The sequence below is a fragment of the Ovis canadensis genome, chromosome 1, assembly GCF_042477335.2.
Source record: "Ovis canadensis isolate MfBH-ARS-UI-01 breed Bighorn chromosome 1, ARS-UI_OviCan_v2, whole genome shotgun sequence".
NCBI lineage: Eukaryota > Metazoa > Chordata > Mammalia > Artiodactyla > Bovidae > Ovis > Ovis canadensis.
The window spans coordinates 265,831,382-265,902,484 of record NC_091245.1 but is presented as its reverse complement, the minus strand read 5'-3'; the positions used below and the strand labels follow the sequence as shown (position 1 = coordinate 265,902,484).

General features: G+C 47.6%; 2 protein-coding genes across 3 annotated transcripts in view; one reads left to right on the top strand and one right to left on the bottom strand.

The window, feature by feature from the left end:
• Positions 1 to 5,129, top strand: part of RSPH1 (radial spoke head component 1) — a 15,441-nt gene extending 10,312 nt beyond the window's left edge. Inside the window, exons 6-9 of the mRNA XM_069581638.1 lie at positions 353 to 424; positions 2,875 to 3,034; positions 3,998 to 4,138; positions 4,925 to 5,129. Of these exons, the coding sequence (XP_069437739.1) occupies positions 353 to 424; positions 2,875 to 3,034; positions 3,998 to 4,138; positions 4,925 to 4,977 (426 nt within the window). The 3' untranslated portion in view covers positions 4,978 to 5,129. The remainder of the gene's footprint in view (positions 1 to 352; positions 425 to 2,874; positions 3,035 to 3,997; positions 4,139 to 4,924) is intronic.
• Positions 5,130 to 25,454: 20,325 nt separating this feature from the next.
• UBASH3A (ubiquitin associated and SH3 domain containing A) lies at positions 25,455 to 66,011 on the bottom strand. 2 transcript variants are annotated; one of them, XM_069581620.1, is made up of 14 exons: positions 65,721 to 66,011; positions 63,495 to 63,548; positions 58,939 to 59,125; positions 56,277 to 56,475; positions 51,666 to 51,835; positions 49,989 to 50,197; positions 40,381 to 40,507; positions 37,077 to 37,176; positions 35,409 to 35,531; positions 34,334 to 34,426; positions 31,935 to 32,079; positions 31,215 to 31,321; positions 28,667 to 28,776; positions 25,455 to 27,216 (listed from the first exon to the last, which is right to left on the bottom strand). In XM_069581620.1, the coding sequence occupies exons 1-14, from the start codon at positions 65,831 to 65,833 to the stop codon at positions 27,079 to 27,081; spliced, it is 1,875 nt and encodes a 624-aa protein (XP_069437721.1). In that variant the 5' UTR covers positions 65,834 to 66,011; the 3' UTR covers positions 25,455 to 27,078. The 2 variants fall into 2 exon arrangements, with proteins under 2 accessions (XP_069437721.1, XP_069437729.1); XM_069581628.1 differs by lacking the exon at positions 63,495 to 63,548 and having other exon boundaries at positions 65,721 to 65,850.
• Between the last annotated feature and the right edge of the window lie 5,092 nt (positions 66,012 to 71,103).

Below are 71,103 nucleotides of genomic sequence, written 5' to 3'. Positions count from 1 at the left end.
TATATTTCCATAAATATTTAAAAATTATTTATTAGTAGTCCTTTTCTAGCTAGTTTGACTGTGGGTGTTGACTAAGTAAAATTTCTGTTATAAATACTTTTGTCAAGAAATAAAATGTAGTTTTGTTTTTTTTTAAACAAGTGTAGGAGGACCTACACTTTGCATTCCATTAGCTGTTCATTTACAAAGCCATCTTTAATTTGTATTGGATTTCCCCCGGTTCCATGATATTGGGTAGAGTTTATGAAGGTCACATTTATACTTTATGTGCTTTGTGTGCACATTTACACACTTTGTACTTTCCGCCGGGTGTTGACACTCGAGAATGAAGTTGGTTTCTCTTTGCTCATAGCCTGTTGGCCCTGGAAAGTACGTGTTTGATATTGGATGTGAACAGCACGGGGAGTATCGCTTGACTGACGTGGTAAGTTGCAGAGTCTGTGTCTTTTTCTACATTCACAGGCAAATAAACTGTTCGATGAGGCTGACCCTGTAGATCTGTGTTGGGATCAATTGCCCTGAGGCAGTATAGGAAACGGAGTTGGGCAGAAGGGAAAGTTGGGTTGTGATGGGACCCTGTGGGAGCTCTGAAGTGGGATAACCCTTCAAAATGTCCTGAACAGGGCTTCCCTGGTGGCCCAGTGGTAAAGAATCTGCCTGCCAGTATGGGAGACAAGGGTTCCATCCCTGATATGGGAAGATTCCACAAGCCCCAGAGCAACTAAGCCCATGCACCCCAACTATTGAGCCTTTGCTCCCAAATGCGGGAGCCACAACTCGGGCCACCTGCATGCCCTAGAGCTGGTGCTCTGCAACAAGAGAAGTGTCCACGGGGAGAAGCCTGTGCACCCCAAGGAAGAGTAGCCCCCACTCACCGCAACTAGAGAAAGAGCAGCAACGAGGACCCAGCACAGCCAAAAATAAATAAAATAATTTCTAAAAATGTTCTGAAGAGAGGCCAGGTACCTTAGACTCCCATGTAGGCCAGTCAATGGCTGTGGGCTGCCCATGAACGGGGTGGGCATAAAACCTGGGCTGTGCGGCTTCCTTTGGCCAAGGGCAGTTCGTGGGAGGACTTTGCTATGAGTGACTGGCCACCCACCCTCCAGCAGCTGGAAGAAGGAGGGCCTGAATCATGAGGGGAGTGCACGTGAGCACCTACAAGTGATGAGACAGCAGACATCCCCTAGACGGTAGTTCTGCAATGCAGTCCCTGGGCCTGCAGCTTTGGCAACACCTGGCAGTCTGTTCCATGTTCAGGTTACTGGATCTCACCCCAGACCTCCTGAATCAGAAACCCTGGGGCTGGCCAGCGATCTGTACATTAACAGCCTCTCAGGGGATTGTGGTACAACTGAAGTCTGAGCGCCACTGTCCTAGAGTCCTGGTGTCACCCTTCCTGGGGGACAAATCTCAGAAATTTTTAAACCAAGGAGTGCAGTTAATTTCTGAGTGACTCAGTGGAAGTATTAGGCAGGGATCTGTCACTCTGTGTGTTAGATATTATCATGTTTGTGACAGTGAAGTTTTCCATATTTATAGGACTGATGTTCAAACCTTTGGAATTTTGTGATGGGTACAAATCTGAGAAGTAGACCAATATGCTTGGCAACACTGACATATGTGGCTGTTAACCACTGTTGGAATTATACATTATGATGGTGAGGGACAGGGAGGCCTGGCGTGGTACGGTCCATAGGGTTGCGAAGAGTTGGACATGATTTGGCAACTGAACTACAACCTATAAACTATTCCACATTTAGAACTCATGGACTTTGTTTACTTTGACTGTGTTTTGTTTTTTCTCGCCATAATCCTTGAGACTAGAACTTAAGAGTCCATGCCCTCGCATATCCTTATGTGGATGTCTTTGGGTGTTTTTAGGTTTTTGCTTACAGTGATGCTGATGCTGAATTTTGACCTCTGTCCACTCATGCAGAATTGAATCTCAGAGACAGGGTTTTGGTGAAGAGACTAGCTTTACTGGTTTGCCAGGCAAAGGAAGATATAGCGAGCTAAGGCCTTCCATAGCGTGTCCCAAGGCCGGGGTGGGGGGGCGGGGGGGGTGGATTTGGTGAGTTTTATAGCAGTGGTTCAAGGGCAGGGTTTTGACAAGGATGGGGTGTGTGCAGGGCCTGCAGTCCTTTAACCTGGCCTCAGGTGTTCTCCTGATGAGTTCTGTGGTTCTCCAGGTTATCCAACTGTGACCTTCTCTCTAGAATGAAGAATGTTTCATCAGGTAGTTGACATCTTCCACTTGTTAGGGTTTCAATTCTGCAGAAGAGCTCAAAGATACAGTTCCGTGTGTCTCTTGAAGCAGAATCGGGACCCTGCCCCACGGCTGCTCTGTTGTTTCTTGGCTGCTCCTCCCTCGTCTCTGCATCCCGTCGCTTCCCTGGTTAGCAAGTGCCTGAACCTGCCCTTGGGAACTCAGGGAAAGTCATAAAGGCTGGAGTCTGTTTCCTACAAACAAGAAATGGGGGACACAGAAAGATTTCCATGCCCAGGAGCCCCATGGGGTCCTACTTGCTTTCAGTGTTTGCTTTGTTATGTTTGAAGAATCTTAGAGCTGAAATGTAGCTGAATGGTTGCAAAGAGTCATTAGTTCTGGCCATTTAACTGGAAACCTTAGTCTGAAAACCTCTTCCACTGTCACCGAGATGAGTGCAGGAGCTGTATTGATCCCACTTTGATGTCTCATCCCTGTTGTTTTAAGCTCCATTTTCAGCTCTCGAATTATACCATTGACACTGGCAATTACTCTGATCACTGAATCCTGTTATAGAAATGTTAAAGCACCTTTCAAAACCTGTCCCATCTACCTGCACTGTAAACATCCCACGCATGTTGGTAAATTTACATTTTTTAACTTAGGAAAGAGGAGAAGAGGAGGAGGAGGAGGAGACACTGATAACTGTCATTCCAAAATGGAAAGCCACCAAAATCACAGAGCTGGCCTTGTGGACCCCAACCCTTCCCCAGGAGCAGCCCGCTGCAGACGGACCAGGCCAGGAGGAGGCCCCAGGAGCTGAGGGTATGGAGGTCTAGGGGGGTGAGTGGAATGGGGCTCTCCGGGGAGCAGGATCTGAGTGCTTATCCTTGGCTTGTGACTGGCTGTGGGCATGACCTAGGCAAGGCTCTGACTGCAACTGGAGTGGCAGGTCCTTCCTGAAGGACAGTACTTCCCTGTGACCATCACAGGGGACTTCCTGGCAAGTCCTCAGGGGGCTGTGGAGGATCAAAGGTTACACTGGGCAGGAGTCCTTCTGTTGCAAGTGATTGAAAGTGTTAGTCGCTCAGTCGTGTCCAACTCTTTGTGACCCCCATGAACTGTAGCCCACCAGGCTCCTCTGTCCATGGGATTCTGCAGGCAAGAACACTGAAGTGAATTGCCAGGCCCTTCTCCAGGAGATCTTCCTGATCCAGGGTCTCCTGCATTGCTGGCAGATTCTTTACCATCTGAGTCACCAAAGAAACCCTAAGGGCTTGAAATCAACTCCAACTGGCCTAAGTGGAATAATACTGCTACTGGTTCATTGGTTCATCCCACTGGAGCAGTCGGGTAGTACGACCTCAGGTCTGGCTGGATCAGGCGTCTTCTCCCTGGTCTCCACTTTCTCATGTACTGGCTCTACTTGGTGGTACCCACTTTCCTTTGGAGACCAAAGCTCAGTGACTTTATCATATCGTCACCCAATCTGCTCAAGAACCCTGGAAAACAGAGAGCTTCTTTCTCCATATGCTCATCAAAACCCCTGGGATATATACTGTACACTTAAAACAAAAAACTCTTGGGAATCAGATTATCAGACAAAGGACGCCCATCCTTAAACCCGTCACTGTGATGGGAACGGGGACCTGGTGTCAGGCCTGGGTGGAGCTGAGACTCTGAGTTGGGGGTGGTCCCCTGATGGAGAGGTAGGCGCTGCTGTCAGCAGGAGGCAGCAGTGGGTGCTGAAAGGCGCCTGCTGATACCGTTTCCTTTTGTCCATCTCAGGTGGGGGCGAGATGGCGGAGGAGGTCCAGCCTCTGACCGATGTGTCAGAGGGGGAGTTAGAGTCGACGCGGCCTGGAGAGGAGGAGGGAGATGCCAGTAGAGAGGACCGAGAGGAATTCCAATATGACAGCTTAGACCAGGGTGAGCCTGTACTTCGGTGACCGAGGAGGGCAGGAGGGGACGAGGCACTAGCACCCTGGAGTAGACACAGCGCTTTCTCTGCCTTTGCTGGAGGCCATCCTTGGGTCAGGCCTGGGGATGGGATGTCTTGGGGGATCCACTCTGGGAATGTCACTCCTTCTTAGCTGTCCTGCACAAGGACAGCTCTGTGACACGTGTTTTCTCTGACTCTGTCCTTGCTAGTCTCCATTTCACCAAACACCGCATGACTTGGGTTTCCCTGTAGATAATGATGTGGCTTCGTTTTATGACATGGTTTTCACCTTTATCACACTTTGTAATAATGCTCTGTGTAGAAATATATAGCATACACCTTCAAAATATAAACCCTTTCAACATTTAATTTTTCATCATTAATTCACATAAACACTATTATGGGGGTGGGGAAGGAGGGTGGGAAGTGTGGATTACAGCCTCTATAGAGATCAGAGTTTCAACAGTGTTGTTTATAAATTATAGTCCATCAATTTCATTACTGATCAGTACACATAGGCAAAAGATAACAATGAACCTTACTCTCACTGACATGCATATTCTTGTCTTAGCATTTACTCTGAAAATATTTTTTGTCTACTTTATTACTGGTACCAAAGCAAAAACTATATAAGTCTGTCTAAGATAAAAGTTAACATTCCATGACTTTGCCTGATAATGTGTTTAATATTTATTACAAAAGATCTGCAAGCAAATCAACAGTTTTTAAATAGAAATAAGGTTAATACACTCACATGTCCTTTTTCTTCTCAGGAAACGTTAGTTTTGAAGAAGAGGAAGGCAGACAGTCAGAACTGCTAGAATAAGATGAAGCAAAGCCAGGATGGTAGGAGATGGATCAGAAAGATGCTCTGACACCAGGGTAGTAATTACTGATGTATCACTAATCTTTCTTACTCAGGTGTTTGTTAAAATGTTTTATGATTGCAAATAAATTTATTTTCCTTTGTTTATGAAATAGCCTCTGCTTCAAATTCTCAAGTTCTTTAAAAGTTACCAAGTTATTTTGCCATGATTTTTTAAGAGATTATTTTCTTTTAATGTGGACCATTTTTTAAAGTTTTGATTGAATTTGTTACCGTATTATTTCTCTTTTATGTTTTTGGTGTTTTGACTGTGAGGCATGTGATAGCTCTCTGACCAGGGATCAAGCCCACACCTCCTGCACTGGAAGGTGGTCTTCACCAATGAACCGACAGGGAAGTCCTGCCATGATTTTATTTTTAGTGCTGATTTTTCCTAGGATAAAGAAAAATATCCTACCACTGTGTCTGCGGTGAAGATGGCTAATGGAAATGGATTTTGGCTGAGTTGGTAGAGTGACTATATATGGAGATTTCTCTCTCAAATTTCCCTCAAGCCAGCCAGGAAAACACCTAGAAAATAAAGAATTCTTGTGTGCAGTGCTCATAAAACACAATGTAATAAATACGTCAGGCTCAGGTCAGAAAGAAACCATCAGCTCCCATCTGTTCTGTACATCCGTTCAGCATCTCAGTGTGGGCTTTGGGGTTCCTGACCGGCAGTCCCCACAGAAGGCTGAAGGGCAGGGGTGCCCACAGGTGCGGCTTTGCTTGTGTGTACACTCTTCTGGGCTCCTGGTGGGCAGGGGCTGACACTTAGGTCACATTCGAATTCCTTGAGTAACAGGCACACTTTGTTTTATTGTGTTTTGCTTTATTGCATTTTGCAGGCATTGTATTATTATTCAGTTCAGTTGCTCAGTCATGTCCGACTCTTTGTGACCACATGGACTGCAGCATGTCAGGCTTCCCTGTCCATCACCAACTCCTGGAGCTTGCTCAAACTCATGTCCATTGGGTCGATGATGCCATCCAACCATCTCATCCTCTGTCATCCCCTTCTCCTGCCTTCAATCTTTCCCAGCATCAGGGTCTTTTCTAATGAGTTGGTTCTTCACATCAAATGGCCAAAGTACTGGAGCTTCAGCTTCAGCATCAGTCCTTCTAGTGAATATTCAGGACCACTAGAACTGTCTCCATGTCAGCAATAAGCCAAAGCCTACTCTAGAGCCAGGCCCTAACTCTCTCCAACTCTGTGAAGGCCAAAGGACATAGGAAACTGCAGAACAGTGTGAAGCTAGAAGAGGTTGGTTCATGAGGTTTAAGGAAGATGCCACCTCCATAACATAAAAATACAAGGTGAAGCAGTAAGTGCTGATGTGGAAACTGAAGCAACTTATTCAGAAGGTCTAGCTAAGCAGTTAACAAAGGTGGCTTCCGTTGTTTAGTGTAGACAGCACAGCCTACATGGGAAGAAGATGCCTTCTAGGACTTTCATACTAGAGAGAAGTCAATGCCTGACTGCAAATCTGCAGAGGACAGGCTGCTTCTCTCATTAGAGGCTAATGCAGCTGGTAACTTGAAGTCGAAGCCCTTGCTCATTTATCATTCTGAAAATCCTAGGACCCTTAAGAATTATGCTATACAAATTACACAAACTAGGTGGCTTTAAACAACTAAAAGGGCCTCCTGGGTGGCGCAGTGGTAAAGAATCCACCTGCCAATGCAGGAAATGCAAGAGACTTGGGTTCGATCCCTGGGTCAGGAAGATCCATCCCCTGGAGGAGGAAATGGCAACCCACTCCAGTATTCTTGCCTGGAGAATCCCAGAGACAGAGGCACCTGGAAGGTTATGAGAGAGCTAATTCTCAGGTAGGTTGAGAAGGAGTCTGGGGCCCTCAAGGAGGAAGAGGTCCAGGGCCCTTGAGAGGAGAAAAGGGGTCTGGGGCTCTTGAGGAGGAGATAGGGGTCTGGAGTTCTCAAGGAGGAGAAAAGGACAAAGGTCTTTTTCTTTATTGCTTTGTTTTAGTCAGTATAGCATCTTGCTTGAGGACATGTTTTTCCTTCTTAAGACCCTTCTGAATAATCCTGTCATCTTATAATGTATATTATGGGAGCGGGTCTGGTAAGATCTTTCTATCATTAGTTCTTATTCCGTTATCTTAAAATGTAAGTTGTGGAAGTAGGTCTGGTAAGATCTTTACACTCTTGAGACATTCTTTTGACTCACTGTTAATAAGCAATTGAAATGTATATAGCTCCCTTGCTAAGACTAGCAGCAAGGGGGGCACTCTCCATCCCCCTTCTGGTGTCTACGTCAGAAGCTTTCTCACTTTAATAAAACTCTGCTCCCATCTGAGACACTGAGCATCATTCATGGGTTTATTGGATATTTACATATCGCTCTTTGTTAAATGTTTGTTCAATATTTTCCCAGTTTTTTAAATTGGCTTGTCTCACTTTTTTTGATTTTTAAAAGTTCTTATCTCTTTGGATTTAACCCTCCATCAGACATGTTTTCATTCAGTCTGTGGCTTGCTTCTTTGTTTTCCTGACCATCCTTGATGAGAAGAAGTTCGAAATTCTGATGGATCTAATCTGGGCAGACGTATCCACAGAATTTGCGGCTCCTCCTTTCTGGCTTTTTCTGCTCCTGGAGTCTCTGCTCACCTTCCAGTAGTTGTGGTAGCCCTGAACTTGGTCCCCTGGCTCTTCAGATCAGAGGAGTGCTGTTTGGCATCCAGCCACTCTGCGTGGCCACCACTGCCCTGGGCCAAAGTCATTATCTCCCACCAGAGACAGCATCTGATCCCACAGGGGAAGGACTCAGTCCCATGAGACTGCCTGGCCCTCCAGCAGATGCTGAAGGCCAGGAGTGGGTCCCCAGCTGACCCACAACTTCTGTCTGACATTGCTACAAATCAGAGGTATCCATGACCCACCTCCCTTCTGGATGCAATAACTTTCAAGAACCGCTCACAGGACTCAGGGAAGCACATTTACCAGTTTATTAAAGGACGAGATAAGAGAAGCAGATTAACGCCCAGAGGAACAGGTACAAGGCTCTTGAGCACAGGAGTTTCTGAACCCATGGAATTGGGGTGCATCACGCTCCAGAAGAGCCAACTGGAAGAGCCTCAAACCTCATCCTGTTGGAATGTTATGGAGGCTTCCTCACATACGCACCATCAATCATTAACTCCATTTCCAGCCCCCATCCCATCTCTGGAGAACTGCGGGGAGCAGGGGCTGAAAACTCCAAGCTTCTCATCCTGGCTGGTCTTTCTGGTAAGATCAGCTCCCATTCAGGAGCCACCCAGAGTCATCTCATTGGAAGAAAAGACCCTCCCATCACCCAGGAAATTTCAAGGGATTTAGGAGCTCTGTGTCAAGAACTGGGGTCAAAGACCAAACATTAGAACAATGATGCTCCTAGTTATTTTATCACCAAGAAAATGACTAGGGTTTCAGTAACCCTGTGCCTGGAACAGAGACCAATTTATAGATTTTCTACTATTTCATCTTTACCTTCCACCTCTTCACAAAGGCCTCCTTTGACCTGCTTTCTTCTAGACCCCTCCTTGATGTCCTGTCTCCTAGCCCTCTTTCGTTTTTCTTTATGCCTTTCCCATAATTTTCAATTCATTCATCCAGCAAGTATTTCCTGAAAGCCAGCTGCCTGCCAGGCAGTGTGCTGGAGGTGGGGCTTGGAGTGGGCCGCTTGTTGCTAGGATCCCCTTTACACAGTGAAGCAAGAGCAGTCTGGCTTCTTTGACCGTGTTAGCCAGTGCACTGGCCACCGAAAGAAGGCTTCCTCACTCAACACCGAGCCCTGGGCAGTGCTGGCACCTTTCCGTCTTTGACCATCATGCCCGCACTTCTGGCAGTCAGTTTTTCTGACTGTCAAATTTTCTGCAATACAATACAAGCCTGCTGCCAACAGATGCCGAAGTGAAAATTCCAGTCTTGCAAAAGACATAAGATTTCATGGAATCGATTAAGGTTGGAGGACTGCTCAAATCACAAACAAAACTACTGGGAGAGGTGCTGGCAAAGTTAGACTGAATTACAATCGGGTATAAGACCGCCTGGAAGAGGGCATGGCAACCCACTCCAGTATTCTTGCCTGGAGAAGTCCACAGACAGAGGAGCCTGGCAGACTACAGTCCATGGGGTTGCAAGGAGTCAGACATGACTGAAGCGACTTGGCATGCACGGGAGACCACCGACAAAGGAGACATAATAAGGCCTTCAAAACACAGCAGCTTTAATTCAAAGGAGAATGAAGAGCTCTTGGGAAAAAACACAGGCCAAACATTTCTGCGAAAAGGATCACCCTGGTGCACGTACTCTGTTGGTCAGTCACAGGATCTACAATGATGTGATGCTCTCAAAAACTTTGCCAGAACCATTATGAGAGCCCCACTGCCATCGCTCACTTTGGCTTATTCCTTATTCCAAGAATTTGAGCAGAAATGCAGTTTTGCCTAATTTACCTTTGGGTAAAAACCAGATAAGACTAACCCATGTTCATAATTTTTAGTTTATCAAGCCAGAGTCTAAATCAAAACCCATTTTTTTCACTCGTTACTTGAATTTTGGTTTCCGTTTCAGTTGGACTGTCTTTGTGGTCAGGAGAACTTCCTGATGAATTTTTAAATAATTGCTTTTGGAATGACCATCAGCCCCACTGAGATGAAAGGCCATGAGTGCACAGCCCTCTGAGATCAGGATCCCAGAAAGAAACAGATGGCTCTTTCAAAACAGGATCATTGGAGGGCACACCTAACAAAGGACCATCCTGAGGGGTGCAGGGAACTGACTGAGGGCCAGGAACTGGGCTGCAGTCCTGGGATTTCCAAGCCTTCATCTGCTGAGCAGGACTTAGCAGGCAGGCATCTCTTTTCTGCAGGTCTAGGGACCCTGTGAGCAAGGAGCCAGCAACATGGTTGCCCTGCTGTCCCTGGGCCTCCTCCCTGGTGGTTGGGCACTGCTCTCTTCATGGGGGCCCCATTATTCCCACCAAGATGGGGAATTCAGCCCCAACTTCACTTCCAGCTTGGAGAGGACAGACTCCCGCAGCTCCTTAAGGATGCTTTTTTTTTTTTTTTTTTGCCATCTGGCCTCTAGGGAGAGGGCTGCAATTAGGGGCTGGCTGAGTCAGCTTCGAACAGCAGACCCATTTCCACAGTTCTATTTCCCTGAGCCTTTGGCCTCTGTTCTGCACAGCAGGCCAGGGATTTCAAGCAGTTTTACCTCATTAATTCTAAACCACCCATGTTCAGGCTTCAGTGAGTCAACCTGGTAGATTATTAAACACCCTCTCAGGGCTTGAGCCAAATGCAAACCCCAGATGAGAGAACCTGTAAACATTCCAGCCAAATATAGGTGTTTTTCCATCCACTTGGTCCAGTAGTCTGACTCCACGTCCACGTGGCCCCCCAGGCTCTGCTGGTGGCACCAGGTGGACCTGTGATCCTCTCCCTGGGGGTGCCATCTCCCGCCCCCGCTCCAGTGTGTATGCGGGGGTGTCCTGTGCTTCATTCCCTGGGCTCTGCTGGCCTCAGCTCTCTTCTAGGTCTTGGGGCGTGAGAGGCGGTGGGTGGGTCCTGGGCAGAACAGCCATCAGATTGCAAAGCCACCTGCCCCCAGCAAGTGCTGAAAGGCTTTAAGAACAGAGGTTGGCTTCCCTAAGGGAGGGACACACAGGAGTGAAGGAGCGAGGCTTGGGGGGAGGAGAAGGCGAGTGGAGCTTCCAGCGGGGTCCACGCAGGTCAGAGACATCCAGCTCTGCACCTGCGAACCCAGCCCTCACCACAGACTCTGGCACCACGTGCACACGCAACAGTCAACCTTGCAGGTTTGGGCAAGAGTTGTTTTAGGAGCCCCACAGCGCAGGCGCCGTCCCACCTACCCAGGCAGGCCCGAAGCAGCATTGCGCATGCGTGCTTCAGGCTCCTTGCTGCCGGTTGCGTTCCACTTGGTCGTCTGTCTTTCTGTCTTCTTCCTCAGACATCTGGAGGAAGATAAGAAAATGACCATTAGTTGAAATGCGGTCTATGTCTCTGAAAGAAAGTGAAACTGAAGTCACTCAGTCGTGTCCGACTCTTTGTGACCTCGTGAACTGTAGCCTACCAAGCTCCTCTGTCCATGGGATTCTCCAGGCAAGAATACTGGAGTGGGTTGCCATTTCCTTCTCCAGGGGATCTTCCCGACCCAGGAATCGAACCCGGGTTTCCTGGGTTTCCCGCATTGGAGACCGACGCTTTAACCTCTGAGCCACCAGGGAAGCTATCTTCCCTAAATTCAGGGTCTTCTTTTGCTGAGACTTAAAGAAAAAAAGGAATAAGTGGTTTGCTTAAGGCTCCACCCAAGCAGCCCCACTTTCCGTTGGGTCCCTGGGAGTCCCATCCGGGAGCAAAAATCTTTGCACCCTTCCCCCCGGCCTGGGGGCAGTCCCCAGGGGGCCTCTCGCCAAGACCACGTGTTGATGCTGGTCCTGTGAAAACAAAGCTGGCCTCCTGCAGGCTCATCAAACACGGCTTTAACAATTGCAATATTGTAATTGTAACTACCCGGATTACAATTATTGTAATCCGGGTAAGTATGCAGTAATTTATTTTCCCATAACTGAATTTTGGCAGGAACAACTTACTGGTTAGTCTTTACTGAGCTCTTGGGAGTATCCTCAAACTCCCAGGAACCCCCATGAAGGGTGGATGGGGTCCCAGGAGCTTCTCTGGGGAGAGGGGTCATTGCAGTGCAGAGCCTCAGACTGCAAGGTGGTGTGTGCATTTTTGAATTTCCGTGTAGTGAAGACCTTGTTATTTCTTCATCAAAATTGTAAGAAGGAACAAATATGCACATATGTAAATACATGATGTACACGATAAGTACATATGTATATGTATGCATATATATGTCACGTCATGAGACCATTTTCTTGTCATATAGTGTCTTGCCTTTGAGCAAATCTGACCTGCTGGCCTCAGTTCTCTTCTAGGGCTGGGGTTGTGAGAGGTGGTGGGTGGGTCCTGGGCAGAATGGGACATGGACACCTGATCACCAACCTCAAAGGGCCAGCCTTCCTAATGGAGTTGCAATGGGATTCTTTTACAAAGCTAAGTTCCCTCACTGCAGTGGTTCTCAAACTTCAGTGTGTACTGGAATCTCCTGGAGGGTTGTGAAAACAGATTACCCTTCTCCACCCGAGTTTCTGATTCACTGAGTCTGCGGTGGGTCCCAGTGTGTTTGTTTGTCACAAGTTCTCAGGGGATGCAGGTGCTGTTGGTCCAGGTGTTGCAGGAAGGGGGACGCCTGCCAGGGCCCGAAAGGGGGCTCTTGTCTAACCTTCAGAAATGAATTGTCTGAAGAGACACACATGCTGATGAAGCCAGAGACTTTACTGGGAAGGGGCACCCAGGTGGAGAGCAGTAGGGTAAGGGAACCCAGGACTGCTCTGCCACGTGGCTCACAGTCTCGGTGTATTGCTAATCCTGTTCACAGTGCCGACCGTCTTGGGGTTCACACTGTTTGCTGAACCCAGGGTAGGCAAGGTGTGAGCTAAGAGGCTGGAAGGAGACTCGAGGAGCCATAGGAACTGCAGACACATTTACTCTCTCCTGACTGACGCAGCAGTCATCGCAGTAGACATGCTATCTTCTCTCCTCCCGTGGCTGACCCAACAGACACAGCTGTGATGCAGCAGCAATCGCCCCTGCTTTCTAGGTAGAGCTCACACAGGCACACAGCCCAAGGCAGCTTGGACCAAGCGGGTACCTTGTGACACGCATTCCCAGGGCTATAAGGGATCTCTGCTGTTACATAATCATTATTTACAAAACGGGGGCAAGAGCGAGAGGCCACGGGACGAGAGAGCCTGACCATGCCATCTTGGCTAATTTGCTCTTTCCCTACGCTCGGGTTTTATGGTGATGGCATTAGTTTCCGGTTGTCTCTGGCCAATCATTCTGACCCAGGGTGCTTCCTGGTGGTGCCTGCATTGCTCAGCCAAGACAGATGCCAGCAAGGAGGATTCTGGGAGGTGGTGGGACATGAGGTGTCTCCTTTTGACCTTTCCCCAGTTCTTCCGGTTGGTGGTGGCTTATTAATTCCACGTTCCTTACCAGTACTGCCTGTCATAAAATGACTCACGCAAATGGTTACTGTGGTGCCTGGGCAGGGTGAGCAGTTTCAGTCAATGTGCTTCTCCTAACGCAGGGACCACACTTTGAGAACCACTGTTTTAGGGCACTTGTAACACGGCTCAGAGTCATGGTGGTCAGGACGAAGGCAGATGCGTCCCAAGCATCAGAATTCAGACACCAGCCTTGCAGCCAGCTGGCATCATGATCGCTGCATGTTACTTTTTTTTTTTTTTCACTGTATATCTCAAAGAGTTGCCTTGAGGATTGAATGAGAAAATGTAGGTAATATGGTTATGTACCATGATGAACAGTCATTACTGTAGCTGTGTGATTAAGTCCACTCACATTCCTTTTATACACCAGTGATCCAGAATATATCTGCTGAATAAAATAAATTTATTTGAAAACAATATTCTAGAATTTAGATGAAAGTATGTGAAACAACTTACACTAAATTACTGGATTGTATTGCCTTTTGCAAGTTTAATATAAAAATATTTTTCATAAGTGTCACAAAATTATGAAGTCATAAGCTATATAAAGTCATAAAATGTATTGTAAGTGGGCTATTTTAGGTTTATCACCACAATAAAACCAACTACTGAAATAAAATTATAAGCCACTCTACTCAAGGGATTCTTTTATTTGCTTTTTCCATGACCACAATTTGCAGAATGGACTGTGATCAAAATATTGCTTGCAGTACGCACAGGATGGGTAGCTCATGTCCCATCCATATCCCATCACAGTGAGGAGTACACATGTCTGAATAACCCTAAAGTGCACACTGCAGGGAGGTGTGTGCAAGTGGGGCTGGGGAGTAAGGGGTGGGTGGTGGCCAAGGGGTTGTTGCTCTTGTTATTTAGTCACTAAGTTATATCCGACTCTTTGTGACCCCAGGGACTGTAGCCCGCCAGGCTCCTGTGTCCATGGGATTTCCCACCCAAGAATACAGGAGTGGGTTGCCATTTCCTTCTCCAGGGGATCTTCCTAATCCAGGGATTGAACCCTAGGGTTCTGTTAATAACTCTACTGTTCTGAAATGTTTAATATTAAAATAGCCATTCCAGCTTTATTCTGAATGGAGCAAGCATGGTATTTCTTTCTCTATTCTTCTATTTAGAATAAGTTAAAAAATACATACAAAAGATATTTCATGTATGTAGCATATAGTTAGGTCTTAATTATATATCTTATTTGTTTATCTATGCTTTTTAATTGGTGTGTGCAAGCATGCTAAGTCATTTCACTCGTGTCCAACTCATTGCGATCTCATGGACAGTAGCCCTTGAGGCTCCTCTCTTCATGGAATTCTCCAGGCAAGAATACTGGAGAGGGTTGCCATGCCCTCCTCCAGGGAATCTTCCTGGATCCCAGGAGATTGAACTTGGCTCTCCTGCATTGCAGTGAGATTCTTTACCATCTGAGCCACCAGAGAAGCCCCTTTAATTGATATGTCTTTTTAAAAAATAATTTTATTTATTTATGACTGTTCTGGTCTTCATTGCTTGTGGGCCTTCTCTAGTTGCAGAGAGTGGGGCCTACTCTTTAGTTGCAACTCAAGGGCTTCTCACTGTGGTAGCTTCTCTTGTTGCAGAAATGGGCTCTTGGGCATGAGGGTTTCAACAGTTGTAGTTCCCAAGCTCTAGAGCACCGAGTTGTGGTGAAAGGACTTAGTTGCTCTGCAGCATGGGATCTTCCCAGACCAGGGATTGAACCTGTGTCTCCTGTATTGTCAGGCAGATTATTTACCATTGAGTCACCAAGGAAGCGCTGGTATGTTTATTTTTTATTTTATTTATTTCTTTTGACCATGCCTTGTGGCTCAGGGGAATCCTAGTTCCCCAACTAGAGAATGAACCCAGACAACTTCAGTGAAAGTGCCCAGTCGTAACCACTGGACCACCAGGGAACTACATTAATTGGTATGTTTAGACTATTGATATTTATTGGTATTATTTATTGATATTATTGATATGGTTAGGTTTAAAGCCAACTGTTATTGCCTTTTCCCTTCTTTTTTGTCTTCTTTTGGATTACTTTTATGGTTCCTTTATCTCTTAGATTATTAGATATGATTTTTTCTCTTGTTTTTTAGCAATTGTTTTAGGATCTATAGTACACATATTTAAATACTCACAGTCTGCCTTCAAGTGATAGGATACTAGTTCCTATGTTGTATAGAATCCTACAATATAATCCTTCCATTCGTTTCCAGTCTATTGTTGCCCTGTATTTTAATTCATCAGGTATTACAAACCCTATCCTACATTGTTATTATTTTTGTCTCTCTAGCCCATGGTCTCAAAAATAACAATAAGAATAAATATTATGTACTTATCCATCCAATTACCACGGTAGATATTCTTTATTTTTTGGGTATACATTCAGATTTCCATCTGGCATCATTTCCTTCTGATAAAGAATTTTCTTTATATTTTTTATTATGTGGCTTTGCTGGTGATAAACTTCTTTAGCTTTTTATATTTGAAAAAGTTTTTATTTCACTTTTTTTTTGATGCATGTTTTCACTTGGTATAGAACCTTATGTTGACAGGTTTTCCTTCAATACTTATAGATCCTTGTCCACATTCCTCTTACTTGTATTATTTCAGACACAAAGTCTGCAGTCATTCTTAAATTTGTGCCTCTGTATGTTTTGTATAATTTTACTCTTTTTACTTTTAGGATTTCTATTTATTCCTGGTTCTGAACAATTTGATTATATTTTTTCTCATGTAATTTTCATTATATTTCTTGTGCTTGGAGTTTGTTGAAATTCTTGGCTGTGGGTTTGTACTTTTCATCAGACTTAGAAACATTTCAGCCATTGCTTTTCAAAAATATTTTTTCCCCTTTCCCTTTCAAGAACTCCAATTCTTCAGGCACTAGCCCACTCAAGATTTTCTTACAATTTACTAGTGTTCTATTTTGTTGTCAGTCATTTTTCTCTGTTTTTATTTGGTTGGTTTTTATTGTTATGTGGTCATATTTACCAGTCTTTTCTTCTGCAATGTCTAATTGACCATAAATTCGATCCAGTGTGTTTTTAAGCCTCAGTTTTAAAACTGTAGTTTTCATCTCAAGATACTTGATTTAAGTAAGTGTGTTGGGGACTTCCCTGGTAGTCCAGTGGTTAAGAATCCACCTTCTAGTGCAGTGGACATGGATTCTATCCTTGGTCAGAGTACTGGGATCCCACATGCTGCCGAGGAACTAAGCCTGTGAGCCACAACTCCTGAGATTGTGTGCCACGATGAAGTTTGGTATACTGATGCAATAATGAGCCCATGTGCCGCACCTAAGACTTGAAACAGCCAAAGAAGTGAATAAGTGCACCGCTGAATAATTGAAGTTTACCATCCACACGTCCCTGCAGTTCTCTCTGTGCAACTTTCTTGTCTGGTACTGGTGAATTCCTGCTGTTTGTCACTACAACCTCTCACCCCATCTCATCTACTCAGGCAGCCTGCTGGGCTTGCCTAGGCTCACCCTCTCTGTACTATTATCTGACCCTCTGTCCCCAGGCAGTAAGACAGGCAATTGTTTGGCCTACCTTGTTTGTTCCTCTCTCCCAGAGTTCATTGTCCTCTGTTGCCTGGTGTAAAAGAGCTCAATAACCATTACGTTATGTATATATTTCCATTTCTAGCAAGAAGGAAAGCCAATCCCTCTAATTCCATCTTGACCAAAGGCTGAATTCCTGTCTAGTAATTTTTGATTACATGTCTGACATTGTCAGTTTGATACTGAGCTCTGGGTTTTATTGTACTTCATTGAAGACTGTTGGAGTTTCTTTCTGTCTCACAGTTAAGATATTTGAAGACTGGCTTGATGTTTTTGTTTTATATTTGTTTGGAGCAGGTCTAAAGTGTCCTTTTACTCTGTATTTGTCCCACTGCTAAGATGTGACTCATGTCATTTATCAGTAGTTTGCCTCTCAGCTTCTACTCCACCAGTGATTCTCCTGTGCTGCAGTAATGAGGCTTTAAGCCTGTCTCGTCTTCAGTGGGACTTCCCAGGTGACTCAGATGGTAAAGAATCCACCTGCAATGCCAGAGACCTGAGTTTGACCCCAGGGTTGGGAAGATCCCCTGGAGAAGGGATTGGCTACCTACCCCAGTAGTCTTGCCTGGAAAACTACATGGACAGAGGAGCCTGGCAGCCTTCAGTTCATGGGATTGGAAAGAGTAGGACATGACTCTTCTTCCTCTTCAAAAAGCACAATATTAAGTTTTGTCAGCAGAGGGTGCTGGAGGGAAATTTCAGGAGGAAAGAGCTTCTATTTCTGATTCTGGTATGTTGTCTTTTTTTTTTTTTTTAAATGCTGAACACAGTCTGATCACCACCTGGATATGGCCCTTCAGACATGGACACCAGGCTTCATGCCACTCTGTTGGGAAGTGGACTTCCAATGTCCCATTCCTCTCCACACAGTGGCTCACCAGCTTTGGTCAATCTGTACCTGCAGGGTGTTTCCTGTTTCCATGGTTGCTGTGAAACAACTCTGGATTGCACAGTCTAGCAAAGTTCTTTGCACCCAGTGACTTGCAAATACTGTCTCCAATGAGGTCTGAACCCCAGCCACTGGGAGGAAGCCCTCCTCCCACAGTTGTCCATTCTTGGATATTGTCCCTCAGCTTTAAGTTGTTTTTTAGTATTCTCTTTCAATTTTTATACTTACTCCCCTGTTATAGTTCACAATTTTTTATGTTAAATGTTCCTGTTCAAATTATTGGGTGGTATCCTGATTTATTGTTGTTGTTGTTGCTGATTTGCTAAGTTGTATCTGGCTCTGTGCAACCCCATGGACCACAGCATGCCAGGCTCCCCTGTCCTTCACTGTCTCCCAGAGTTGGCTCAAACTCATGTCCATTGAGTCAGTAATGCTATTCAACCATCTCATCCTCTGTCATCTTCTTCTTCTCCTGCCCTCAGTCTTTCCCAGCATCAGGGTCTTTTCCAATGAGTCAGCTGTTCACACCAGGTGGCCAAAGTATTGGAGCTTCAGCTTTAGCATCAGTCTTTCCGATACATATTCAGATTGATTTCCTTTAGGATTGACTGGTTTGGTTTCTCTGAAGTCCAAGGGACCCTCAAGAGTCTTCTCCAGCACCGCAATTCAAAAGCATCAATTCTTCAGCTCTCAGCCTTCTTTATGGTCCAACTCTCACATCCACATATGATAACTGGAAAAACCATAGTTTTGACTAAATGGACTTTGCTGGCAAAGTGATGTCTCTGCTTTTTAATACCCTATCTAGGTTTGTCACTAACATGTAAGTTTTTTTGGCCCCCACTGAATGCCTTACATACTCAGTGAGGACCTCTGCATGCTGACTGGTGGAACTTAAGTGTTTCATACACATGTAACCTCTGAGAAGTATTTTGCTTATGGTTCAGTGGTCATTCATTGCCCGACTTGGTGGAATTTCTCTCTACTCTTGCTTAGATGGGAATTCAGCCAGAGACTCAAGGGAACCTCCATGTAGATTCTAGACCTCTTTCTCTGTGTCTCCCTCCTTTTGTGTTCCTTGTCCTACCATTTCTATCTGATTCATCCATCACTCAACTGTGGAAGATCTCTAGATTCTGTTTGTATTTCCCTCCCTGCATTCTGGTTTAGAAATTACTTCTAGGTAGAAAGCTGCAATGATATTAGGGCTCATTTCATTTTTTGTTTGTTTGTTTGTTTTCCTTTTCAATCATCACAGTCTCATACTGCCGCTTGTCCAACATCTGAAAAAATTCTACTTCATATATTTTTGCTCATGGTGAGAAAGCAAGTCCCATAACAAGTTACCTTTAGGACTCATTCACTTTTGATGCAGACTCTGCATTTCCATCAAGCTCCCAGGTGACGTCCATCCTACCAAATTTTGAGAAGCAAGAGGTTAGATGGCTTATTCAGAGTTTCTTGCTTTCCTCAAAGGCTGGTTGTATTTCCCCAGATTATAAGCTCTGAGATCCCCGCTTTTTAATAATGATGATGCAAGCCAGGGTACAGTGTCTGCCCTTCTGTTAGCACCCAGACCAAGAAGAGCAAAATTTGTTTAAGGACCACTGAAGGTAGTAAAACATGTTTTCCAGAATCAGCTGCTAAAATAAGCTGGACTCTCTTTCCAGGAAGGGTTCTAGGGGAGAGCTTGCCTATGGCTCATTTAGAGCACCTCTCTTTGGGGATTTTTTCACTTTTGCGCTATAGTTTCTTTGGAAATTGCAGTATTTGGCCTATTGCACTAACAGATCCTCATCTTATTGTGAATGGAACAGCGTGAAAGATAATGAGTTATGAGTTGAAAGAGACATTTTTGGAGGGAGAGGGAGAAATCTGAGATTTCCAGATCATTCATTTGGGGAATGATTTTTTCCAGGACATCTTTACTTCACTGAGAAGATTTTGTGTGTGTGTGTGTGTGTGTGTGTGTGTGTGTGTGTGTTTGGTGTCTAGCATTTTGGGAGCCTGAAGTCTTAGAATAAAATGGTACCCAACAGCTGGAAATGGCATTTCCTTGGAACCAGACAGCAATGAGAAGCTAAGGATTCTGGGAATTTTCTGCAGACACTTGCAAAAACCTTTAGACACAGCTGGCTTCCTTTGTGATGGAGCAGCCTTGTAAAACCTACAAACTCTCTAAAAGTCAAGCTCAGTTGGTAGATTGACGCCTTCACCTCCCAGAGTTCACTCAGCGTGTGGAGTATTTGGCTTTGTCTTGACTCGGAGGAAGTGTGTCTGTTTCCTGTGTGGGGGAGGCAGCAGGTCGGGGTGGGGGGGGCGTGGAAGCAGGCAGCATCCAGTTGAATGGGGTGGCTGGGTACAGGCAAGGGGAGGGGCTCCTTCCAGGCAGGGTGCAGGCGCCAGAGTCGCCAACTGGACTGGGAACCCAAAAGAGAGAACCTTGGAAGCTAGCATTTCACTCTGAACCCGAGGCCCAGTTCTTCTGAGTCTATCTTCCCAGCCCAGGGCCACGGTCTCTTCTGATCTGGCCCCTTCCTCCTGCCTCTCCCCATTTTGTGAAAGAGACTGGTTTTCCTCTGCAGGAAGTGGGCACCAGCCTGATGCACTTGTGATAGTGCCCACAAGCCGGTCAAAGCCCCTCCCACTAAGCCAACGGAGCATTGGTGCGCTCAGCCAGTTCACATCGGATCAAGAGAGTGGGTTTTGAAATTCTCAGGCACTTTGTAAATCAACTGTTACAACACTGGTGGTGGCTCAGAATCAACCATGGTGAGAGGAGTATTTGCCCCACGGAAATTAACAAACATCAGTGACACTCCCGATCAGTCCCCCGCCCCGGTAAGAGAATGAGGCTTCCTCCAGAACAGTGAGGGACGTTGCTGGTGTCACAATGGTGAGCCCAGGGCACACGGAGATTGTGTCTTCAATCTCATGAGTAAAGACAGAATTGGAGCTCACACCTAGATCCCTCGAACCCCATACATTTCCTCTGCTGGAGGAAATGTTTATACACAATGCTGGAGGTGATGTTTATACACGTTGAGTAATTACCGTCGCCTTCATTATGGAACCTATTTCAAGGAATTCTGTTAATCTTTGTGCATCCACACTCTCTGCTGGCCCTTGGGACTTGGGGAGAGGGGAGTGTAGGGAGGAACTGAGGAGAAGATTACTCTGATTTAGGATCATGTGCTGGTTCCAAGGACTCTACGGCCTTTGGGTGTTCATGGCAGACTTTCATATGGTATTGCTTTTATGTGGAATCTAAAAATGCGAGCAAATGAACTTACTTACAAAACAGATACAGACTCAGGAAACAAGCTTATGTTTATTAGAGGGGTAAGATGGTGGAGAGGCATAAATCATGAGGTTGGGACTAACATATACCCACTCCAGTATCCTTGCCTGGAGAATCCCGTGGATGGAAGAGCCTGGTGGGCTACAGTCCATGGGGTCACAAAGAGTCGGACACTACTGAGTGACTTCACTTTCACTTTCACTTCACTACTATATTTAAGATAGGTAATCAACAAGGACACATTGTACAGCACAGAGAACTCAATACTCTGGTAACCCATGTGGGAAAAGAATCTGAAAAAGAATGGAGATATATTATATATATATAATTGAATCACTTTGCTATACACCTGAGACTACCACAGCATTGTAAATCAACCATACTCCAATACAAAGTTAAAAATTAACAAAGAAACAAACAAACAGACTTTAAAGATCTAGAATTTGGTTGGAAGACTCAGTCAAACACACTAAAAAACTAGAAGCAAGGCTGGGCTGTCACCAGGACTGGCCACCAGGACAGAAAGCTCTGGCCACTGGACAGAGCTTATCCATGCTGGTCTCGGGCGCCTGTCAGAGCAGCGTATCCCTGCCACTCACACATCTGTTCACAGGCACCTCTTGCGCTTCGCATCATCACAAGCTGCTCTGCTCAAGAAGGGTCCTATTCATTCTGACTTCTGTCTCCATAGTAGCATGTGTACCCAGCAGGGGTTCTGCTGGCATACCTGTGTGGGTCCTGGGGAGCCTGAGTGCCTTGATATGTCATCACCCAGGACCAGGGTATTCAGCATCTCTGCCAAAGGAATGCATCAGTGGTTCTCAACCAGGGCTGTTTTGCTCCCAGGTACGTTTGGCAATGTCCAGAGACATTTTGGGGGCTTCCCTGGTAGCTCAGATGGTAAAAAGAACCTGCTTGCAATACAGGAGGCCTGAGTTCAGTCCCTGGGTTGGGAAGGTCCCCAGGAGAAGAGAATGGGTACCCACTCCAGTATTCTTGCCTGGAGAATCCCATGGAAAGAGGAGCCTGGAAGGCTATAGTCCTTGAAGTTGCAAAAGAGTCAGACATGACTGAGCAACTAAGCACACACAGACACACATAGACACACACACACACACACACTTTTTGGTTATTGTAATAGGGAGGAGGGGTGCTTCTGGCATCTTACTGGGTCTAGACCAAGGATGCTGTTGAATGTCCCTCAATGTGCAGGGCACTTCCCCCACAGCAAACCATAGACCCTGCCCAGTATAAGTAGAGCCAAGATTGGGAAACCCTGGACCATTGGAATGGAGCAGGTTGGCAGGTGCATCACTGTCTTAGAGGTGGCTGGGTGCCACTCTGTGCCCAGGTCCTTGGCTTACAATGAACTTGGCACCCAGTCACTACTGCACCCTCTGAAACAAGTGATGTCTATGCAAACAAGTGACAGCAAACAGCAGGGCAAGGCAGAGCATGGCTCAGGGCGTGGGGGTCCCTGGGGTACAGAAGGCAGAGGCTGGGAGGGTTGGACAGCAGGAGAGCTCCAGGGAGGAGGGGGCTGCAGGTAGGGAGCAGTGGATGGCTTTTCCAGCTTGTACTTTTAAACTTTGTTGAAGGTGCCTTTTAAAGCAGATTTGAAAAATGTTTTAGTTGAATTTATCTCTTTTTCCTTTTACAGTTCCAGATTTCTGTGTCATGGTTTTACAAAGGCTTTCCTCATACTCTGAAATACTTAAAAAAAAAATTCTCACATGGTGTCTTCTAGTACTTCTACAATTTCACTTTTTACATTTAAATCTTTGATTTTTTTTTTTTTGCGATGAGTGAGGGATGACCCCACCTTTCCTTTCCCCAGATGGTGACCCCATTGTCTCAACATCACTGACTTAACCATCCAATTACCCCCAGTCGTCTCATCACCCAGTTTAACAAACATAAACCCCTGTATTCTATTTATACTTCTGCTCTCTCTGCCTGAAATCCAGCATGTCTGCCATACTGTTTTAACTACAGTAGCTCTATAGCATGTTTACTATCTCTTGGGGTTACTTCCCTTCCTCCCCCCATCACTCTCTTTGGAATTTGTTCATTGTTCCTGGGATGTTTGTTTTTCCACATGAACTTTCAGCTCCACTCATCTCCCTCAAAAGTCATTTTTACAGTTTTCATTTGGCTGTGATCCCTCTGTGGGTTCACTGAGGAGACAGCATCTTTGTGGATGCTGAGTCTTCCTTTCTGTGTGGGAGCTACCCCAGCCTCCTCTGTGTCCCTCAGGGAGAAGCTGTGTTCACCAGTCCTGTAAGTGTATTCCTAAGGCATTTACGTTGTGCTATCACGGCCATGCAAACAGGACATTGCCTGCATTGTAGCCCCTAAGGATGTGGCCATAAAGAAAAGCTATTGCCATCTGAATTCACCCTTGAACTTAGCCATGTTGCTGAATTCGCTTCTTGGGGTGTGAGGATTTCAGTCTATTTCATGGGGTTCCAGGCTTGTGGTCCAGGCATCTGCAAATACTGACAATTGGCTTTCCATGTGACAGTTGCCTAGAAGGAGCAGGGGCTCTGCACGTGCATGGGTGGGAAGGATGTTTCTGTTCCCACTTCATCTTCCACGGCTCCTTGTGCTGATATGGATGCAGTGGGAGGAGCAGTTAGAGCTGTTTGTAGACCTTTGTGAGCCCCTGAGTCCAAGCAATAAAGGGCCTGGGAGGTGAGAACCCCAACTTGTCTCTGTGCATAGAGGTTCTGGGAGCCCTGGCCGTGACGTAGGTGGGTGCCTGGCCTTCCTCTAGGTGGCAGGTTGGCAAAGACACCAGAGGCTCACGAACTTGGGGGCTGAGAAGGGCAGTGTCCCACAGACCCCTCCTCAAGCACCCGTGCTCCCTTGGGGACTCTGGGAAATACATGGGATGGGGGGAGAGGAGCTCAGGGTGTTGGCACAATGTCCCCAGACCTCGTTCTTCCCCAGGGCCAGCATGAGAGGATCTCTGTGTGGCCTGGGTTCTTGCCTTTATTCCTTGCAAGAGCTGCCCACAGGGAGTCAGATTTTTGTGTTTGCTCTTTGAAAATAGGTACAGAAAGAGTCAGAATAGGTCATGCATGAATCTGGATGCATTAAATGGGTTCGGTTGGTGTGACTTTTATTATCTTCCTTGTGCGGAGCTGCATGCCTCTGGCTGGTTCAGCCCTTCAGAAACATCTGTTTTTGGCATTTGCATCAGTGTTTTCACGCTCTGTATTAGTGTCCTGGGGCTGCCTTGAAAAAGTGCCATAGTCTGGGCAGCTCAAAAAATAGTTGCTAATTACAGTATTACACTCTGGAGGCTGGGAATCCAAGGCAGAGGTGTGGGTGGGGCTGGTTCTCCTGAGGCCTCTCTCTTGGGCATAGGGATGGCCATCTGCTCCGTGTCCTCACATGGTCATCCTGTGTGTGTCAGGGTCCTCATTTCCTCTTCTTATAAGGAAATCAGTCATCTTGGGTTAGAGCCCACCCCAATGAGTGCATTTCACTTTTATCACCTCTTTAAAGGCCCATCCAAAAAAAAAAAAAATCCTATTCTGAAGTGCTGGGGTTAGGACTTCATCTTAACGAATTTTGGGAAGGGAAGACGGGATTCAGCAACACGACTCGTAGCTGAAGCTTCTCATATTTGGCTCTAAAATAAGATTGGCTTCAGTGGAACGTGATGGGTCTTTCTTCTCAGAGAAACTTAGCATTTTAGCAGGGACTTGTGGCCCCAGAATCTGCGGCTCAGTGCTTCTCTATCACGGGTACGAGTTCAAGATCCCCGGCTCCTCGGCAACCCAGCCCTAGGCCAGCTCCTCCTCCGGTTTCAGCCTCCTCCCTTCTGAGAAAGCTCAGCTGGGAAGAATCCCAGTCATCGCGCCCCCAGTTTCATAGACAGCGTTTGCTGAGTCGGGGATGTGAGTAAACCACGCTGGAGGGTTCCTTTCCAGTTTTGTTCCTGTCTATAGGTGAGGACATCGAAGAGATGATGTGAGGGGAGGGTTGGAGGTGGGAGCTTGTGGGAACAGGATGTCTGTTTCCAGATGATATCAGCAGGGGGTCAAATGAGGCTTGTGAACCCCGAGGACCAGCAGGGCCAAAGGAAAGAAGAAAGTGCTCAGAAACTTTTTCTTTTTTTTTTTTTGGCTTATTAGTTCACAAAAAACATATGCCAAATAATGAAAAGCTTCCAAAGTCATCTCACTCCGTGCCCCTCCCCAGCATAGTTCTGTGCTCCAGCCTTCTCCCACCCACTCCTCCCACCCCCCACTTGAGGGTCATTCTAGAAGTTAAGAATGACAGAAGAGGGCTTTTCTATCTTTGTCGCAGAAGGAGGTCTTGTCAACCAGCGTTATAGGATATAAAGAGAACTGTGCTTCTTGCATACTTGACCTCAAGCTCTGAGGTTCAGACCCATCTTGCTGTCTGGTGTAGACCCCCACAGGTAGTCCAGTGAGGAGGAGGTGGTGGTCTGCCTCCTTCATCACTCAGGCCATGAGACCCAGAAGCCTCACTCTGCAGAGGGTGAACCCACATGTCTTAGGGACCACCCCAAAGAAGTGGCGACTGTGTAAATCCCATGAGCTTGACTTGTGACATTTTTATTCACCATCATGATTAGGAACGTCAGTGTGGCACTGGTGTATCCAGAAAAGAACAAAGGTGTTGGGGTCAGGCAGTGTGTCTCAGCATGACCGCACCTTCCCTCTGAGCACTCTGAGGGCTATTTCTTCTTCTTCTTGGGCAAGGATGGGGTAAGAGGACGCAGCTGAGTGCCCCCTCCATTGACTGCCTGGACCAGCTTGTTCAAAGTCAGAGCACCCGTGGATGCACCATCCCTGGAGGCTTCACTGTGCCTGGGTGGGGGTCCTCTCTGGTTTCTCTCTCCTGATAGTCGGGGCGGGGCGGGGCGGGGCGGGGCGGGGCGGGGCGGGGCGGGGCGGGGCGGGGCCCACCCCCTCCATTTTTCAAAGCTGTTCTCCCAGCTCCACTTGATCAAAATGGAGAAAAAGAGAAACTGAGTAAGCCCGGCACCAAGGGGATGTCATAACCCCTTCCACCCTGGCCTCTGTATAAATAGCCCAATGTACTTGGGAGGACTGGGGGCAATGGACTGAAAGGTGGCCCCTGAGGGACTGGGGGGTGATGGGCTGAAGGGCGGCCCCTGAGGGACTCGGGGGTGATGGGCTGAAGGGCGGCTCCTCAGGGACTGGGGGGTGATGGACTGAAAGGTGGCCCCTGAGGGACTGGGGGGTGATGGGCTGAAGGGCAGCCCCTGAGGGACTGGGGGGTGATGGGCTGAAGGGCGGCTCCTGAGAGATGCACGCCCTGGTCCCTGGTCCCGTGGCTGTGTCACATGATATGGCGAAGGGGACTTCACGGGTGGAATTAGTTAAGGGTCTTGAGATGGGGAGTTATTCCGATTGTTGGGTGGGTTCAGTATAATCTGAGGGAATTCACAAAAGGGAGATGGGAGAGTCAGCAGCAGAAGGCGACGTAACTGTGTAGGTAGAGGAGCAGGGGCGCCACCCTGCCTTTCAGGATGGAGGAAGGTGCCAGGGGCCGGAGTGTGGGCACCTCTGAAGGCCAGAGAAACAGAGAATCAGACTCTCCCTGAGGGCTGTGGAAGAAGAGTACTCCTCTGGCCCATTTCAGAACTGCTGGCCTGCTGGGCGGCAACAGAGTAAACTTGGTTCTCTAATCACCACCGTGGGCTTACTCATTGTAGCAGCAGCAGGTCACAGATGCCTGGTCTGTGGACACCAAGCTTGGTTCCTGGTTTTGATCTGGTAGGTGGTTTCCTTGCACCATTTTATTCAATATTTTACCTCCTTCAGCCTGTGTGGAAACAGCCCAAAAGTGATTGAAACAGAAAAAGGGAAAATAGCTGGGAACTTGACAAAAACATATAAAGTGGAATTTTCCCTGGGGTAGGCTTGGGGTGGGTCTTTTAATCCTGGAACCAGAGTCACAGGTCCTCATCCCTCACCAAGTGGCACGGCCGGTGCACAGGGTACAAGATGGTGTCCCCACAGCCTAGCTCGCAGGGTGGCAGTTGGCAGATGGCCAACACTCGGGTGTCTGAAAGTGCATTTTGTGCTTCTACGGATCACTTCAGGGAGACCAGCATCCCTTCTAGATAGCAGTGTCTCACGGCCTCTGCGGAGTCCCTTCTCGCCAATGTGAGTCATGTAAACACAGAGGTGCCTTCAGTTGCCCTGGATCCAGTTCCTCCAGTTAAATGCAGAGTTGGAGCCGTGAGTCAGTGTCTTCACAGGCGGGTTCACCAACTCCCATTTTCCTTCCTCTTTGTTTTCTTCACAGAAGCACATACCCAGAGATGGGATCTGGAGCAGAGTTAAATCAGTTATTAGTATTCCATACCAGGCCGATCGATTTTAGACTTGTTCTCAAGCCAACAGCCTTGAAGCCTGGCACGATACATCCATGCTAGCACTGTGACCTTGAACTTGGCACCAACATCCAACACAGCGGCCCCCAGGGGGACTCTCTGCCCCTCCCACAGCAGTGGGAAGTGTCTGCAGACCTCATTGAATGTCACAACTGGGGGTGCCATGGCATCTCAGGGTGACGGAGGACTGTATTTTTTCCTGGCAGTGCAGGGAGGGGCTCAGAGACCCAAGGGCTTTGCACAGCAAAGAAAGGTGCTGGCTGGGCCAGGCCAGGCCAGGGGTCTACTCTTCTGCAGTCCCCAGGCCACTTGGGGGCTCAGGGACACCTTGCTGCCCACACCTGCAGCAAACAAGCTGTGGCCAGCAATGGTGCTGTGACCAGCTCAGGGACCTATTGCTCATCACAGGTGTTATCTGCACTGCTGCACCCCCAGCCTCAAGGTTGTTGGTCAATCAACTGATTAACTTGATGAAAGGACAAGGGCAGAGGGCAAGTCTGTCCCTGAGTAGGGCTCTGGGGCAGGGAATGGGGAGGGCTGAGTCGTGAGTTTGCCTGCCTCCTTCATCTCGCCAATGGGAGGAAAGCCATCTCTGCTTCGCTGGGTGATGCTCCACAGGTTGGTCCACCTGTTATCCTTCTCTATACATCCATCACCCACTTGATTTTTCAGTATGTGTTGAGGGCAGGAGGAGAAGGGGATGACAGCAGATGAGATGGTTGGATGGCATCACCGATTCAATGGAAAAGAATCTGAGCAAACTCCCAGAGACAGTGAAGGGCAGGGAAGCCTGGTGTGCTGCAGTCCATGGGGTCCAGAGAGTTCATGACTGGACATCAACAGCTGACTCTGGCCCAGCACCGGGCACTCTGACGGTGGGCACTCTGACAGCTTCAACAAGCTCCTATGTTCCACGGCTTGATGACTCCAAAGGCTAGAGGGAGGGGCTACTTCCTGTCTGTCTCCAGCCTCCCCACTCACCCACCCCATCCCTGGAGCAAGCCAGCCCAGTAACTGCTCTTTCTCTTCTTTCTTAATTTGCTCAACCCCCGCACCTACCCTCGCCAAATGGATCATGTGCTCGACTACTAGAGTGGTAAGGACTTATCATATGACCTGATTATAAAAGTCCTCTGTCTTGTTGTTTATATTAACTTGGCAGCAAATGGCCAAAGCTGCTGTGATGATAAAGATGACAGACATCCTCTGACAGTCCCCTGCCTGAGGCTACTCTCTGCACAAGAGCCAGGGGACAAGGAGGGGGGTGGTTCCTGCTGCCCTGGGTTGTTCAGGACATTTGTCTCTGTTCTGAGAAGGGGGTGTGGGGACCCTCATCCTCAGGCTGCCTGCTTCCGTGGCTCCAAGAGAAAAGAGGGGGCACATACCTTTCTCACGAGCTGGGCGAAGTCTGCGCAGTCCAGGGGCGGCAGCCCGAGCAGTGGGCGAGTACAGGTGTCCAGCGCCGAGCCGTGGCCCACAACCAGGATGACGCCCACTGTGGAAGGAAAGCACCCCGAGTCAGGGCAGGCACAGAGGATGCCCCTTATCAGGGCCTTAAAGTGGTCGGGTGGAATACATTTGTGGTGCCCCGAGGCCTTGGTGACCCCGGGTGGAGGCAGGCGTGGTTGATAACAGGTTAATAACACTGGCAACTGGCCTCTGGTTTGCATGTAAGGTCTTCTGAGCCTGTCACATCCTCACACGGGGCCGGCACAGACATACCTGCCCTCGAGCTTCTGGGATGGGACAGTGCCATGCTCTGAGCTGTGTCATCCAGGCCTGTGAACTTGAGCTTGATCAGCTGGTCATCACAATGGACCACAGAGGACTCTCACTTTATGGAAGGACCTCCAGAGTCCAGGGCAACATGTATGGGCAGCCAAGGCTGGGATGGAGCCAGGCTGGGGAGTTAGACTTGCTGCCGAGTCAGGGAGACCCTGGGGCTGTACCCACTGCACCACCTGAGGAGGAAACTGGAACCCGAGCTTCCTTGGAAAGTCCTGGCCCACAGAGTGATCCATTCGGGTTGCCCTAACGTGACTGTGAGGACTTCACAGGTGGCATAGTGGTAAAGAACCACCTGCAATGCAGGACACACTAGAGACAAGGGTCCAATCCCTGGGTCGGGAAGACCCCTGGAGGAAGGCAAGGCAGCCCACTCCAGTATTCTTGCTTGGAGAATCCCATGGACAGAGAAGCCTGGCAGGCTACAGTCCAAGGGGTTGCAATGGCATCGTGACTTTGGAGGCCACCTCTTGCATCTCCTGCACTGCAGGCAGGCTCTTTACCACTGAGTCACAGGTGAAGCCCATAACATTCCCGCTATTTCAGACATATCTGCCCCTTTCCTCTAACAACATTCAAATCCCTTGAGGGTAGATTATGCGTCTTCTTCACTGAGATTTTCCCATGATGTTCTATTTGATGCCAGACACATAGCTGATGTTCACACTTGCTAACTTAAATCTTATAGGATTGGCTTTTCATGTTTCACCATGGACATTTTCATATATACCCCAAAGGCAGGTCTGATGAATCCCCGTGTCCTCATCAGGGAGCTCCAACAGTTGTTGACGTTCTGCCCATCTGGTATCATCTGTCTGTTACCTGACATCCTTCCCTGTGAGGTATTTTTATTTTTACTGAAGTATAGTTGATGTACAGTATTATATAAGGCATAAAATATAGTGATTTGCAATGTTAACAGTTATACTCCATCCATAGTTACTGTAAAATATTGGCTATTTTCCCCATATTGCACAGTAGATCCTTGCAGCTTATTTTATACCTAGTAGTTTGTATCTCCTTGGAGAAGGCAATGGCACCCCACTCCAGTACTCTTGCCTGGAAAATCCCATGGATGGAGGAGCCTGGTAGGCTGCAGTCCATGGGGTCACTAAGAGTCGAACTTGACTGAGCGACTTCACTTTCACTTTTCACTTTTCACTTTCATGCATTGGAGAAGGAAATGGCAACGCACTCCAGTGTTCTTGCCTGGAGAATCCCAGGGACGGAGGAGCCTGGTGGGCTTCCATCTATGGGGTCGCACAGAGTCGGACACGGCTGAAGTGACTTAGCAGCAGCAGCAGTCTGTATCTCCTACTGCCCTCTTCCATCTTGCCCCTCCCTACTTCCCTCTCCCCACTGGTTCATTCTCCCACCACTCATTCATTCTCTGTATCTCTGCGTCTGCTTCTTTTTGGGCTATATTCACTAGTTTGTTGAATTTTCAGATTCCACATACAAGTGCCGTGTTTGTCTTTCTCGGTCTGACTTATTTCACTTAGCAAAATGCCCTCCAAGTCCATCCATGTTGCTACAGATGTCAAAATTTCATCCTCTTTATGGCCGAGTGGTATTCCATTGTACATATGTACCTCATCTTAATTTGTTGATTGGATGATGGACACTTAATGCAGTTTTTAAAGCATAGCCCAAACATCACGCTACTTTGCAGGATGTACCATGGTTTGCATCTCCAAATGAGGACTTCTCATTTTTACACAACTGCCATACCATTACCCCACTAACAAAATTAACAGTGGTTTTTTTTTTAATATTTCCATATTCATCTTCGATATTTAAATTTCTCTAATGGTCTCAGCCATCAGCTTAAACAGATGTTTTGTTTGAATTGTCATTTAGTCATGACCCAACATTTGGTAGTTGGTTCTTAGCTTCTACTTTTGTTTCCTGGGAAGTAGGCATGGGTGGTCTGTGTTGACCCTGCTATCCTGGGTCCCATTGGTTCCAGAATTGGGGGCCCCAGGTTTGGGGGGCATGTGTCTCTACAGAGGCAGTGTCTAGCATTCTGGAGGTGGGGAAACTGGAGGGGAGGTCAGGGCATTCCTAGGTTCAAAATCAGCCATTTCCAACTAAGAGGTAGGGGACCCCGGCCCCCGCTGCTGGTACCAAGGTCGCTGGGGCACTTACCATCCTGTGGGCAGGTGCTGACGATCTGTTCCATGCTCGCTGCACACCTGTGCACGTAATCATCATAGCTCTCGGCCGGCAGGAGAGAGGCGAGGGGGAAGGCGGGCCTGGAGGAGGAGAGGGGAGCTGCCATTCTGGCCCATGTGTCACCAGAAGGAGCGAGATGGCTCTGCCTCTAGCTAGGGCTCACGGTCAGCAGTGAGCCTCCAGTTTTGTGCCCAAAACCAGCAAAGGGCTGGTGTTGGGGGCTGCAGCCTGCATTGTCACACAGGCTTGTGATGGCAGAGCCAGCTACGGGCGGTTCTCTGGCTGACAGATGCTAGCTGGGCTCCCTGACCCTCTTCTCAGTGGGCCTGACCTGTAGGCTTCACGTCCAACCTTGCGGACCGAGTTCAGTCAGAACCCCTCACCCCCTGTATCTGACCACCCTGGATACCCGAGCAAACTCGACTCCCCCTCTACCTCCAGACGTGTCTGTCCCCCACCTGTCTGCAGTAAGGATCGTTTAAGGTCTGCAAGAATCGCCCTATTCTTATATGAACTGCCTATCCCACCCCTCTCCTGGTTGAAAAATCCCCACTGGGTCTTGTATTTGGAGAGGAGTCCCATCTCTCTTCTTTTGGCACGCCCCAATGCAGTGGTTCCTCGTGAATTATACCTTCATCTTTATCTTTAACAAGAAGGAGGAAGCCTAGTTGCAGACATCATGAGGCGGCTCACCTGTAATCCAGGCTGACGTTGAAATCCGCCTCCTTCATCTCTTCCAGGGTCATGAAGGTGGGCGTGGTTTTGCCGGCCTCCCATTTGGTCCATTCAAAGATGCCGGGTTCCACTCTTATCTTAACTTTTTTCTCCAGTTTGAACTCTGAATTCAACAGAACACAAGTATTTATCATCTTCAGGGTTTATTTTGGCTTTCTGTAAATAAGTCTCTTTCTAGGTCTAAATCAACCCTTTGCGGGGGTGGGGGGGCAGAATGTGATTTTATTTCACTTGGTGAATATTGTTCTGTGATGATGCACAGTCATGCTAGTTCTCAGACAAGAGCCACTGGGCAGTTGGAGGCTAACAGGATGACCCTCTGTCCATCAGGAAGGACCAGAGTCTCCTGGGATCTGGGAGACACCAGCAGCACCCTGGTGCTCATCCTATCCTTGCATGTCCCACTGCACACGGCCCCTGGGCTCATTCTCAGGTTAAGAAGGAGCGCACCCACGAGGACTTGGCCGGTCCACTGATCCTCGGAAAAGACGAACAACCGGAGAGCCTGTTAGTCACACAGAAGCGCCATCCTGGTAAACACTTAGCCCAGACCGAGCCAAAGCAGAGGGTGGATGGGAGTCATCTTCTAGAATATTCTAACTCTCCCAACTCACCCTTCCCTACGATTTTTTTTTAATGAGACAATAAAAAAGCTCCACTTTCTATTGTAAATTAGAAAACTGGAAATGGAAGTCATGATCTGTTTTGCCAAAAATAGTACATATTTTTGCTATAGAAAAACATATTCCATAAACTGAATTTTTTTTCACACCTTTGGTAACTCCTCCTCCAATGACATCCTTTCCACCAACTCTTCTAAGCTCAGCACCAACCTCTCTCTCCTCTGTGTCCAGCCAACCCTCCTTTCTCTGCAGCTTCCTCCCTCTCGTATCTGACTCCAGCCCTCCTATTGCCTCCTGGGATTTTGGTCCATGGAGCCCACTCTTTTCTTTGAATCATTCACCTTCCCCAGCCTCTAACTCCCCTCTTAGGCAGCTTAAAATCTCAGCTCTGTCTCCTTGGCCCTCCTTTGTACACTCTTAGCATCTCTTGCCCTTCCCTGTTTTATTGTGTTCACTTCTTAGACTTGTCCGGGGTTAGCCTGGCTCCTCCCTGCCCACACCTGCCCCAGCCCAGCTGATGGGTCTTGACATCGGGCCGTACCCGTGGTCTCATGTGGTCATCCTGTACTTCCACGTTTCCGTCCCAGTCCCCTTCCTGATTGGCGTGTCCCAACTTCAGTGCCTCCTGCCTTGTGCTCACCTGGTGACCTGACTTCTGTGTCTCTGAGAACATGGCGGCAAGCCCCCTGCTCACTCCCGCCCCTGTATCCATGCACTCTGTTCTAGGTCACATCGCTGCCATGCTCCTAGGGTGACCCAGGTCTCATGCCCTCTTCCCCATTTGGGGTGGGGGTTGAACTGGGGCCTCCAGGGCAGCTGCCCCTCTGGCAGGGACTTGCTTCTTCCTGTAGGTAGACACTCATATGGAAGGGTCTGCCGCTGGCTTCCTAACATACAGCAGGCTTTGACAGCGCTGAACAGCTCCCAGGAGCCCCTCCCCTTGCTTCTGGGAGGCCTGCATTTTAGACTTTAAAAAAAAATTTATTTATTTTAATTGGAGGCTAATAACTTTACAATATTGTAGTGGTTTTTGACATTAATTGATATGAATCAGCCATGGGAGTACATGTGTTCCCCATCCTGAAACCCCCCTCCCACCTCCCTCCTCATCCCATCCCTCTGGGTCATCCCAGTGCACCAGCGCTGAGTACCCTGTCTCATGCATCGAACCTGGACCGGCGATCTGTTTTACATATGATAATACACATGTTTCAATACTTTTCTCCAGATCATCCCATCCTCGCCTTTTCCCACAGAGTCCAGAAGTCTGTTCTTTACATCTGTGTCTCTTTTGCTGTCTCGTATATAGGGTTATCGTTACCATCTTTCTAAATTCCATATATATGTGTTAATATACTGTATTGGTGTTTTTCTTTCTGGCTTACTTCACTCTGTTAATGGGCTCCAGTTTCATCCACCTCGTTAGAACTGGTTTAAATGTACTTTAGAAGGGACCAGAGCAGTTCCCAGTTCTCTGGGAAGAAACTCACCCCCAGGTTTTTAAAAAAACGCATGCATAAGTTGGTCAAAGGCAAATTAAAATTTTGACCTACCAGAAATGCTAACAGGCTCAGTGCCTCCTCACAGTTCTCAGGGTTCACAACTGTCTTGTAAATTTAGACTGTCATTCACAGCCATCCACTCTCTTTGCACCTCTGCTCACTGCCCTCTCCCCCCCAGAGAAGAACCATGAGGTCACAGCCACGTGAGAAGGTCGCTGGAATTCTCACTGACCTCCCAGTATATGTTTGGCCGTCTGCACACAACGGAGGGCGGGGGAGCTGAAGACCGAGGCGATCCTGATGCCACTGTCCAGCAGAGCTTCCCCTGGAAAACAGCAGTGGGAAATGTGCCCTCTTTATCACTGTAGCCGCCCAAGGGGGCAACTTCGGAGGGCAGCTTACTACCTGTGGCAGGAAAGCTTTTTGTAGCTCCATGATCCCACCCCCAGTGTATGCACCCCGTACAATTGTGCCTGATGAGTGGGTGGAAACTGTGATTAAGGTCAGCTAGCATGCACCCAGGGAGGAGCTGGTTTTAGTGTGTTCCTCCAGTTAACCAGTGTGTGACTTGAGGAGCCCATGAACCTTTCCGATTCTAGATTTGAGTTTCTTAATTCATAGAATGCAGACCAGATGAGCTCAATGGCCTCTTCTCTTCCACAAGGTCAATCATGTGAAACCAGAACTTCAGACAAAACAAAAGCCCAAAGGGACAGATTTTGAAATAAAATCAAAGACAGGATGTATCTTTCAATTTTTATAATAACATCCTTAGTGTACACAGTGGTCACCGATTTTTTTTTTCCTTTTCTCTCTTGTTCTTTTTGTCCCTTTCATTCCTCCTGACTTCCCCACCAATCCATTCCTGGGTCAAGTCTCTGAGCTTCCTACTTGCTGTGTGATCTTGGGTTGCTGTGTGATCTTGGGCAAGTACTTAACCTCTCTGGGCCTCAGTTTCTTCATCAGCAGAGTGAGGATAATGCTATTACTGCCCTCAAAGCACGTGGCAAGGGCTCAGTGCAAGTGACTGATAATCACTGCTAGAATCAGTTACTATTCTCTTGGTTATTGCTGTTTAATCGCTAAATTATGTCTGACTCTTGCAACCCCATGGACTGTAGCCTGCCAGGTTCCTCTGTCCATAGGATTCTCCCGGCAAGAATGCTGGAGTGGGTTGCCATTTCCTTCTCTAAGGGATCTTCCTAATCCAGGGATTGAACCCTTCATTTCCTGCCTTGGCAGGCAGATTCTTTACCACCGAGCCACCTGGGAAGCCCCATTCCTCCTAGGTTGAGCCTCTAACATACCTGCCATCCTGCACTGGAAAATTCCACAAGACGATAATGGTGGATCATTTTCAAAGTCTTTGATGCCGCGGCTCCGTTTGGGCAGGCTGCGAGGGAAGTTCAGGTCTGGCCGGTAATATCTTCCTACAGCATAAATAAGCGCCAATTGTTCAATTCCATTAAGTTAGGTCATACCTGCCCCACTAAATGCTTAAGATCAAGACCCACATTTGAAGCACAGTAATTAAACTGTTGTCAACGGTGTTTTTTCTTGAATGTACCCTGCGATGTAGATTGAATTTCAGGAGGAAATTCTACTCTACTCAGCACACATTTCCTCAAACTCAGAAAACCCGTGTTTCATCTGCAGGCACCACCAGACCTTCTTCATCCTCTCAAAACCCCTCCCAAAGATACACTCGCGCAACTGCCCTGATTAAGAATAAGCATCTCCATGACTGACTTAGCTTAACTCAATACGAATCTCAAATTGGCATTAATTAATTAGGTGCAATTCAACCCATCTCCATGGCTTTAAGGTGTCACATTGCCTGTGGGCCGGAATACAGATGGCAGGAGCGGGTCCTGCATTGTGTGTTATGAGTCAATTGCTTCAGGCTGGAGAATTCCACGGGCAGAGGAGCCTGTGGGCTACAGTCCACGGGGTTGCAAAGAGTCCGACAGGACTGAGCAACTTCATGTTCACTTTCAGTTTTCAGGGGGGAGTGGACGTCAGGGGGATTCACTGGGACTGCCCTGCCTTCACCCCAATCCATTCAGAGGCTCAGAGCACTTTGGTTCACCTTGAGTTTGACCTTGAACTCTATGCTTGGATGGTCTGGTGCACATTCTGGCACCACCAGTGACTAGTTGTGTATTAGGGGCAGCTGACTGATTCCCCTTATCTGTAAAATGTAGCTGACGATATAGTTGTTTGAATGAGTCAGTAAGAGGATGCCTGGAGCCCAGAGCCTGGCTCAGAGTAAATAGTCAGCAGGGTTAGGTCTGATCTCATCCTCAGATTATCTGTGATCCCCACAGAGGACTCCGGAACGCACCAAGCCCTCACATCTTCTCACATGTCCCCAAGACGTCCTGGCCGCAATAGATTCTAGCAGCCAAATTCCTCTCCTGAGATCTGCTCTATGTACGTCATGTGGCTGGTCAGTCACTGGTGCGTGAACACACCAGCCCAGCCTTCCAACAGTTCACCAATCAGAGAGAGGTAGCGGCTGTTTACCATGCCTTGTCTTTTTAGGTTCCATGCAAGATTTTTCTAGAAGCCACCTCCCCAGAATTTCCATTGACAGAGACTTGTTGGAACTGGAAGCCTTAAAGGCTTTTATTAAATGCCAAAGTGTTAGCTGAGTCTGCACGGAAGGTGGTAATTGTTTTCCATTCAAAGAGAAGGTCTGTCACTTTTATCATATTCTCAAGAGCATCTATGACTCCCCAGATGTGAACCTATTCTATTGAGGTCTTTTGCCCTCACTGATGCTTCATCTGTGGTCACTTTGCGAGGCAGAGGGCAGGGCTCCAAAGAAGCCGAGGATCTGGGAGGAGGTTAGGCTCTGATGGGAGTTCAGTCTGAGTAAAGAATGGTGCCCCAGGGCTCTGACTAAGAATACTGAGACGCGATCTGTGTTAGCTCTAATTCCTCTGTTTGGATCCTGCCAGGACTGTACTTACCATCAGGTGTTGTACACTGCTGCAGCCAGGACTTCCCGAAGATCTGGTCCACCCTCTCCCCATGGCGCACCACCAGGACGCTTCTCCTCACTATCGTGGCCTGGGATGGGGGGAGGAGAGGCGCCTGAGGTTTACCACTGCGTCCTGAGACTTGCCCCCGGCCCCCACTCCAAGGCATCCCTCCTGTCCTTGTTCAAAAGTTATGCTGTGCTGTACTCAGTCGCTTCAGTCGTGTCCGACTCTTTGCAACCCTGTGGACTGTAGCCTGCCAGGCTCCTCTGTCCATGGGATTCTCCAAGAATACTGGAGTTGACTGCCATGCCCTCCTCCAGGGGATCTTCCCAACCCAGGGATTGAACCCATGTCTCTTGTGTCTCCTGCATCGGCAGGCGGGTTCTTTACCACTAGTGCCACCTGGGAAGCCTGTTGGGCCTTTACAATGAGATGGGAGTAGGAATCATCTGTAATTTCTTGCAGCCTTTAATGTTCTGGGCACTAGAGTGCACACAGGAAATGGAAAGTGGAATGAATGGTCCACCCCTCAGCACATTGGTTTTCCACCTTCCCTCTTCTTCCAAGTACCTACCCTGGTCTTGTCCCTTCAGGCTGCTGGAATGAAACACTTTCTGACCCAGGGATTGAACTTGGTTCTCCCTCATTGCAGGGAGATTCTTTACCTTCTGAGCCCCCAGGGAAATCCATAATCTATAGTATTAACATAATAGTATAAAATATATATTACATGATATAATAGATGTATATATATGATATGTAGATAAGTACAGATCTTTTTGCAACCTGTGATGGGTTACATTCCAATAAAACCGTCATAAGTGGAAAATGTCTTAAGTCAGAAATGCATTTAATGTATCGAAACTATTGAACATCTAGCTCAGCCCAGTCTACCTTAACCGTGCTCAAACACCTACATTAGGTGACAGCTGGGCAAACTCATCTATCACAAAGCGTATTTTATAATTGTGAACATCTGTGACTTGCTAGATATGGTACTGAAAGTGAAAAATGGAACGGCTGTCTAGGTACAGCACGGTTATCAGTGTATTAGTATTTCACTCTAGTGATCAAGGGCTAATGGGGCTCTGCTGCCACTGCCAAGCACCAGAGAGAGGACTGGACTACCCATCACTAGTCTTGGAAAAGGGCAGAATTCAAGTATTTAAAATTCTACTGAACGAGTTTGCTTTTACATCATCGTAAAGTCAAAAGATTATAATTTGAACCTTGTAAGTTGGGGACCATCTGTATCTAATGTATCTATCTATGTATCTTCTATGTATCTATTATCTATCTATCATTTATTCATCCATCCATCCTAGTCTCCTCTGTTGTTGGCACTTGTCCTCTTCCGAGGGGCCCTCCAGGACCACCCAGGTGTTGGCATGTTAAAGATGGTTCTTTGCTTGGTGTCAGGGTATATGTTTAGCTGTGAGTAACCAGGCAAGAGGGGCTTCCCAGGTGGCACTTGTGGTAAAGAGCCCACTTGCCAATGCAAGAGATATAGAGAGACACGAGTTTGATCCCTGGGTTGGGAGGATCCCCTGGAGGAGGGCATGGCAACCCACTTGAAGAATCTCAAGGGCAGAGGAAGCTGGCGGGCTACAGTCCATGGGGTCACAAAGAGTTGAACATGACTGAGCAACTGAACAGAAGTTCCAGAGCAGGATGGGAAATTCCACATCAGCACTGGCCCGTGGTCTCCTGCGACTTGTGCCGTCAGCATCCGGAGCACCTGTGCCTGATTCTGGGCCACAAGGTGTCGTCCACAGGTGCCCCACTTAGGGGGTCTCACTGGGGCTGAGGACAAGCATGGAAAGTTGAGCCACAGATGGCAGAGGATGGGGTGGGGGAGCAGAGCTGATGGTGCAGGAGGTGGGCTGGGGGGACTCCACGGAGGACGCATGACTCAAGGTCACCAGGGATGTTTGGGCTGAGATCACCGGGGATGTTATAGCACCCACTTCAGGGGCTGAAAACAAAAGTAGCTTGTTCCCTTCTGCTTCTGAAGGCTCAAAATGAAGGTATCACAGGGCCAGTTCTCCTCAGAAACTCTAGGAGAGGGTCCTTCCTGCCTCTTTGAGCTCCCGGCAGCCCCAGCATCCTTGGCACGTGGCCGCCTCGGTGTGTGGCTCCAGGCTGTGCCTCCTGGTCACATGGCTTCTCCCTGGGTGCTGCGTCTCCTCTTCTGCGCACATCACACTCCTGCCTTCGGTGATTCAGTTTAGAATCACGGGATAATCCAGAACAACCTCTCCACTGAGATCCTCATCTCAGCCCCACAGGCAGACACACGTTTCCTCGTAACTTTCACAGGCAGCAGGAACTGAGACCTCACTTCTTTGGGGCCGTTGTTCAGCCCACTACATGATTGTTTTAGCACACCTGTAGCCAGTTTTCCTTTCTCACAACGTGAGTGACTGAGCTTTGGTCGCGAGCACCGAGCTTTGGACAAGAGCTGTATGTGGACACTGGACAGGTTCACAGCCCTGTGTGTGCGTATGTGTATATGTGAGTGTGTGTATATGTGTATGTGTGTGTATGTGTATGTGTGTATGTGTATATATGTGTGTATGTGTGTGTAGTGTGTATGTGTATATGTGTATGTGTATATGTGTGTATGTATATATGCGAGTGTGTGTATGTGTATATGTGTATGTATGTGTATGTGTATGTGTGTGTATATGTGAGTGTGTATGTGTATATATGTATATGTAGTGTGTATGTGTGTGTATGTGTATATGTGTGTATATGTGAGTGTGTGTATGTGTATGTGTGAGTGTGTATATGTGTACATGTGTGTATATATGTGTATATGTGTGTATGTGTATACGTGTGTATGTGTATTTGTGTGTGTATATGTGTGTATATGTGTATATGTGAGTGTGTGTATGTGTACGTGTGAGTGTGTATATGTGTATACGTGTGTATGTAGTGTGTGTATGTGTGTGTGTATGTGTATATGTGTGTATGCGTATACGTGTGTGTATGTGTATATGTGAGTGTGTGTACGTGTATATGTGTATGTGTGGGGGGGGTCACCCTCTTCTCCGAGGTGGACAGAGCAGAGGGATATATGTATATGCGTGTGTATATGTGTGTGTATGTGAGTGTGTGTATGTGTATATGTGAGTGTGTGGTAGCAGAAGGATGCGCCCTTTCCTGGCCCACCCAGGCCTGAGCTCCGGGAAGCAGTGTTTGAATGAAAGCTGCTCCTGGGGGGCCGAGTCTCCCCAGAGCTGACCCAGGCACGGCTGCGTGGCTCGTTTGACATCGAGGGCCCCGTCACCTGTAGGGACTGCAGGCTGCTGAGGCTCCTGGACGAGGATGGCGGGTTGGGCTCCCCGTTCCGTCTGCTGCTGAGCTCACCGTCCTTTCTGGAGCTCAGGTCAGGGGCTACACTGAAGGTGTACGTCCTGTGGGAGAGGAAAGGGATGTCATGTCACGTGGACACTGGGAGGTACCTGGTCATAATGTGACTGAGAACGCAGGAGGCCAGATGGGTGGATGGGGTCATTTTGAGGGTAAAACAAAACAATGGTTCAAAACTGCTCTGTGCCCAAATGCATGGCATCCAGAGGGCTGGTACTGGTTTATCTTCCCCATCACCACCTGCTGTGGACTGCAGTGTGTCCCCAGATGTCTAGTCCTGATGCTCAGGACCTCCAAATGGGACTCTGTCTGGAGGTAGGGCCTTTAAAGAGCGGATGAAGTTAACATGAGGTCACCAGGGTGGGTGCTCATTCAACCTGCCCGAGTCCTTCTGAGAAGAGATCAGGACACAGAGGGAGGACCCTGTGGGGACACAGAGAGGAGACGACCATCTGTACACCCAGCAGAGAGGCCTTGGGAGCTTGAGCTTGGCCTTCCAGCCTCCAGGACTGTGAGAGGAGGGACACCTGTTTAAGCTGCCCCGTCTGTGCTGCCTTGTCACTGGGCAACCAGGGCATTGTCCTCTTAGATTCACCTTCCAAAGGCATGAAGACGCTCGTGGTGGGGATGCAGGGCTAAGGGAGCGGAACAGACACATCAGTGCCATAGAAACACACAGAAAAGGCACCCATGCACAAGTGGGCAGGTGGGCAAACTCAGTACCCAAGCAGTTGCAGACAGGGTGGAGGCTGCTGCTTGTCCAGGGGATCAAGAAAGCTGCCCTGGGTGGGCAGTTGCTTGGGAGCTCTGAGGATCACCAAGGGCACACAAGAGCTGTGAGAACCCCAGAAGGCCAGCGGGTGGTGGTGCCGAGGTAGAGGACAGGGTAGGGGCCAGAGGAGCAGTGTGAAAGGAACTAAAAGCCAATGGCCGTGGAAATCCTCCAATGACAAGAAACTGCCAGGTTCCTCCAGGGGAAACTCAGCCTATAAAGGGAAGACCCTTTATAGGGTCTTACATACAATTTTCAAACTGTATGTAAGAATGATCTGGGCTTGCCAGGTGGCGCTAGTGGTAAAGAACCTGCCTGCTAAAGTAGGAGATGCAAGAGATAAGGGTTTGGTCCCTGGGTCAGGAAGATCCCCTGGAGCAGAGCAGGGCAATCCACTCCAGTATTCTTGCCTTGGAAATCCCATGGACAGAGGAGCCTGGTGGGCTACAGTCCATGGGGTCACACAAAGCTGGACAAGACTGAAGCGACTGAGCGTGCACACACACAAGAATGACCCACAGTCATCTATCTGTTGGTTCCTTTTCTTACTGGACCTGAACCTGGGTCCTGGTGATTGTGAGGGAAGGACTAGTTATACTGGAGTATAAGTATATAACTAGTTATACCAGTTACACTCATGGGGCCTGTAGGCTGCTTTATAGCATGTGGGCAAGTTTCAAACAGGGTTGAGCAAAAGACATAGACATTCAGAGCAAAGAAATGAACAGTAGCTGGAGAGGAAAACAGAGTAAAAAGAGAACTTGTGCTTGATTTTAAGATGACAGCATCTTTGTCTGCTGGTGGGAGCCACTGGGGAGGGTCTCATGAGGACAGATGATGCTGGTACAATGCCCTTGGAGGATGCAGGATGCCCAGGAGGTGTGCAATAAAACAAACTACAAACGGGCACCCTCAGCTAGGAGTTGGGCCCAAGCACCACAGTGTGACGAGGGGAGAAGGGTAAGTGGCCCAGAGGCTGCAGGTGACCAGAGCTGGGGACATTCTCCCAACGTTCACCTCTCGTAGCGGATAGGAGTGAAGAATGCAGTAGGCGGCCTGTGGACTAGATGAAAAAGTCAGTCACCAGGCAGCTGGTGAGCAGAGTGTCTGGGATTCATGGTGGGCGAGAAGGAGGCAGACAGTCCTCTCACGTGAGTGAGTGGTAAGGGAGCATCGTCTTTATTACTATTTACTTTCTGAAAAGCATTATCACCTTGCTGTTTAAATTGTAGTTTTGTTTATGATTTTAACATAGAGAAGGCTTACAATGTAAGCATTTAATAATCATTATTAAAGATGGAGTCTGCAGCCCAGGAGACAGCACCTTAGATAGCTCTGAGAGACTGCTCCAAAGAGGCAGTGCAGTGCTTAGCCATTCAGTGGTGCCGACTCTTAGCGACCCCATGGACTGCAGCACGCCAGGCTCCTCTGTCCCTGGGATTCTTCAGGCAAGAGTACTGGAGTGGGGTGCCATTTCCTCCTCCAGGGAATCTTACTCACTCAGGTTTCGAACTTTTGCATCACAGGTCGCTTCCTCACCATCTGAGCCACTAGGGAGCCCCCAAAGATGGCTCTGTTACATCTCACTTAAGACATGTTCCATGGCTTCTCTGCTTTCAAACTCTACCCAGTTCAGAAATCAGAAATACCGTCATTTAAACTTCCTTCTATTTTTTTTTGCCTTCTATTTAAAAATAATTTTCATTTTCTGTTAACTCGACTCAGTGTATGCTATACGATCATACAGAATACCATCTATTTTACACCCAATTATTCTCCTGTTTCTGATGCACCCATCAGATAGGAAACCCTAACATACCAGGCCTCCTGCTCTGCCATCTGTTCTCTCTCCCTCATCAGTACCGTATCATAGATCTCTAACATGCTTTTAATATCTGGTAAGGTAGATGTCTCTTCCCATCACTTTTGTTTCCCAAAGTGTTCTCAGCTCTTCTCTCCTGTTTATTCTCCCAGATAAATTTTTCGCACATTCAGTGAAGTTCCAACAAATGACCCCGTTGGGATTGCCCTAGAAGGTACTTCACTAAACTTGGAAATGACTCTGACAGGATTCATCTTGCTCCATCGTGAACCTGGTGTGTTTCTACTTATTCAGCCTATTAGTAAATGGTTTCCTTTCTCTCTCAGAGAGGCCCCAAGCCCTCTAGTTCTTGTGAGGCTGATGGCTCCCAGGCCTGCATCCCGAGACCCTCACCGGGTCCTGAGCTGGGAGTGGGGCCATTTCTTCTGCATCTCAGGGGCCCATGGGCTTGGTCACCCTCCTTTCATCCTCACCGCCATACACTCAGTGCCTACGTGGGGTTTCAATGTAGTGAAAGCATTTCTGAAGTCGTCTGTGAGTTGTATCTTCTGTTTCCATGTTATCTCTCCTGTCTCGAGAGGTAAATCCTACTGGAGGGGTTCCGGTTAAATAGATTTACTTGGCTCGTATTCTTACAGCATTTAGGGCTTTAGCTGGTGGTAAGCAGATGAGAACACGATCCACGTACTCAGACCATTGACGTTTCCCCCTTCAAGAGAACACGCTCTTAGTATTTGTAGAGCCTCACATTGATACAGGAAACGCTGATTGGTTTCCCCTTCCTGAGGGTGAGGTGGGCCCCCCCGCCGACCGCTACACACCCTGCTTGTGGCCCACAGGGCAGGTAGTGAAGTGGCATTATCTATAAATAACATCTGTGACGTTTATAGTCAGAGAGAAAAATTGAATTTTTTTTTTCTAGTCTGTCAAATGAAATACAACCTAGATTATGACGGGGATGTTGGCAATGAGAGGAAAAAGGAAAGAACGTAGCATTTCGATATTTCTGTTTTTCTCTTAAACCTCAGAAATCTACTTAATGCTTAACTTACACCAGAGATAGACGCGTTTAAATTCTCCCTGACTTTTACCAGGGGCAAAGCTGCCATTTGTGGGTTGTGTGGACTGTGTCCCAGCGTGTCTTCCAGAGATGCCAGAGTGAGGAACCACAGTCTGGAGGTTGAGAGCCCAAGGCTGAGGTGTGGTCGAGGCTGGCCCCCCGAGGCCTGTCTCCTGGGTGTGTGGATGGCCATCTCCCTGTGTCCAGGTGTGATCATCCTTCTCCGTGTCTGTTTGTGTCCTTATCTCTTACTCTTCATATAAGGACACCAGTCAGACGGATCAGGGCTCATCCTTGAGATCATCTTTTACCTCAATCACCTCTTTAAAGAATTTCCCTGGTGACTCAGACGGTAAAGCGTCTGCCTACAATGTAGGAAACCCAGATTCGATCCCTGGGTCGGGAAGATCCCCTGGAGAAGGAAATGGCAACCCATTCCAGTAGTCTTGCCTGGAAAATCCTATGGATGGAGGAGCTTGGTAGGCTACAGTCCATGGGGCCACAGAGAGTTGGATACAACTGAGCAACTTCACTTCTTCACCACTTTAAAGACTCATCTCCAAATATAGTCACATTGTGAGGTGCTGGGGATTAGGATGTCAACATATGAATTTTGGGGACCCAGTGCAGCTCATGACAACACCTTTATAACTTCCGAGCTACTTGCCACCAACTTGCTCTGTGGTTTTGGAAACTTACGGGCGTGTATTGCTTCCAGGTTGGGACTCTCATCCTGGCTCAGAGAGGATGTGTTCTCTGAGCTCTAATATTCCCAGCTCCTTGTTTGACAGTTACACTACATCCTCCTTTTCCACGGAGGGTTGAGAACTGCTGTGATTCATGTATGAACTCCATCTGATCTTTTTCTTCAAAGTAATGGACAAAGTAATGGTCATTTTGTGGCCAAGTGAATCCAGAGACACTGAACTGTTGGCACAAAGACTGAATTCTCATATTGGAGATGGGCCACTGGTGCAGGAAAACTTTTCCTGCTTGGGTGGCAGGTGCCAAGTGTGAATTCTGTGCTGACACTTTCCAAGATATTTATCCACTGTCTGAACAACAATGTGTCTGCCCGTGGCCAAGGTAGCCTTGGGACAGTGTCACTGAACTGCAATTTCTTAATTTCTGCTTAAGCAATTAACAATGTGTCCTGACATTCTGGGGCTGGTTTCTGATTAAAAAGCTCTGAATGTTTAATAAAGTACACTTTTGGCCGTTTTAAAATACGTAGCCAGGACAGCTGAGTCTGACAGCAGAGCTGGGTCTCTGCCTTTCTGAGCATGATCACAGGCCACTGTTTGCCATGTGTCTTCCCCAGCATGAATGGGGAGCTTCCAAAACACGGTCATCAGATACCCCCAGCCCAGCTCAACACTCAGTTTTCTCTTCTTTTGCTGTGATTCTTATTAATACTTATTCACTTCTAAAGGAAACTTGCTTCTAGAAGGAGTAGTCCCAGAAATATCCAGCCTAAAAGCTGGAATGGTTGTTTTGGTGGCAGGTGACTGACAGATTAACTGTAAGATGAAAAATGTAACAACCATAAGCTCATTTTCTATAGAGTCTTTGCAGCAGAGTTCTAGCAACATCCAGCTTGCCAGTTGCCTGGTGCCAGTGAAGCTCTTTTGTCCTGAGCAAGGACTGGAAGACTTGCTAAAGACAGGAGCCAGACGGAAGCCCATGCCTCCTGGACCTCAGATGGTCAGTTAGGGTGGAAGCAGCATCTTCCGCCTGTTACTCCTTAAATGGACTGACTGAACTGGTTCTACAAGGAACCAAGTGGTTCCTTAGTTGCATGATGAATTGGCCCCTCCAGCTCCCTGGGCCCAAGTATTCTCACCTCTCAGAGAGGATGCTGTAGCCAGTTATCTCTGCAGTCCCTCGTGGTACCAACGTGCTGTGATTTTGTTCTGGCTACTGGACCCATGGCCATAGCCACATCCAAAAAATTGTGCTTCTCTGGAATGACTGGTGTCCTTGTGCCCGGTATGACCGTGATGGTTTTGTGGAAGTTGTGTCCTGTTGGGTGTGGGAGGGCTTGGAGCCTGAGTCCCACAGCTTGCATGGTGGGTACAAAGTTGGCCCCAGGCTTGTCTAACTTCTCTCCCTTTGACCCGACTTCTTTATATTTTTTTCTTTAAACTTAAAATTGATTACTTACATTTTGAAGAAGCAATGCATTTCTAAGTTTCAGAAATTTTTAAAATTATGCAGTTGTAGAGACATAAAAGACCATTCTCCCAACTCCACCTTCAACCCTGCAGGGTAGCTCTGTTGGAAGTTTCTAGAGGTTTTTCCCTTCCAGGGATCTTTTAGGCATCAGTCGAGGTCAGTTCAGTTCAGTTGCTCAGTCATGTCTGACTCTTTGCGACCCCATGAATAGTAGCACACCAGCCCTCCTTGTCCATCATCAACTCCCGGAGTTCACTCAAACTCATGTCCATTGAGTCGGTGATGCCATCCAGCCATCTCATCCTTGGCCGTCCCCTTCTCCTCCTACCCCCAATCCCTCCTAGCATCAGAGTCTTTTCCAATGAGTCAACTCTTTGCATGAGGTGGTCAAAGTATTGAAGTTTCAGCTTTAGCATCATTCCTTCCAATGAACACCCAGGACTGATCTCCTTTAGGATGGACTGGTTGGATCTCCTTGCAGTCCAAGGGACTCTCACAACACCACAGTTCAAAAGCATCAATTATTTGGCATTCAGTTTTCATCATAGTCCAATTCTCACATTCATACATGACTACTGGAAAAACCATAGCCTTGACTAGACGGACATTTGTTGGCAAAGTAATGTCTCTGCTTTTGAATATGCTATCTAGGTTGGTCATAACTTTTCTTCCAAGGAGCAAGCGTCTTTTAATTTCATGGCTGCAATCACCATCTGCAGTGATTTTGGAGCCCCCAAAATAAAGTCTGACAGTTTCCACTGTTTCCTCATCTATTTCCCATGAAGTGATGGGACCAGATGCCATGATCTTCATTTTCTGAATGCTGAGCTTTAAGCCAACTTTTTCACTCTCCTCTTTCACTTTCATCAAGAGGCTTTTTAGTTCCTCTTCACTTTCTGCCATAAGGGTGGTGTCATCTGTATATCTGAGGTTATTGATATTTCTCCTGGCAATCTTGATTCCAGCTTGTGTTTCATCCAGTCCAGCGTTTCTCATGATGTACTCTGCATAGAAGTTAAATAAGCAGGGTGACAATATACAGCCTTGCCGTACTCCTTTTCCTATTTGGAACCAGTCTGTTGTTCCATGTCCAGTTCTAACTGTTGCTTCCTGACCTGCATACAGGTTTCTCAAGAGGCAGGTCAGGTGGTCTGGTATTCCCATCTCTTTCAGAATTTTCCACAGTTTATTGTGATCCACATAGTCAAAGGCTTTGGCATAGTCAATAAAGCAGAAATAGATGTTTTTTTGAAACTCTCTTCCATTTTCAATGACCCAGCTAATGTTGGCAATTTGATCTCTGGTTCCTCTGCTTTTTCTAAAACCAGCTTGAACATCTGGAAGTTCATGGTTCACGTATTGCTGAAGCCTGGCTTGGAGAATTTTGAGCATTACTTTACTAGCATGTAAGATGAGTGCAATTGTGCGGTAGTTGAGCATTCTTTGGCATTGCTCAGTTCTTTGGGATTGGAATGAAAACTGACCTTTTCCAGTCCTGTGGCCACTGCTCAGTTTTCCAAATTTGCTGGCATATTGAGTGTAGCACTTTCACAGCATCATCTTTCAGGATTTGAAAGAGCTCAACTGGAATTCCATCACGTCCACTAGCTTTGTTCTTAGTGATGCTTTCTAAGGCCCACTTGACTTCACATTCCAGGATGTCTGGCACTAGGTGAGTGAACACACCATCGTGATTATCTTGGTCATGAAGATCTTTTTTGTACAGTTCTTCTGTGTATTCTTGCCACCTCTTCTTAATATCTTCTGCTTCTATTAGGTCCATACCATTTCTGTCCTTTATCGAGCCCATCTTTGTGTGAAATGTTCCCTTGGTATCTCTAATTTTCTTGAAGAGATCTCTAGTCTTTCCCATTCTGTTGTTTTCCTCTATTTCTTTGCATTGATTGCTGAAGAAGGCTTTCTTATCTCTCCTTGCTATTCTTTGGAACTCTGCATTCAGATGCTTATATCTTTTCTTTTCTCCTTTGCAAATTTTTACTTCTCTTCTTTTCACAGCTATTTGTAAGGCCTCCCCAGACAGCCATTTTGCTTTTTTGCATTTCTTTTCCACAAGGATGGTCTTGATCCCTGTCTCCTGTACAATGTCACGAACCTCATTCCATAGTTCATCAGGCACTATATCTATCAGATCTAGTCCCTTAGATCTATTCCTCACTTCCACTGTATAATCATAAGGGATTTGATTTAGGTCATACCTGAATGGTCTAGTGATTTTCCCTACTTTCTTCAGTTTAAGCCTGAATTTGGCAATAAGAAGTTCATGATCTAAGCCACAGTCAGCTCCTGGTTTTGTTTTTGTTGGCTGTACAGAGCTTCTCTATCTTTGGCTGCAAAGAATATAATCAATCTGATTTCGGTGTTGACCATCTGGTGATGTCCATGTGTAGAGTCTTCTCCTGTGTTGTTGGAAGAGGATGTTTGCTATGACCGTGTGTTTTCTTGGCAAAACTCTGTTAGCCTTTGCCCTGCTTCATTCTGTATTCCAAGGCCAAATTTGCCTGTTACTCTAGGTGTTTCTTGACTTCCTACTTTTGCATTCCAGTCCCCTATAATGAAAAGGACATCTTTTGGGGGGTGTTAGTTCTAAAAGGTGTTATAGATCTTCATAGAACTGTTCAACTTCAGCTTCTTCAGCATTACTGGTTGGGGCATAGACTTGGATTACTGTGATATTGAATGGTCTGCTTTGGAGACGAACAGAGATCATTCTGCCATTTTTGAGATTGCATCCAAGTACTGCATTTCAGACTCTTTTGTTGACCATGATGACTACTCCATTTCTTCTAAGGGATTCCTGCCCACAGTAGTAGATACAATGGTCATCTGAGTTAAATTCACTCATTCCAGTCCATTTTAGTTCGCTGATTCCTAGAATGTCGAAGTTCACTCTTGCCATGTCTTATTCGACCACTTCCAATTTGCCTTGATTCATGGACCTGACATTCCAGGTTCCTATGCAATATTGCTCTTTACAGCATCGGACCTTGCTTCCATCACCAGTCACATCCACAACCGGGTGTTGTTTTTGCTTTGGCTCCATCCCTTCATTCTTTCTGGAGTTATTTCTCCACTGATCTCCAGCAGCATATTGGGCACCTACTCACCTGGGGAGTTCCTCTTTCAGTATCCTATCATTTTGCATTTGCATAAACATATGTGAGTACAGATGATCATGTTTTAATTCATCTGTTCCCCACAGTTAGTACTATCCTATACACATTCTTCTGCAATTTACCTTGTATTTTTTTATATCAGTGCATAAATACGTTTTTGTGATCATTTTTAAAAACCTCAAGTATTCTATTGTATGGGTGTATCATAGTTGAGTTCAGGTGCTTATTTTCAATTTAATTATCTCTTCCACAGTACTTGCATGCTTCCATAATTTTTCAGGCTAAAAATAAGGAAGTGTATTTTGTAGTCCTTTGGGGATTATGGTCTCAGAAAAGTTTTATAGAGTAACTGATGTCTTCTGAATGTTTTCAGTGAAAAGCCATGAATCGGTCAAGACATTTACCAGATACCTACAGGGATAATGCTGCCAGCCCGGAGCAGGCCATTTCACCGATGGTGGAATGATCTAGAAGCATACAAGCGCTGTGAACACTCTTTCCAGACAGACACTCTCTGACTGCAGGAGAGATGTGTGGGCTGCGGGGCGGGGGCGGCACTCACCTGTGTCTCACCCAGGTGTCACACTCGCTGGCTCGCTCTGTGTAGTTCTCCGGCAGGAAGCCCCGGCAGCCCGTCCGCTGCGAGATCCCGATCACCCAGCCCTCGCTGGCTTCCTCCTGCTGCGTGGGGTCCACAAAGATGTAGTCCCCGGGGCTGAGCGTCAGCTCATCCACGTTCTGGGGTTTGTACTGGAACAGGACCCGCAGGGTCTGGAAAGGAGGCAGGAGTCTTTAGGTCTCGAGTAAGGGCGGGTTCTGTGTCTCTAGGACACACCCAAGCCTTTGGCTGATGACAGTGGAATGTGACCAAAGGATGCGCAGACTTCTTTGGAGAGACTTAGAAATGGGTATTGGTATCCACCTGTCACGTCTCTGTCTCTCTCATCTATCTACCAAGGTATCTGTATTTGTGCTCACTCAGTCATGTCCCACTCTCTGTGACCCTGTGGGTGGTAGCTTGCCAGGCTCTTTTCACGGGATTCTCCAGGCAAGAATACAAAAGTGGGTAGCCATTTCCTTCTCCAGGGGAATCTTCCTGACCCAGGGATCAAACCTGAATCTCCTGCATTGGCAGGCAATTCTTTACCATTAGGGCCACCCATCTATCATCTATCTAACATCTACCAATCATCTACCTATCGTCTATATTTCTGTATCTATTATCTATCTATTAATCATCTACTAAACATCTACCTACCTGTCTGATGCTGCTGCTAAGTCACTTCAGTCGTGTCCGACTCTGTGCGACCCCATAGATGGCAGCCTACCAGGCTCCCCTGTCCCTGGGATTCTCCAGGCAAGAACACTGGAGTGGGTTGCCATTTCCTTCTCCAGTGCATGAAAGTGAACAGTGAAAGTGAAGTCACTCAGTCGTGTCCGACTCCTAGTGACCCCAGGGACTGCAGCCTACCAGGCTCCTCCGTCCATGGGATTTGCCAGGCAAGAGTACTGGAGTGGGCTGCCATTGCCTACCTGTCTATCCTGTATCAATTATCTATCTATACCTATCTATTTATCTGTCTACCTACTTACCTATCTATCTCTGTTTACTTATTTCTTATATGAAAAATCTCAAAGCATAACCAGATGTCACATTCGCCCCCATTGGAGTGAGGTTATTTACAGCTTCTCCCACGTGAAGGAACACAGTGGATTCATACTTGTTCCATGGGTCTGAAAAGGAGTATAACAAAACCTTCTAAACCAATCAATTCCACAGGGAGGAAGTCCTGGACTGAGGCGTCGCTAAATCACTGAGGCATCATTTAAACAAATTAATAAGCAACATAATGCATTCATAAATCTTTGCAACAGTCCATTTTTAATACCAGTCATGCAGGGAGGGAGTCCTGGACTGAGCCTTCACTCAAGTCACTATTTAAACAAATTAATAGCCAACATAATGTATTCATAAATCTTTGCAACAGTCCACTTTTAACACCAGAAATGTTCCTTCTTTCCCTTCCAAATTTCTGGATGTCTGCAACTCATAAACAAAAGAATGTTAATTCCAAAACGCAGGCAACAAAATGATTTTCAAGAAGGGATTCAAATTCTTCCTTCTACTGAGATACCTCCAGCCAAGGGCTCTTGGGGTCAGGGCTGTGTCAGGCAGGCAGCCGCTCACCGGATCCCAGGCTGGGGGGCCCAGTCCAGCCACCTGCCTGGGCTCACCCACCTGGTAGTGTACGAAGCGCATGTCCCGGGAGTAGAGCGCGGCTGTCCACTGGCAGCTGTGGCCGGGGTTGATGGCTCTGGCCAGCTGCTCCAGCGTCCTCTGGTGGTGAGGGTAGAACTTGTGGGCCAGGGTGAGATGCAGCTGCTTGGTGCAAGGCTTCACCGTGCAGTCTGTGAAAGGAGGCACACGGACACTTTGACCCAGACGGCCGCACCGTACTCCCAGGGCTCCCCGTCCAGGGCGGTTACGCGACCAGGGTGGCAGTGCAAATGCCTTTACACAGGGTCTTCCTATCTCTGCCCATCCCCACCCCCGCCCCCTGCACCAGCGCTTTCCCAACGAGGTGAGGACTTGGCCCAGATGGGCCGCAGCATGGAGGTCAGTTTGTGACGGAGATGGCTGGGAGCGTGCACATCTGACCAGGAAGCAGGTGAGCAGAGAGAGCAGAGATACAGGTTTAGGGGACATGCCTGGGGGGGGGGGGTCTATCAATTTGCAAGCTAGTTGCTCCAACAATTGATTCAAATCTCCCTCGTCCCCTGGGATGCACACGTTACTTGGTGGCCTTTTGTTCAGTTGCCGAGTCTCTGGAAGAAAACACCCCAGCACCTCTCATATCCAGCTGGCTTTGTGAAGCAGGAAGACTTTGGAGTTGCCAGGCCCTGGCCTTTTTGAGTGATCTCGGTACCCTGGGCCCCAGCTCTCCTGGTCCTCATTCCAAGGCCCTCAGGTCAGTGGGTGGTGGTGTCCCCGAAGCAGCCAGGATCTGATTTCAGCCAGGTCACAAAGCAGCTCTGTTCTGGGGAGGCGGTGATCAGTGGAACCGCACAGACTTGGGAAGTGGGTAGACCTGACTTTAGATCCACCTGCCCCATTTGGTAGGTGACCTTGGGGAGCGTCTTGGTCTGACTCAGCTTCAGTTTCAACAGCGACAACCTGAGGGTGAGGATTGCTGGGCTGGTCTGGGAAACCAGCCTCTTAACTGTAAGGTCCCCCAGAGACTTGCAGTAAATACGAGTTGCGTGCATGCTCGCATGCTCAGTTGCTTCAGTCTTGTCGACTGTGTGTGACCCTGTGGACTGTAGCTCCTCTGTCCAGGGGATTCTCCAGACAAGAATACTGGAGTGGGTCGCCATGCCCTCCTCCAGGGGATCTTCCCAACCCTGGGATCCAACCTGCGTCTCTTACGACTCCTGCATTGGCAGGCGGGTTCCTAACCAGTAGTGCCTCCTGAGAAGCCCGGATATTAGTTACCCACGGGCCACACTGAGCGGCACACAAGGACCTGTCCTCAACCAAGCAACGTCAATGACGCACTTCCTGGAGCCCAGACTTGGCGGTCCCACCAACGTCTCTATCCTCTGTCTGAGCCTTTGGTAGCAAAAGAGAAACCGCCGAGGTCTCCATGCCGCAAGTTGCGGGGGTTGAGGCGCCTGAAATAAGAGAGTGTGTGGGCGGCAGGGAAATTCCTCTTCTCAGGTGTTCCAGCTGTGGCGGGGAGGGCTGTCTTGCCGCGGGTGAGTCAGCACGGCCTGGGAAGGGCCAGGCATGGTAGTCATCCGAGAGATCACTGAGTCACTGGCCTTCTGAATGGGCACTTGTGTATCTTCTCTCCATGGCCCATGCCCCTGAGGACTGTGCCCTGGGCAGGGACACACATGCCAGCGAGGCCTCCTGGAGCTGTGACTGACCCCTCCCGACCCAACAGGGTCAGGCCCGGGGCAGCGGCCATGGAGAGCAGAGCAGAACCAGCTCAGGGTTGGGTGATGGACAGGGGGTCAAAACCAGCTCTCGCAGGATGTGGGGCCAGTCAGCAGGAGACCCAGGTGGAGCAGGAGAGGGCTGGACTCCAGGGCCAGCCTTAACACTCACTGAGTGCTTGAGGACTCTGTTGGTTTCCTGGGCTGATGTCACAAATGACCACACACTGGGCAGCTTAAAACAATGGAGATTTGTTCTCATGGTTCTGGAGCTGGAAATCCAAAACCAAGGTGTTGAGGGCCACCCCCTCAGAAGGCTCTCGGGGAGGGTGTCTCCTTATTTCCTTCAGCTCCTTGGTTCGTTGCCGCCTCACTTCAATGCCTGGCCTCTCTTCTGTGTCCCTGTGTTTTCTCGTCTCACAAGGATACTGGTCACTGGACTTAGGGCCTGTCTTTCACTAGTGTGACCTCAACTACTTACATCTACAAAGACCCTATTTCCAAAGAAAGTCCTTTTCGGAAGTTTTGGGAGATATGAATTCTAGGCGACACTTTTCAACTCAAGATAGTGACCTCGGGCGGGTCACAGCCCTTCACAGCCCTTGGTCACTCCACTGTTAAAATGAGTGGGCATTGGGAGTCACTTCTGGTCGGGAGCAGGGGGTTGTGGAAGTAAGTGAGGCACTGGTTCTGTGTGAAGGCTGGCAGCTGACACATTGCAGCCTGGTAAGAGCCACGTCATCCTTTTAGAGACAAGGGGACGCCAGAGTCATTACCTGAACTCAGGTTTACATAAAGGAGACCGCTCCTCACAAATGGCAACTCGCTCCAGTATTCTTGTCTAGAAAATCCCATGGACGCCAAAGCTGGGTGGACTACAGTCCGTGGGGTTGCAGAGGGTCGGACATCACTGAGCAACTGCGTGCTCCTCAAGGCATGGCTAAGTTTATATCTATCTAGAACACGTGATCCCAGACTTGCCAAGCCAGCCTCCGGGTGGAAATCTGGGATTGATGAAACCATTCATGTGGCCAGGATCGAAGTTCATACCCATCTTGGGGGCAGAGGGGCGTCCTCCCATCAGGGCGCTATGGTCTCTCTGTGTCTCAGACACAGCAAACACAGCAGTGCTGAGCACCTCTGTGTTCCAGGACCACGAGGATGTTCCCAGACAGGTTGCACTCTTTGAAGGGTGGGCCCAGTCATTCGAAAAGAAAGATGACTCAAGGGTCAGAAGACATGATTCAGGGTCACATCACTAACCAGGAATGAGGGAAAATTCACACCTGAGCTCAAGTCCAGAATGCTTCCCACTAAACCCCAGCTGGAGCCCCAGTCCCCAGACCAGGGCTGCTGGTTGAGAAAAGGGAATTTGGCTGATTCTCAAAGTTAGTCTAGGTAATGCACCTAGACTCCATCCCCCTACCAAGAGGCCAAGGAAACTAGACTATGCTCATACCTAAAAAATTTCAAGAAATCAACTAGGACTTGTGTTTTACACATAGCGCTGGCCCCTTGAGGACAGGCGTCCCAGGTGGGATGTGGGGCTGGGGGAGGCACGCCAGCCTACAATCCCCATCATCACATCGCTGCACAATGACCCCCTGGGGCCGTCTCCCAGCAGCTGAGTGTTTTGAAAAACGTCATCAATGCAACAAGGCTATTCTCACTTAGAGAAGAGCCCTCTGCTTGCTCGGAGTCTTTCTATTTGCTCACTTTTCTTAAAAATTAATTTTGTTTGGCATATCAGTTCAGTTCAGTTCAGTTGCTCCATTGTGTCCAACTATCTGCGACTCCAAGGACTGCAGCATGCCAGGCTTCCCTGTCCTTCACCATCTCCCGAAGTTTGCTCAAACTCATGTCCGTTCAGTTGGTGATGCCATCCAACCGTCTCACCCTCTTTCGTCCCCTTATCCTCCTGCCTTCAAGCTTTCCCAGCATCAGGGTCTTTTCCAATGAGTCAGTTCTTCACATCAGATCGCCAAAGTTATTGGAGTTTCAGCTTCAGCATCAGTCCTTCCAGTGAATACTCAGGACTGATTTCCTTTAGGATGGACTGGTTGGAAAGTCCAAAGTCAGTCAGTTATGCATATACATGTATCCATTCTTTTCAGATTCTTTTCCCATATAGGTCATTACAGAGTATTGAGTAGGTTCCTGGTGCTACACTTGTTTAGTCTCTGAGTCGTGTCCAACTCTTATAGTAACTCCATGGACTTTAGCACATCAGGCTCCTCCGCCCATGGGATTTCCCAGGCAAGAACACTGGAGTGGGTTGCCTTTTCTACCTCCAGGGAATCTCCCCAACCTTGGGACTGAGCCTGCATCTCCTGCTAACCACTGAGTCACATGGGAAGTCCCATACTATACAGCAGGTTCTTACTAGTTATCTATTTTATATGGAGCAGTGTGTATATGTCAATCCCCATTACCCAGTTCATCCCTTCCCCCTTCTTGGTAACCATAAGTTTGTTTTCTACATCTGTGACTCTATTTCTGCTTTGTAAATATGGTCATTTGTGCCTTTTTTTTTTCAGATTCCACACATCAGCAATATCATATGGTGTTTGCCTTTCTCTGTCTAACTTACTTTACTCAGGTTTCTGAAGGACATTCTGGGATTTCATGGAGGTTCTAGGTAATTGTTAAGCCTCAGGCTAAGGCTAAGTCATAGTTGTTGGCCGTAAAGGGCCAGGTCGGGGGGAAGTGGCCTGGTGATGGTGCAGGCACCCCCGTGTCCCGCCATCAGACTAGCCCGCAGGCTGACCATCACTGCACTGGGGAACAGCCTCACTCCTGCTGCCCTGGGCTCCACCCAGCATCCGAGTGTGGAGAGCCCAGCCCCAGGTGCAAAGGGACTCCCTTCTGTAAACCAGGGCTCTGCGTGCACCACCGCCCCAGGGCTGCCTACCTGCCAAGATGGAGGCTTCTGTGGCGAACATCACAGCAAATTCCCGGATGATGTCTGCGGGGCTGTCGTTCACAAAGAAGCCCAGGTAGCTGATGGAAGAGTGGAGAACCAGAGGCACGGCCGAGGGGAATGAGTGCAGGGTCCTGTCCCCGGCTCTCTTCAGTGCCTCGTATAGATACTCCACCTTCTGGTCCTCGCACTGAGGGACAGAGACAGGACGGTCACGTGTTACCTTAACTGATGAGAACCAGGCAGAGCCTGAGAACCGTGGGAACCTCCTTTCTGCTCACGACACTGTAACACAATTTGCCTGGTCCTGGTGTTTGGGATGATGGGTCTGGTCCCTAGTTCCTTAGGCAATTCAGGTCAAGCTCTTATTGGAATGGAATAGCCTCTAAGTGCCCAGGCAGGAAACCCCGGGTCCCTTGAACTTCGTCCTTCACTCCTTCTTGAGTTGACCCAGCACCACCCATACTGCATCCTGAGCCCCTGTCCCACTCCCGTGGAGCACAGCTATGCTCAGCACTGCATTGTTGGCTTCTGGGGGTTCCTGTAGGCTCCACTGAGGCAGCCCTGGGGTGTGCTGCTCAGAACGTAACCTACTGAGGAGGGTTGTAGCCTATTCCTTGGCTGCTGGCCTTCAGACTGGGCAGCAGGCCTCGCACTTGGCCAGTGATCGAACCATCCTTGTCTACAAGGGTCTCCTCTGATGTGGTCTTGGCTTATAAGCTCCCCATCAATCCCCACTGTCACCCACACACCCACTCTCTGGCCACACAGCTCCTGGCTCAGTGAGGAAGACTCCATGAGGCCATGGGGCACCCCAGTGAACCCCAACACAGCGACCCCCATGGGGAGCTGGCTGATCCCTCCTCTCCCCAGCAGCAGACTCCCCCTGGGTTTCCCATAGCCCCCCTTGCTTTCTGAGCTGTGAACCTTATCATTGTTGTTAACACACACCCACAACTCCCCACTAACCAGGAGCTCACTAAATTCACCCCTGCCATATCTTTGCAGCCTTCGCAGGCCTGGAAGGCATGGGATATACCCACAGGGCACTCAACTCGTAACCACCACGTGGATGAACATCTTTTCGCATGTATTTCTTGGCCTCAAGCATGTCACCTTGGAGCATGGAGCCACGTTATACACAGAGCTATAGTTGACGCCACCATTTGGTGGCTGTATGTTCTTAGAATCAGACAGAGTGAATTCCTGTTACACTCTTTTGCCAGAAAAGGACTCTCAGCCTCTAGGGCAGGGTGGGGGAAAGTGGGGCAGCTCTCTTGGGAGAAGGGAACTGTGTGCGTGATGTGTGTGTGTGTGCACGTGTGCCCATGCCTCAGTGGGCTGTGAGGAGGAGCTGGAGCCCAGGTCAGCTTCCCGGTGGTCATGACCGGGCACATCCATTTCTAAGGTCATGTTCAGGGCTGGCTTGGCTGCCACTCATTTCCCTGGTGAGCTCCCAGGACAAGCCGTAAAGGAACACAGTCGCTGGCATCACAAATGCTAGTGATGTCCAAGCAGGGTGACCAACTCACCCAGCTTACCTGAGACTTCTGGATTCAAAACCTGGGAATCTCTCCTCACCCCATGGCAAATGAGGGTGTTTATCAGGGGCTCTGGGAGGCACTGCTTCTCCTGGGCATCTTCTGGAAACCGTCCTGCACAGGTTTGCAGCCCCCTTTCTGTGCAATGCAGAGGAGCCTGTAACAAAGGACTCCCTGGGCCCCAGTGGGATGCTGAGAGTTTGCTGACAGCAGAGCCAGGATGGTGCGGAGTGTGCCCTCTCTACGTTTTTCTTGTCAGGAGCCCCAGTGGTATCTTTCCCTCCTCTCATTCTTGTGCCTCGCTCTTGTCTTTGAGCAGTCCAGGTACTTCTCACCTTCCTTCTACAGGAAGCCTGTAGAACGGCCTCTCTGACCTCTTCTGAGCCAGAGAGCTGGTCCCCAGGACAGGAAGAAGTCCTGCATCTGTGGCTGGCCAATCTGTTCATTAATTGACCCATCACAGGTTTGTGAAGCCCCCACTCAGGCTGAGGCACTTGCTAGTCTCTGTGGGCACAATAGTGAGCAAAGCCTCCTCCCTCCCTTGAGGATTTCAGTCCAGTGAGGGATGCCAGGTTGCGTCAGACACGCTGCCGTGCAACAGGGAAAGAGCCACTAGTCAGAGAGCAAAGGGATGGTGGGAGCACAGAGCGCACAACGCTTCTAGCTGGGGAGCTGCTGCTGCTTAGTCATTGATTCTTTCACAACCCCGTGGACAGTAGCCCATCCGACTCTTCTGTCCATGGGATTTTCTAGGCAAGAATACTGGAATGGGTTTCTATTTCCTTCTCCAGGGGATCTTCCCAACCCAGGGATCAAACCTGCATCTCCTACATTGCAGGTGGATTCTTTACCACTGAACCATCAGGGAAGCCCGCCTGGGGAGGTGGGGAAAACTTAAAAAGGGAGAGGATAAATGAGTTGGGTTCTGAAGGATGAATAGGAGTTGACCAGATGAAGATGAGGAAGTAAAGGCTATCTCATGCAAACATCACTGCTGTGGACCACTCTATGAAAACAAACCCCTTAGTTTTGCGCCATCACCACCTAGTTATTGCAGGAAATGACTCAGCTGCTATGTTAAGAAGAATTAAATGTGCCTTGGGCCAACTCACCGTGAAGAAGTCACAGAGCGTTATATGAGGGAAGACCTCATGGGCTCTGTTCTTGGCGCACTGCCGCCTGCTCTCTCTCCAGAACTCTTGAAGCTTGTCCAGCAGGGGACCCATGGGGCAGAGGAACAGGGCATACTCCTGGGGGATGGGGTCGTCCAGAGAAGGGTCATTGCAATGGCAGTGTAGCCTGCAAGAGAGGAAGGGACCCTGTCATCTGGCACTGTGGCCAAATGAGTCTTTTCCCAGGGAAGGCAGAGGGCAGTGCCGACGATGACTCAGAACAGCCAGCCGTGTGTAGAGCACCAGGGTGTCTGTGCCCAGGCAGACTCACCGAGCACAGGGCTGAGTGTGCTCTCAGAGGAGCTGGGCATCCACCCAGGTCTCTGTGCTGTGCTATGTCACTTCAGTGGTGTCTGACTTTGCAACCTCAAGGACTGTAGCCCGCCAAGTTCCTCTGTCCATGGGATTCTCCAGGCAAGAGTACTGGAGTGGGTTGCCCTTTCCTTCTCCAGTGGGTCTTCCTGACCCAGGGATAGAAGCTGTGTCTCTTATGTCTCCTGCATTGGCGGGCAGTTTCTTTACCACTAGCGCCACCTGGGAATCCAGGTCTCAGACTCTGGCTAGTCTGAGTCCCAGGCTAACAACCAAGACAAGGTGAGAAGGTGACCAAAATACTCAAAACCTGGCTTTCTAATGGTCCTTCTGGGTCAGGTGTCTCCTTAGGGTTGCAGTTTTCTGGGAAAAACCTGCATTTTAATTTTATCTCAATCTTCAAATTAAGTATAAACTTCAAAGCCCCAAAGACCTAGACAGACTTAGGTAGCTAGTCTATTTTCTTTCAGTTCAGAAAGCTATTTATTTTTATTTGGCTGCTGCAAGCTTTAGTTACGGCATGTGGGGTCTTTCAATGCGGTGTGTAGGTGTCAGTATTTGCAGCACGTGGGCTGAGTTGCTTCTAGGCATGTGTGATCTTAGTGCATCCACTCCGTTGCAAGGTGGATTCTTAACCACTGGACCACCAGGGAAGTCCCAGAAAGTTGTTTAAAATACTATGAAAGATGACATACAGCCCCCAAGTCAGGATCATGCTCGCAAATAATAAAAAATGAATAAAATTGAGGCAACCATGAGATACCACTTTTCTCACTTGTAAAATTACCAGAACGCCTTTCAGAGGATAAAAGCTATGCTTCATTTTGTCAAAGGTGCCCAGAGACTGAAGGATGAATTTTTACAAACTTTACCTAAAGCAATTTGTCAAGATGTATCAAGGGCATTAAAATACCCCTTCCATTTGAACTAATAAATCCTTTCCAAAAATGTATTCAAGGCAAAAAGTGTAGATAACTCTGCATGTATAAAATATTTATTATACCATTATTTATAACAGGAAAGAAGGAAAAGACTCGAAAAGTGATAATAACTTTATCATGTAGTCACTGGAAATGACAGATTCAAATAATTTTTGATGGCTCAGAGGAGTGCTTGTGATATAACATTAAATTTAGAAATCAGGGTACAACCACTGGAGAAGACATGAGATACACACAAATACCTTCTTCTTAACAATAAAAAAACACCAAGGAGGAAGCTTTGCTCCCTTTATCAGAGCTCACTTACCAGCTCTAGGAGAGGAAATCTCAACTCTCAATCTGCTTTGTTTCCTCATAGACATTTAGGTAACAGGTACATAGATAGCACTTGTGTGTATTATTTAAATCAAAAGCTATTGTTCAAATTATACTACAGCTTGCATTTTTTACTCAGCAATATGTTTTTGTAATCTCTCCCTGTTGATACACATACATCTGGTTAAGTGTGTCAGAGTGAACCTTCTAAGGGCTATAAAACAGTCCGTACTTCATCCATCCATGCCACTGATGGGCATTTGAATTTTTTCTTCTTTTAAACCTTCATAGCACTGTGATTAAGATCTTTTCACATTCTTTATTTTATTTCATTTTTTTTGGCTGCTCTCCGGGGCATGTGGGATCCTAGTTTCCTGACTAGGGATGGAACCTGCAACCACTGCTTTGGATGCAGAATCTTAACCACTGGACCAACCACCAGGGAAGTCCCCTGCACATTCTTTTTACGCTCTTTGTGTTTCTCCAAGGAAAGTACTAAGACATGAAATGCCAGGCAGCATCTACCCACATTTTCAGTGTTGATATTCACCCCAAATTGCAACCAAGAAAGTGTGAGAGAGACCACCATACCCTCATCCTCACCACTGCTTGAAGCTACCTTTTGTTGTTAACAGCATCCTAATTTGCACCCCTCTGATTACCAGTGAGGTTGGGCCACTCTTGCAGAGTCCAGGGCACCCACAGTCTCCCTGATCCTTGGTGGGTCTGCTGGTGTGTCTGGCTGAGTCACCACCAGCAGGGACCAACCACGACTCTCACAGCAGTATGTTTATTTTTTAATTCCAATTTGGCCACTGACTTTAAAAATAAATTCAAAATGGATTAAAGATCTAAATGTAAGACCAGAAAGTGTAAAACTCCTAGAGGAAAACGTAGGCAAAACACTCTCGGACGTAAATCATAGCAGGGTCCTCTATGACCCACCTCCCAGAGTAATGGAAATAAAAGCAAAAATAAACAAATGGGACCTAATTAAACTTAAAAGCTTTTGTACAATGAAGGAAACTATAAGCAAGATGAAAAGACAGCCTTTAGAGTGGGAGAAAATAATAGCAAACGGAGCAACTGACAAAGAATTAATCTCAAAAATATACAAGTGACTCCTGCAACTCAATTCCAGAAAAATAAATGACCCAATCAAAAAATAGGCCAAAGAACTAAATAGACAGTTCTCCAAAGAAGACATACAGATGACTAACGAACACATGAAAAGATGCTCAACATCACTCATTAGAGAAATGCAAATCAAAACCACAATGAGGTACCATCTCACACTGGTCATAATGGCTACTATCAAAAAGTCTATAAACAATAAATGCTGGAGAGGGTGCAGAGAAAAAGGAACCCTCTTACACCATTGATGGGAATGCAAACTAGTACAGCCACTATGGAGAACAGTGTGGAGATTCCTTAAAAAACTGGAAACAGAACTGCCATACAACCCAGCAATCCCACTGCTGGGCATACACACCGAGGAAACCAGAATTGAAAGAGACATGTGTACCCCAGTGTTCATCGCAGCACTGTTTACAATAGCCAGGACATGGAAGCAACCTAGATGTCCATTAGCAGATGAATGGATAAGAAAGCTGTGTATACATAATGGAATATTACTCAGCTATTGAAAAGAAGGTATTTGAATCAGTTCTAGTGAGGTGGATGAAACTGGAGCCTGTTATACAGATCGAAGTTAGAGAGAAAAACACCAACATGGTATATTAATGAATATATATGGAATTTAGAAAGATGGTAACAATGACCCTATATGTGAGACAGCAAAAGAGACACAGATGTATAGAACAGATTTTTGGACTCTGTGGGAGAAGGTGAGGGTGGGATGATCTGAGAGAATAGCATTGAAACATGTATATTATCATATGTGAAACAGATCGCCAGTCCAGGTTTGATGCATGAGACAGGGTGCTCAGGGCTGGTGCACTGGGATGACCCTGAGGGATGGGATGGGGAGGGAGTTGGGAGGGGGGTTCATGATGGGGAACACATGTACACCCACGGCTGATTCATGTCAATGTATGGCAAAAACCACCACAATATTATATAGTCATTAGCCTCCAATTAAAATAAATTAAAAAAAGAAAAAAATAGGCAATTCAAATAAAATAAAATAAAGTCAGCCTAGTCCAGAGGGTCCTGGGTGTTTCCTTTTTTCCCCTACAGGGGTTGCATTTTTTCCTTTGGCCCAGAGTTTTTGGAGGAGGAGGGGGTTTCCGCTGAGGACACGCTGAGCCCCCAGTGTTCCACATCCTGCTCTGGGAACAGCCCCCTAGCCAGTGGGACCTGGCCTTTCTGCTTTTCTGCAGCTATTCCAGGGTGGAGCTCGAGGGGATTTCCCACCGTGGGACAGAATGATGGCATCACTGCGCATGCGGGCGGGCCCGAGTTTTAGAGAACAGGGCGTCCTCTTTGATTCCTGGGGCAGGAGAGCAAGGCTCGTAGCAGTGGGAGGCTGGCAAAGCCGCAGAGCTAGAGGCTGGCAGGGCCGCCTGGAACCCAGAGCTCCCCTGCACCTGGCACCCTTAAGGTGCAACGTGCCAAGGCCTGGGGGCTCTCACCACCACCTGCCAGTTCTCACTCCATCAGAAGTGGAGAGAGTGGCGACCTCGATTTCACATCAGCAAAAATGTCTCTTTCTTGTTTATTCAACAACAAACCACATGAATGTTTCTCTTCATTAATAGTCACATTGGGATCATATCAGAATTTTAAGAAATCTTAAGAAAACATTGTTCAGAGTTTTCTCTCTTTTGTTTTCTGTTCTAGCTGGGGGCTTTTTACTGCTTTCTCTGGGCACCGTGGGCTGCATGGAGGTGCCCGCCCACCCAGGGGATCCTGGGGACCTCCCAGCTCCCGTGCAGAGACCCTACAACCTGCAGGCCCCCCACTCACCAGTTTGACGCCTCCTCTGCCGTCTTCCTTCCAGTGGCTGCCAATGCCTTGAGCCTGTGGGAGGCAGAGCGCAAGGAGCTCTCAGAACACTACCTTTCATTCTTTGGAAAAGGCCGGGGTTGGGGGGTGTCTCCACAATACATCGGACCTTCAGGAGGGACCCCAGGGAGCTGGATGGTTAGGCCTCAGAGCGTGATGCAGTGCCCAGACCTCCATCCTCTGTGCAGCATCACTGTGGTTTGGAAACACAGACTGCTTGCATCTCTCCACTCCCACCCATGATTTCCCTTCCCTGGCCCCCACCCCCAGTCCCTGGCATGGAGACCAAGGGTTCATGCCCTAAGATTCACCCCTGCCTGAATCCCACCTCGCTGATCCTCCCCCATGCACTCTCAGATCTTCAAGGCAGCCAGACAGGGCCATGGCCCTGGCTTGTACACGTGCCTCCCTGACCACATGCCCTGGGGGAAATGGCACAGGGTCTTCCAGGCTAGGCTCAGGTGTTCTTCCTCCAGGAAGCCCTCCCTAAAGTGCTCAAGGAGGGTGCGCTTGCAGCTCTCCTGTGCTTCCCCACCACACCCATGGCCACCTTGCCCCTCATCTCAATGGACTCGTGTCCGCCTGCCTGTCCAACCATCTGCGAGCTCCCTGGGCTTAACCGTGTCTTACTCATCCTTGAAACTGGGATGTATGTAGTGAATTGAGTTTTAACCGAAGGGGCCCAACTAGACAGAATGGAGTTTGATGAAGGCAATTCATCCTCAAATTTAGCCTGGATATCACCAGGAACCTGAGATGGCCACTGCCCAGGGGGGCTATTTCAGAGGATGCTGGTGGGGCTGAGGCCATCTGGAGAGGTTAGCAGGAGACTTACTGGGGTGCTCCCACCAGGGAGACATTTCAAACATGTCTCTCCAACACCAACACATAGCTAATGTTTAAACTGGAAGGAATTGGGCTTATTTTGGTCATGCCTTGTGTCGTATGAGATCTTAGCTCCCCAACCAGGAACTGAACCCACACCCCTTGCATTGAAAGTATGGCGCCTTAACCACTGGACCGTCAGGAAAGTCCTTAAATTGGAAGGAATTTTAAGTATGTGTCTAACGGCAACTTCAGTCACATAATGAAGAGTGAATTTTATAGGCACCGGGACTGCGGTTCCAGCCCTGCCCCTCCTCTACCTTCCCTTTCGTGCCTCTGTGTCCTCATCTGCACCTGATGGACGGTGCCCAGGATGGCGTCCAGCCTACGGCAGGCAGCCACGCATGCCTGATCCAGTTCCTGTCTCACAGACTCCCGGTTTACTGTGAATGCCACATGACAACAAAGTCCTGATTTGGGTTGGGGAGAAGAGGGGTCCAGCCTCATTCATTCCACACAGTTGGGCAGGGGTTTGTTATCTGTTTAGGGTGAGATTGCCCCCTCCCCATCCACAGTCACCTAAGGGGACTTCTGATGTATTTCTCACATGAATATGGGCACGAAAAGGATCAGATCTAAGAACAACGTGGAAGCTGCCACCACTGCCAGGCTCAAAGCTCATCATTCGGGGGGGGGATCCTTCCCTGGAGGAGGGCATGGCAACCCACTCCAGTACTCTTACCTGGAGAATTCCATGGACAGAGGAGCCTGGCAGGCTATAGTCCATGGTGTTGTAAAAGAGTTGACATCACCTAGCTGACTAACACCTTCACCTTCCCTCTCGGGTGGGGATACTCAGGGTGGAGTCGTCTCTGTGTGGCCCTTCTCCTAAGATCACATCCTCCCTGCTTGGGGGCTTCCTTAACCATTATCATTATCACACAGTCAAGAATCCTTACCCACAAGGGGTTTCTCTGCATTTAGAAGTAACATTCCTGTGTATTTCAACAGGTCCCAGAATCAGAGACCGCCCCTGACCGACTTAGGGGCTTTCAAAAGTCTCAAAAGCCATCTGTGATTATCCAAACTGCCCATAGAGAGGGTCAGCCAGGCGTCTCCAAACCCTGGTTCCAATTTCACAAACCTCAGGATCCCACCATCACCAGACAGCAAAGTCTGTCTTTAAAAGGCAAAGCACGCGTCGTTTATAAAAGCAGAAAAGGCCTCATTTTGAGATGAATCCCGGGCCTGCAGGGTGCACCCCTTGACAGGAAGTCAGGGCTCTGAGCTGCCCGCAGTTCTGTGACCACAGCAGGGTCAGCTCGGAGTCCGGGAAGCCGGGCCAGGCCGGGCGGTACTCACGCGGTGTGCGCCGGGAAGCCCATGCCCAGGAGGGGGTCCAGGAGGGAGGGGTTGCTGCGGCCCTTGAGTTTGTTGAAGACCTTGGCATAGAGCTGGGTCTCGCCCGCTGCCATCGCTTCCTGCTGCAGACTGAAGCGAGCAGATAAAGCTGAGAGGCTGAGGCTAAGAAGAAAACCTCAAGCCCTTTCTGATCTTTCTGACAAAGCTAATATCCTGTTTGCATGAGATACTGCTTTTCAGAGTTCTCTTTGCAGAGTGTGGGTGCAGGGTCCACCAAGCCCCTTCTACAGTGGGGTTTGGGGTCAGGAGGTCATGGGATCGGCTTGGTTCTGACTTGGGCTGGGAGAAGTCTGCCTGGTATGGGTGGGAAGGGAGGCTGGGGGAGGGGAATCCGGGGTGGGGTTCTTTACTGGGTCCCACTGGTGGCAGAACCCTGAGCCACCTGGATCTTAGTTTCCCTATCTGCAGAAGACATTAAACTACACTGTATCTGTTGTCCCTCATAGTTCTGAAATTTTTGGCTCTTTTAGTTGTTCATTGATTTCTTTTCTTTCCTGTAAAAATATAAAGTTTAACACGCATGCAGAAAAGCTGATGAATCCTACGTGGAGAGCTCATAGTGAACTGACACCCCCTAATCCTCCAGGACCAGCAGCAAAACAGAGGTCCTTGACCTGGGACCTCTTCCCAGGTCCCTATTCCCAGGGACCACTGGCATTGTTGGGAGATATTTTGATCGTCACCACCAGAGGAGGGAGTGTTTGCTAGCTGTACCTAGTGCGGGGAGGCCAGGAACGCTGCAGCAAAGAAGGGTCCAGCTCAAGATGTCAGCAGTGCCAGAGTTGAGATCCTCTGTTCGAAACATCAGCAGAACCTTGGAAGCCCCCCGGCCCCAGCGCCTCTCGCCCAGCCTCCTAGTTTCCTCCTCCTTTCCCGTAGCTGTTGCTCTCACTTGTATATTAATTTTGCTCCTCTTTGAACCTGACATAAACAGAACCGTATGGTGTGTTCTCTTCTATGCCTGTTCCTTTTGCCCAAAATCACGAGCATGAAATTTATCCATGTTGAGAGCAACCACATTTCAGTGTATTGCTGTATATTTCACTGTATTGTGTTCCAGCAGATAAATGCACCATGCTTGATTCTGCTGGTTCTCAGCTGATGTATATTTGGGTGCCTTTCAATTTTGCTGCTTTAGACATTCTTGGTATATTTCTTTGAGTACCCGACGCACGCATTTCTGTTAGGCACCTGTCTCAGGGTGGGATTGTGCGATCACAGGACTTGTTCATCCTTCATCAGACACTGCCAAGCAATTTCACTCCGCAGTCGTACCAGCTCGCCCCCTCAGCAGCAGTGGATTGAAGTTCCTGCCCACACTTGATGTTATCAGTCTTGCAGCCAATCTGGGGGTGTGTCGTGGTATCTCACTGTGGTTCTATATTTGCATTTCCCCAAAGGGCAATGACACTGAGCACCTTGAGACGGGTTACTGGCCATTTGGATTTCCTCTTAGGGGAAGGGCCTCTTCGAGCGGTCCGCCATTTTTAAATTGGGTTGTTTGGGCTTTCTTATCCATTTGTGGAAACTCTGGAGACGAATCTTTTGTTGGATGACTTTATTTATTATTTTATTTTTAACTAATTAATTTTTAGTGTTTTACATTTTTAAAAGATTTTTTATTGGAGTATAATTGTTTATAATGCTGTGTTTCTGTGGTACAGAAAAGTGAATCATCTATACGTTGACGTATATCCCCTCTTTTTTGGATTTCCTTCCCATTTAGGTCAACACAGAGCACTGAGTAGAATTCCCTTTGCTCATTAGTTATCTATTTTATACATAGCGGTGTATACATGTACAAAGCATCTACTTCTGCTTCATTGACTATGCTAAAGTCTTTGACTCTGTGGATCACAACAAATTGTGGAAAACCCTTAGAGAGATGGCAATACTGGACCACCTTACCTGCCTTCCAAAAAACCTGTATGCAAGTCAAGAAGCAACAGTTAGAACTGGACATGGAACAATAGACTGGTCCCAAATTGGGAAAGAAGTACATCAAGGCTGTATATTATCACCCTGCTTATTTAACTTATATGCAGAGTACATCATGTGAAATGCTGGGCTGGATGAAGCACAAACTGGAATCAAGATTGCCAGGAGAAATATCAATCACCTCAGATATGCAGATGACACCACCCTTATGGCAGAAAGTGAAGAGGAACTAAAAAGCCTCTTGATGAAAGTGAAAGAGGAGAGTGAAAATGCTGGCTTAAAACTCAACATTCAAAAATGAAGATCATGACGTCTGGTCCCATCACTTCATGGCAAATAGATGGGGAAACAGTGGAAACAGTGACAGACTTTATTTTCTTGGGCTCCAAATTCACTGCAGATGGTGACTGCAGCCAAGAAATTAAAAGACGCTTGCTCCTTGGAAGAAAAGCTATGACCAACCTAGACAGCATATTAAAAAGCAGAAATATTACTTTGCCAACAAAGAAGTGTCTAGTCAAAGCTATGGATTTTCCAGTAGTCATGTGTGAATGTGAGAGCTGGACCAAAAAGAAGGCTGAGAGATAAAGAATTGATGCTTTTGGACTGTGGTTTTAGAGAAGTCTCTTGAGAGTCCCTTGGACTGCAAGGAGATCAAACCAGTCCATCCTAAAGGAAATTAGTCCTGAATATTCACTGGAAGGCCTGATGCTGAAGCTGAAGCTCCAATACTTTGGCCACCTGATGTGAAGAACCAACTCATTAGAAAAGACCCTGATGCTGGGAAAGATTGAAGGCAGGAGGAGAAGGGGATAACAGAGGATGAGATGGTTGGATGGTATCACTGACTCAGTGGACATGAGTTTGAGCAAACTTCAGGAGATGGTGAAGGACAGGGAACCCTGGTGTGCTGCAGTCCATGGGGTCACAAAGAGTCAGACATGACTGAGCAACTGAACTGAACTGAATAACTTTTTCTGGGCTTCCAGCTCAGTGGGTAAAGACTCCTCCTGCAATGAGGGAGAAGCAGAAGACTTACGTTCGGTCTCTGGGTCGGTAAGATCCCTTGGTTGAGAGCATGGCAACTCACTCTAGTATTCTTGCCTGGAGAATCCCCATGGTCAGAGGCGTCTCAAAGAGTTGGACACGACTGAAGCACCTGAGCACATGCAATAACTTCTTCCAAGCTCTGGTCTGCTTTTTAAAATCTCTTAGTAATGTCTTTGGGTGGAACAACATTTGATTAATTTAGCAATCTTTTCTCTCATTGTTAGGATTTTCTACATCCTGTTGAAGAAATCACTGTTAATACAATATGGATGTGGATAGTCTCCTATGTTTTCTTCTTGGCACTTTACCAAGTTTACAATTCACATTAAGCTCTACTATCCATTTGAATTAATTTTATATATGTTGGGAGGTAGAGGTGAAAGTTCATTTATTTCCCCTGGTTTTTATTTATTGAAAGGACTATCCTTTGCCCAGTGAATTGCAGTAGAATGTTTACTGTAAGTCAGTTGATTGAATATGTATCAGCCTGTTTCTGACTCTATTATGTTTTATTATTTGATCAATTTTGTGTCCACGTTACACTATTTTAATTACTGTAGTACTGAGCCCTCTGATTTTGTCTCCTCCTTCAAGGTTGTCTTGCTCCTCGACACCCCTTGATTTTTCATATAAATTGAAAAGTCAAGTTGCTGTCATGAGCCATTGGAAGGTGCAGAAAGACTCTCATATGTTGCCTAACTGGTTCTCAACAAAGGGGCCAATGTAATTCATAAAGTGTTAGTCACTCAGTGGTGTCCAAAGCTTTGTGACCCCATGGACTATAGCCTGCCAGGCTTCTCTGTCCATGGGATTCTCCAGGCAAGAATGCTGGAGTGGGTTGCCATTCCCTTCTCCAGGGGATCTTCCTGACCCAAGGATTGAATCTGGGTCTCCCGCATTGGCAGGCCAATTTTTTTACTGTCTAAGCCTCCAGGGAAGCCAATGTAATTCACAGGGGAAAAGATAATGCTTTCAACGAACAGTGCTGTGAACTGCATATCAGTATGGAGAAAGTATGACTCTCAACACTGTCTTCACATCGTGTCCCCAAATTAACTCAAAATGTATGATGGACCTAAATGTAAAAGCTAAAACTGTGGAACTTCTAAAAGAAACAAGAAATCTTTCCTATGTTGGAGATTGCCAAGTTTTCTTAGTACATAAAAAGCATGAATCATACAAGTAGAAAATTGATAAATTTGGCTTCAAAATTGAAAACATTTACTCTTTAAAAGACATCATAAGGAAAATAAAAAGGCCATGAACAGACAGGGATAAGATATCATCATATACACACCTGAAGGTGAAGGTGAAGGTGAAGTCGCTCAGTCGTGTCCGACTCTTTGTGACCCCATGGACTGTAGCCTACTAGGCTTCTCCATCCTTGGGATTCTCCAGGCAAGAATACTGGAGTGGGTTACCATTTCCCTCTCCAGGGGATCTTCCTGACCCAGGGATACACACCTGACAAAGACTTAAATCCAGAATATAATATAATATAATATAATTGTATATGTATCTACTGTGGGTATGGTAGTGTTAGTCATTCAGTTGTGTCCCACTCTTTGTATATATATATAATTTTCTCAATAATAAGAAAAGAAACAATCCAGTTTAAAAATAGGCAGAAGATCTAAATGAACACTTAACAAAAGAAGATACAGAAATGGCTCCTGAGGACGTGAAAGCTATTCAGCATCATTAGTCATCAGGGAAATGTAAATTAAAACCACAATGTGATGCCGGATACACTTACGGTGCTGTGCTTAGTCACTCAGTTATGTCTGACTCTTTGCATCTGTATGGACTATAGTCCGCTGGGCTCCTCTGTCCATGGTGGTTTTCCAGGCAAGAATACTGGGGTAGGTTGCCACGCCCTCCTCCAAGGGATCTTCCCAACACAGGGGCTGAACCCAGGTCTCACACATTGCAAGCAGATTCTTTACCATCTGAGCCACCAGGGAAGCCCAAATACACCTCCTAGGAGAGCTAAATTTGAAAAGACAGACAGTGCCAAGTATTGGCAAGGCTGTGGAATAATTGGAACTCTTGTATGGTGTGGGTGTGAATGCAAAATTGTCCAACATTTTGACATTTGAGTTTCTTATAGTTAAACATACATTTGCTATATGACCAAGTCATTCCTAGCAATTTTCCAGGGAGAAATAAAGATGTATGTCCACACTAAAACTTTACATGAACCTTCATGACAGTTTTATTCACAGGAGACTCAAACCAGAAAAAATTCAAATGTCCATCAACTGGTGAATGGATACACAAATTATGGTATATTCAATCAATGAGATAACATTTATCTGTAATAAGGAACACACTG

Coding starts and splice junctions, on each gene's coding strand:
- UBASH3A (XM_069581620.1), bottom strand. CDS start 65,833: ATGGCAGCGGGCGAGACCCAGCTCTATGCCAAGGTCTTCAACAAACTC. Junction 59,126..63,494: donor GCAGAGGAGGCGTCAAACTG/GTGAGTGGGGGG, acceptor CCTCTCTTGCAG/GCTACACTGCCATTGCAATG. Junction 34,427..35,408: donor TTTCCAGTGCAGGATGGCAG/GTATGTTAGAGG, acceptor GCTGTTTTCCAG/GGGAAGCTCTGCTGGACAGT.